The following is a 71487-nucleotide window of genomic DNA, read 5'->3' as shown; positions in this document are numbered from 1 at the left end:
CAGGCTGGCCTCAAACTCACAGAGATCTGCCTGCCTCTGCCTCCCTAGTGCTGGAATTAAAGACGTGTGCTACCACTGCTGGCTTCTTTTAATATTTTTGTCTGGAAGAATGGAGGTGGCCATAGGAAGAACATGGTCATTTTGTTGTTGTGGGGGTAAAAGGAGACAATACATCTATAGAATTTTCCATGAAAGTAGCTATTATTATTTCTAACTAGTCATGTGTATTAGTCAGTTTTCTAATGCTGTGCTAAAACACTCTGACCAAGGCTACTTACAGAAGAAAGGGTTTCCTTAAGGCTTATAGTTCCAGGGGAATTGGACTCCATCACCATCATATTGGGGAGCATGGCAGCAGGCAGGCAAACATGGTGCTGGAGCAGCAGCTGAGTGTTCACATCTTGATCCACAAAGCAGAGAGCACATTGAGATGGGAATGGAAGTTTCAAAGCCCATCCCCAGAGACACACCTCCTCCAACAAGGTCCCATTTGCTAGCCCTGCCCAAGCGGGTTAACCAAGCAGTATTTGAACGCCAAGTGTTCAAACACCTGGGGGCCAATGTGACTCAAATTCAAAAGCCAATGGGGACAATTATGTGACTCCAGGGATGTCCTGATTGTAGCATTTGGATGTCTATTGTTCTGTTAACCATTGTAATGATTCAGTGAGATGAACCTTGTCAACTATCGAGAGCATGCACCATGATTAGTGCTTGTGAAACGCCAGCCCCCTCCACTTATGCCCAGCTGTCTTCCCCACCCTTTCCTTTTACTGTTTCTCTTCCTGGAACACATCCTCCAGGCAGACTAAGTACTCACTGCAGATGATTCTGTGTTGGTTGTCTCACCTCTGCTCATTAAAAGGAATCATCCTCTTCCCCTGTTTTCTCTATCTCTGTGGCTACCTTGTTTCCCTTATATGTATGTCTGGTTCCTGAAGAGAGAGAAGAAAGTATTGATCTCCCAGGACTGTAGTTATAGATGGTTGTGAACTGGCATATGGACGCTGGGAAAAGAACCTGGGTCACCTTCCAGAGCAGCCAGTGCCTTTAACCACCAAGCCATCTCCCACCCTGCAGGTGTCTTTAAAAATTAGCAGAAATGAGACCTGGTATGTAATTTTTTAATTTAACCCTCCTCAGTATGTTGCTTTCTCTCTTTTAAAACCATCTTAGCTCTGGGTTCTATCTCTTTCCTGGCATCTCTTTTCTTTTTCCATTATAAGCATTCTTATTTATTTATTTATTTATTTATTTATTTATTTATTTATTATGTATACAACATTTCTTCCATGTATGCCTGCATGCCAGAAGAGGGTACCAGATCTCATTATAGATGACTGTGAACCACCATGTTGTTGCTGGGAATTGAACTCAGGACCTCTGGAAGAGCAGGCAGTTCTCTTAACCTCTGAGCCATCTCTCCAGCCCCCATTATAAGCATTCTTGTGCTCTGTCTTGCCACCATGCTCATCCTGGGTCTTGGTGGTATAACCCACCCTGTCCCCTTTCTCCTCTGCATGCCCAGCTCTATCTCTGTGCTGACTCGCTATGCAGGAAATCATAGCCTCTGAAAAGACTGAATATATTTCTGCTTACTGAGCCTGCATATTGAGTTAAATGCCTCTGGTGAGTTTTTGTACTAAACCCATGACATTTTCTGTAGCTACTCATTACAGAATATCAACACTGCCTGCTTTCATAACTGCATCCTACTGGATCTTAAGCTTCTCAAGAGAAGTCAGGAATCATGTTTGCTTCCTCTTTGTAGCCTATCTCTGATATTTCTTCTAGCACACAGTAGGTATTCATCTGTGTTTCTTGAGTTAAGCCAATGTGCAAATTGAATATTCATTAAAACCACAAAACTTCAATAAACTTACCCTTAACATTGCTGCAAGAGTGTCTTATTATTATTTTTTTTTTGAAACATGGTCTTATTATGCATCCATGGTTGTTCTAGAACTCACTGTGTAACCTGGCTGGCTTAAAATTCACAGATATCCACCTGCCTCTGCCTCCTGAGTGTGGGCATTAAAGGTGTGCGCCACCACACCAGGTTAGTCTCTTAACTTTAACTGAAGATATCCCTGCCCTTTAGATAATTGACGTATACAATTAAGATCTCCTCCCTCCCTTTCTCCGTCCCTTCCTCCCTCTCCCCTCCGTCCCTCCGTCCCTCCGTCCCTCCGTCCCTTCTTCCCTCCCTCCCTTCCTTTTGTTATTTTATGTGTGGTATTTCGCCTGCAAGTACTATAATCTGTGTATCACATGCATGCAGTACCTGAAGAGGCCAGGAGAGGGCTTCAGATTTCCCTGGGACTGGCGTTACCAATGATTGTGAACTGCCATATGGATGCTGGGAATTGAACCTGAGTCCTCTGGAAGAACAGTCAGACTCACCAGGCTGTTCCTGCCACCTCCTGCAGTTACTCTCCTTCTGTCAACAGTAAAACAGTGAGTTCGGTTTTTCACTTTGAGCCTACACAGGAAAAATTCTTACCACACTCTGCCTCACCATAGAAGGGGTGTGAGCACAATACAAAATACATTGTAAAGATCAGATGTGGGGGCTGAGAAATCCGTGTTAGACTGCCAGTTTAGCTAAGGACTGAGTAGGTCCCCGGTTGTTCCAAGAACATTTTTATTATTTCACCATTAGATTTATTTCTGGCAACAAAACATGAGGCATTTAGACATCACTGTGGTATAGAGACCAGCCAGCATCCGCACCAGAGTTTCTTCTCATTCCTAGGATCCTGGCTCCAAAGCACATATCCTCAGCAGTCTCCAACTCTGGTCCTGACCCTGTGAGAAAGTTCATACGGCTTTGGCAGCTGGGATGAGGAGTGTTGAAGTTTGTTCCAATAAATACACCACAGATTCTTGGGAAAGGAAGAACATGGCAGGGTTTTCTTCTTTTCAGTTACTTAGTAAATGTGTGTTTGTAAAAAAACAAAAACAAAAACAAAAAACAAAAAACAAAAACCACAAAACAAAACCCATGCATTCATAAAGAATGGAGGAACTTTGGGAGACCCATGCTTTCTTCTTTTAAATAACTCGCTGTAAGCTGCCTGTAGACAATGACTTTGTATTTTTCCTTTTATCTTAAAAATTGTGCCTTGGTCCCTAGGAAGTTGACCAAGCCCAGTGGATGGCCTCCACAGGAGCACAATGTGCAGCATAAATTGAACAAGATGGCTTCTAAAAAAAGAAGTCACAAAGTTGGGAGTGAGGCTGGGAAGAAGAGTGGTGAAGAAGATCAAACTATACTGTAGGAAAGTCTCAAAAATTTTTTAAAATGTTAATATAATTTAAAAAAATGTTCCTTATTGCATAAATGGCCATGACCATGACCATGTTGCAAAGGTGAGAAACTTGTTTGAGATAGATCATGGAAAGAGAGAAAAGGAAGAAAGAAAATCCTACGTAGTAAGTACGATTATTTGTATTAATATGGTGAATTTGAAGAGATCCACATTCTTCTCTCCAACATACTGGATTAGAGGTTTGCGCCATCATGCCCAGCTAAAAAATGTTAGTCCATTTGTTTATGTGTGTGAATGTGTTCGTGTGTGTGCACGTGTGCATGTGTGTGTGTACCTGTGTGCACACCATAGCATGCATGTGGAAGCTGGAGGACACCTTGTGTGAGTTGGTTATCTCTTTCCACCATGTCAGTCCTATGCATGGGGATGCAGCACTCTTCTAGACTTTTCTTTCTGGCTGAGAGTTTATAGGCACGTTTGCTCAATCTTGTAAAAACATAATGGCAATTATAACTGAAGACATATAAGAACACTTTTATGTAATGTGGCCGTAGGCCTCAGCGTGAAGTTCCGGCGTGCAGGGTTTTCTGTGGCTGTCCTTGTCTTAAGCTCTGCTCTCCAGGTCCAGGGATCCTTACACTTTTATTCTAATTTTCAAATCATTCATTCATTTCCTTATTTATTCTTTCCTTAGTCACAAGTTCATTTTTTTTTTAGCATAAGAGTCATTTTCTGGAAATAGTACAATAAAGTTTTTTTTTCCATTTTAATATAACATTTACTTTCACTCACTTTTCAAAGCATCTAAGTTTTTGACCTTCCTACTATGTACAGCAGGTTTATGCACAGGCAGCCAAAATTCTGTTCTTGGACGGATTCTAGTAGAAGAGATAAAGACTAAGCAAACAAGATAAGAGAAACTCCCAGAGAAGGAAAGGGAAAGGTGGAAAAACAACTTTGGAGAGCCTGCGCCCACATCACGTGAGTTCCCGTTCCTGTCTTCACACTTGGATGCCCTGCAGGGTCAGGTCACCTCCATCTACACTCAGCTGATATCATCAATGCACAGGGCTAAGCCAGTGAACGAGAGCGGGGCGTCGCTTCCCAGGGGGAAACATGGCTAGGGCATTGTAAGAATGCATGATTATGAACTTTGATAAAATCGATGAAGGAAAAATACAGTTAAAAACAAGTCCACGTCAGAGGATCCAAATATAGTTTGGGGGGGTGGGGTTGAAAGTAATTTTAAAAAGAGGAAGGGTCAGTCCACAGTTTCAGTTATAAGGATGAGTGGAATGGGTAAACGGGCAGAGGCTGGGGAAGAGCAGAGTCTGGAAGGACGAAGGAGCGGAGCCTAGCAGGTTGCAGGCAGATTGAGGCTCTGACAGTGATGGTCAGTTAGGCAGGACTGGGTGAAAATATCAAGGCCCTACTTTGAAAGGAAATGTTAAAAGAACTGCAAACCGCTGAATAGCTTCAGGAGGGAGAAGAGAGACAATCCTATTTCAGTTTCTGTAAGTGGCTAGGCAGCTTTGTTGGAAATATATTAGAGAGGGGCAGGAGTTAGTGAAGCCCATCGAGGGGTGGGAGGGGCCTGGGACAGGTGATGTTAGTCAGTTGGGCGTCATGATGCAGGGAGGAAGAGCATGAGTGGCATTTATTCAGGAGGCCATGCTGACTCAGTGGGCATAGGAGGGAACGCCTGGCGTCAAGGACGGTGCCTTCAGTTCTGTACCCTACAGTAAGTGAGAATCCAGAGCAGCTCGGTTTCCAAGGAGACATGAAGATGGATGTAGTGAGCTGAGATTGTTTTCTGATCGCTAGAGATATAAAAACAAGCATTAACCTAAGGCTCAAGGAGTGTGGAGGAAGAGGGGCAGAAAGGTTATGAGAGTCAGGGGACCCCGGATGCCTTCTGAGAGATGGTGTCTTCTATTAAGAACAGGGAAGCTACACTCCTGAACTCTCAACAATATGGTTTCCTAAACAAGACATCCACAATGGCAACACCAGTTGATATGCCAGCGTCAGGAAAACCTCACTAGGTCCTACTCCTAGATGAAGAGCTACAGACAGTTAATGGCTACCAAGAGAGGGAGAATCAGTCTTCAGGGATGAGACCCTTGATGGGTCATCCAACCCCAAGTGGCCAGGACTAAACATATATAAACACACACACACACAAACAACATTAAATGCCCAACACTAAGTGAACTCAGCAGGGGACTTATGATCACGTGTGCGTATGTGCACACACACACATCACACACATACTTGTAAGGCAACAGTAAAGAGATCACAGATTTGAGAGGTTGTGGTGGGCGAAGGTGGTGCTGGAGTCAGGGAGAGGGGAGGGTGGAAATGACATAAATACAGTACTCATGCATGAAGTTCTAAAAAATAAACTAAGTCATTGAGGTTCAGTGTTGGATCTGACCCAGAAATACAAACTTGGGGATTATTGGTTCATGCCAAAAAACCCCCACATGCCACATCAACTCCAGTGTCGTCTGTGTGACATGACATATGTCATTATGCCAGACGGGAGCTACGTGCCCCATGGGACTAGGCTTCCTGGAGGTCAATTGCAGACGGCCCTGTATTAGCCACCGCTGAGGCATAGATGGATTTCTCGAGTTGCTGGCTATATGGAATATGAGCTTTGCACAAATTCTTTCATAATAATGACAGTCTTTACATATACAAGACAAGGATCATTCTCTTCAGGAACAGCTCTGGGATAGGGAATCACAGTATGGGAATGTATAAGACTACAGCAGAACCTTCGTCATACACAGGGTGTATGATGAGCAAGGGAAAAGATGGGTTAACATTGGTGGACATGGACTGTTATATTATACTTTGAACTTTATAGATAGGCTTGCTAGATCACAACCCCCATGGTGTCTGCTGCATAAGAAGGTACTAAAAAGTATATTTCACCAGTGCAGAGAACTGATTAGGTATATTTGGTCACTAGATGAAATAAAGGGTTAGGAAGAGGAAGGGCCATGATAGTGATAATGTGATAGAAACCTTCTATTCATAAGATGAAACCACTTGCCTGAGGTTTACATCTCAAGGACAAGATTTCCTCTTCTAAGGATGCTTTATGTCTAACACCTGTTCCTGATAATATACTTTTCTTAAATATTGCTGATTTTATACTGTGCCAACCAATGACACATGACCTTCTGATTTGTTCTTTGTTTGAATAATATATAATGAAAACATGAATTCAGTGAAATCGCAGCAGATTCCAACCACTCTCTTGTGTGTTGTGTCTGTCTGTCATTCGCCGAACTTGTGCCTTCCTGTTACCAGGACCCCGCTTATCCCATGGTCTGAGTGGCTCCCCTGAGCCGGTCCGTGGCACCCACACATCTATTTTCAACATGAGTGGATGTTTCCCTCTTCCCGAGTGGGTCCCCACTTGTTTGCTCCTGTAGAATCATCAAGTGTTTTTCACCTACAATGGGGAAAATGATGACTCTTACGGATGACCGTCGCTTCTGTTTGCTCTTCTTGTTCCTTCATGAATAATAATAATAAAACCAGACAAAATATTGCAGAGTTTCAACAAAATTGAGCTAAATAGAGAGAAATTAAGACACATGAGTCCTTGCGGGGTGACACCCTTGTTTGGCAAAGGCACACTGAAAACCCTGCTAGATCGCTCTCTGAGGAACGACTTCTAATTGAGTCCGTGTTCCTATTTATAAAGATGAGAGAAAGTCCTTCCCAGCCCGGAGGCTGACCTCAACTACAAAGGTCAGTTTAGTGACTTGGCATGACTTCAGATCCAAAGTTTCAATCTATCACTTGTGTTTGTGTGCTCATTGGCTAATGTAATTTATGTAATTTGGCTAATATGGAGTGTTTTTTTTTTTTCCCAGAGGGGCAATGTGGAAAGAACTGTATAATTTTGGAAAAGATTTTTGTCCTTAAAAAAAAAAAAAAACCCACATATCTTCCCTAATATTCTGCTTCGGGCAGATTAATGGCAAATCATATTTTCCATGCTCTTTCTGGAAACCAAGAACTTGACATGAACCCTGGCCAAAATAGCCATGTGGAATCAGTGCGAACAATCTGTGTGGACCAGAACATTCAAACTGAAGGTGCTGTCCATGAAGGGGATAATAGGAGCAAGCCCAGTGACTGGTTCTCAGTGAGGCTGTAGATGGGAGTGTGGGCAGTCGGGGGTTGAGGCCAGCAGCTCACCACAAGGAGTCCAGGAAAGGAAACCCCTAAATGGGCTGCCAATACAGAGATGTCCTGAGTTTCATCCCCCAGAGCCAGGCAGGTGTTGGGTGGCGTCTAAAACCGCAGAGCCATTCGGAGCCTAGTCTCTGCTTCTCATCAGTGCAGTCTTGTGAACCGTGTTCTTCTGCTCACCCAGATCCTTCCTGTTTTCTGTGGACCCGCAGAGGTCCTATTTCTTAAGTGACTGCTGATAAGCTATTTAATTGTCCTTAATACAATTTGGGTATAAATCTGTTTCCTCATCAAAATGCCAAAGCATTATGCTGTGTTTATTTTTGACGGGACATTTGAATGACCTCATAATTCTGAAGCTTGGTGCTGTTTCCCCAGTAATATCAGATACACTTAGTTACCTAGTTTTTAAAAGTTCCCAGCTGTCTTTAGGAAATGAATAAATACCTAAACTAGTCACATTTTAAAATGTCATGCACCACATGGTTGTTTTCTGGGAGTCCACCTTAAGTTAAAAATCATACTTCCTTTATATTATTTTATATATTTTGTAGAACTAATAACAGTAGTCATTAGCATTTAATTCGGTAGTTCTCAAGCTGTAGGTCACAACCCCTTGAGGGGGTAGAATGACCCTTTCACTAGGGTTGCCTAAGACCAACAGAAAGCACAGATATTTACACTGTGATTCATGACAGTAGAAAAATTACAGTTATGAAGTAGCAATGAAAATAGCCTTATGGTTGGGGGGTCACCACAAAGTGAGGAACTATGTTAAAGGGCCACAGCATTAGGAAGGTTGAAAACCACTGATTGAGGTGCTTATTATATTCCAGACACTTAGTTTATTTCTAATTTTCATGGAAAAATTCCTGGGTAGAGATGTTGCTCATGCTTTAGACTCGGAAAGCTTAATCTGCTCCTAGGTAGACCCACAGAAGGCTAAAGCTGTGATCAGAACTCAGATCTGAATGCTCTTCACACTCCAGGGTACCTTAAGATTACTGCTGACTTCAATAATATATATTGTTGTTTATATAATCCACTGTTGTTTATATAATCCATAGTCTTCATCGTGAAGGGCTTTCTGATCATCTCTAGAATCAGGCTACAAGGAAGGAGAGCGGGACTGGGGGAGAAACACCCCGCTCCTTTTCACTTCCCAAGGGAAAGAAACAAAGCCTCAAGTCTTTGCCTTGTCTGTACTCGTGTTCTCTTCATCAGTCTTGGTTCTTCTCTTTGTTTGCAAACATTCATGTACAAATAATTTCTTAAATTTCAACTCTCTCTCTCCCCTGATATAATTCTCATCATGACTGTTTGGTGGAAGCTGTTTACACACTTCAAAAGCCTACTTGCGACACTAGTTAAATTTCAAATGTCGATTTGCTCCGAGGGCCTAGTTTGTATGATCATTCTGGGAAGCACATAGGCACAGACACACATGACTTAAAAATGTTTATTTTATTTTAAGTTGTATGTTTGTGTCTGTGCCTGTGTGAATTAGTGCACATGATTGTGAGTTCTCAAAGAAGCCGCAAGAAGTCCTCAGGTTCCCTGAAACTGGAGTTAGATGTTAGGAGCAGTGAGACCCCAGATCCTGAATTTCTTGTAATCCCGATCTGAGTGCCTACAGCTGCTCTGAGCACGAGACCTTCAGGAGTTCCTGATGGCAGGAGAGTGGTTTCTGGTGGGTTTGGCTGGGGTGTGGCTATCTCTATATAATCTGCCCCTGAACACAATAAAGGGGGCATTCCTGGGGAATTCAAGGATGACCCGTGTCGCTGTCTCTCTGTCTGTGTGTGTCTGTGTATTTTAACCTCCAGCCCCTTGCCCGAAGCTCGCAAACTGGGTGCCAGCACACAGAGCGCAGACATGAGGGTGCGGTGCACAGTTAGAGGCCATTGTGAGTTGAGAGACATGAGTTCTGGGTCCCTAATTAGCACACTTACCCACTGAACTATCTCTCCAGTTCCTACACACAGACTTTTGAAAAGTAACTTTTACAAATTTCCCTGAAATTACAATTACGTCATTTTCTCTTCCCTTTCCTCTCCTATTCCCATGTGTCCCCATTCTTTTTCTTTAATCATTGATACATCTGTCTATACAGATAAACGAAATAGAGATATACACATATGTATATATTTACTAATGCATAAACACAGCCTGCTTAGTCTGTATAATGTCCCTTGTATGTTTGTTTCAGGGCTGGTCATTTGGTATTGGGTAACCATTGGTGTGCTCCTCCTTAGGGGAGACTATTTCTGTCACCCTCAGCATTCCACAGTTGCCCACAATCCTTTGTCTAAAGCTAAGGCTTTTTGGGCTTTACCCTCCTCTACATTAGCATGTCTATTGGCATCGTTCTATGGGTTATGTTTACACAGCCATGCTGGTGAGAATCCATGGTTGTACCTGCTGAAGTTTCCAGGAGACACAATCTCACAGCAAGCTCCCTGTTTCTCTGACTCTTAGAAGTGGCCCTTTGCATAGTAATTTTTTTTAAGAGGAGACAATCAATGGGTTTTACCAAATTCACTTTTGATGGTAACCAAACAAATTTTCTATGCTTGTGCATGTGTGCATTGTGCATGTGTGCACATGTGCATGTGTGTGTGTATGTGTGACTATGTGTGCCTTTGCATGGAGAGCTATACCAACAGCCAGAAGGAGAGCCAAGACCGAAAATTATAGCGCAAGACTCAGACAAAAACGCATCTTGTACCCTGGAATCGAGGTGCCAACTTGTGGAAAAGGAAAACCAGAGGTCTTATGAAAGCTCAGGTAATTAGTTCTTAGTCAGCACTAAAGATCCGGAAGAACTAACTTTCTTTATTCTCAGCTTTGCCATTCCAGAGGGGTCCGGTTGAACATGATCGCCGGCAATGATCACATGTTGGAGCCCCAGATCCTAAGAGCTTTGGGGAGCAGATTGGCAAGAGAGACCGAAAAGGAAGCCGGAGGAGGATGTTTATTGTAATAAAGACCCTGCCCTAACTTCCTGAACTGAAACAAGTCTAGACTTTTTTTTTCCATTTTACACAATGTCCAAAACAGAATAAATTTATTAAAACCAAATAAACTGGGGGCTGGGTTTTGGCATGGAAAGTCAGACAGGAATAGAGTCAGCTGCTGTGGAGTTCAGTCTACAGACTGATCTCTAAACCAGTGCTAGATTAAAGCTTCTTTGACCTTAAGTGAACTGAGATTGTTTTCATGACCAGAGGACAATGGAGAGATCAAACATCTGGCCTAGTCATAGGTCCATCCATTCAACTCTTTTTTCCCCTTCAATTTTCAAAACTCAGAATGTTAGTATGAAACTTTATGGTCATTTTCTCATAACTTTTTTGTGTAGAGGAAAATTGGAGAAATTGTCCACCCCTAAATTAGCAGGGTCTTCAGATGGGAGATCCAGTTCTGTCTCCTCTGGGCTGGGAAAATCCCCCCGAAGCAATTTAATGTGCAAGCATGGGGGTCTAGGGTCATGGAGCCCATCCTCTATGAATTGGTGGATCTGCAGATTATCCAGTTTCTCTCTCCTCATCTTGAATTGGTTTGAGGTATCTTCAGGATCCCTTCAGGACCTACGCACCAGAGAAGGCATGTTTATGGAGTCATAGTTCCTTGGAATTTCTGAGCCCAGGCCAAAGACAGCATGGATTTTTATATCTTGGAATATTTTCCATTCCCCATTTCCTTTTGTCCCCTATACACACACGGGGAAGAAGGAAGGGTCATTTAGCTCTGTTTCACGTGGAGGAAGAATGGGGCACAACAGTTGAAGCTGAAGCTAGCGGGAAAGATGGAACTCGAGCCCGGATCCCCCTCGCTTTAGTTTTCTTTATGACAAGCCATGCATCCTCAGTTCCCTCCATTACAATGAGTTAGGAAAGCTGTTCAGTGAATAAACACAGAGAGCAATGCATATTTTGTGGTCATTTTTGCAAAAGGTGCTTTAAATTAATGTGTCTTGACACCCTGGGTTTGAGGGAGGTATAGCATGAGGCCGCAGTGGCAATTTTAGCTGGACTCTGTTTAGCATTTGCACTGACTAGGCAAAAAGGACAGAGCCATTCTTTCTCAGACCTTTCTGTTCTGAAAAACACTGTACCTCAGATGTCCACACAGAAGAATGGAACTAGGTCCTTATCTCGCATAGAAGCAAATGTCAACTCTTAACTGGATTAAAGGCGTAAATGTAAGACTACAAACTCTAATACTATGAGAAGAAAACATATGGGAAATACTTCAGGATGTTGACTTAAGCAAAGTTGTGTGTATATATACATAGAGAACATCAGCAAATCCTGACAAATGGGATGACGGTCAACAGTCAACTAAGACACTTTTGAGCATCAAAAGAGATGAAAGACTCAGGAGACAGCAGAGTGGGGGCAAAATTGTCATGAATCACACATCTAACAAGGAGTTAGTATTCTGAATTTATAGTGAATTCCAACAACTGAACAACAAAAAAGAAAAAAAAATTAAATACTTTAGAAGTGATTTTAAGGGCAGGCAAGGTGGCCAGCTGCAAAGGGGCTTCCCCAGAAGCATGGTGACTTGAGCTTGGTGCCTGAAATCGACTGTAGAGAGAGAGAACAGATGCACAGAGCTGACCCTGACCTCCACATGTGCAGTGGCACACACGTGTTCACACACACACACATACACACACACACAAATAAATAAAAATTTGGTTAATTTGGTTAGGCTTAAGAACAGGATAGATAATTCCCAAAAAAATTTAAGAAAGAAAGAAAAGAGAAAAGAATACATGGCCAATGGATCTATGAAGAAATTCCCAACACCAGTCCTCAGGGAAATGCAGCTGGAACCTCAGGGTGATAGCTCCTCTTTCTGGTTAGAATAGCCAGAACGACTGCTATCCCGAGGCAGGATGATGGTGGAAACGGAAGCTACTGTAGCTGGGTGGAAAACAAAGCGGAGTCTTTTGGGAAAGATGCAAACATCATAATTGTGTGTTCCGACAATCCCGTTCCTGTGTACAACCCCAAGGCAGCCCATGAATCAGCTCACCAAAGGGAAAACTGCGGTCTGGTGCTCACTGCAGGACAACGGGGAGGGCCCCGTCAGCCTTAGTCCTCTGGTCAGTGGATCAGGAGGAAACACAGCAGACGTGGTTGTGGAATTCTGTGCAGCTCCGAAATGCAACGTTGTCGCCTGACAACGTGAGTGCACCCGGAGGCCTTAAAGTTAAGTGAAACAAGTCAGACAAGACAAGTTCCTCATGATGTCATGATCTCTCTCATCTGTGGGATCCAAAAATCGATTGGTTTCGTGCATGTTTGAGAGCAAAGACCGAGGCCATGTAAAGGTCGTTGGCGGTGGTATAGTCTTCGATAGGAGCGAGGTGTTCTGGTTTCTGTGGCAAAAAAAGATATTATATATTTTAAAATAGCTAGAACACAAGAGTTTAGCTGCACGTACCAGAGCAAAACGATCTATGTTGAAGATGATGGGCGTGCTAATTATGCATTAATTCAGTTATTATTCTTTCTCTCCCTTCCTCTTTACATGTGTGTAAAGCAAACACATGTAAATTATACTCTATACATATGTATAATTATTGTTAATGAGAACACTCAGTCTTTGACTTCTAATGTGCATCTTTCTGCAACAGACACAGAAGTCTAGAGATTCAGAGAGTTAAGTGGAGGAAAGAACTGCTGGAGAAGTAACTTTATTCTTAGGCAATTTCTCCATTCTCTTGAAATACTTCATTTTCAGACAACTGTGAACTTGACTCTAACATCAGAGGTTCAGTCTCTCTATAGGAAAGAAAAACGGGATGTTTAATCATAAGGGTTTTGAATATCTTTTTTAAAGGGATGTGCTCCTTTCAGGAACCCACTCAGGAATTTGCAGAGGAATATGAGAACTTGAGATTAATTCCACAGACCCACCAGTCTTTGCTGTGGTTTGGATTCCATTCTGTTTGGTGAGTAAGATCTGATGTTACTAACACACGCCCTTTCCCAAATGTTCCTCCTGGGAGCCTGTCTGATGGCTATCTCCACTTCCCATATACATTCCCCGGCTATCAAAGCATAAGCGTCTTTCAGTCCTAAGACCTCTCTCTCTCTGCTCAGAAGTTGGAAATATTGTGCTCAAACCAGACGTTTGGGAAGCTGCGCACGGAGTAGCTTAACTTTTTGGAAACGACAGCACTAAGAAACCAAGCTGTGATGAAAACCACCCAGTTCAGGGAGGGACAGCTTTCTCCTTGAGGCATCCTAGGAGAACTTGAGGGTTCTCTATTTCGGCAAATCAGAAATGCAAGGTGGAAGTGGAGTGTTAGAACCTGATGACGTTCTCAAAAGATAGCTTTAGTAAATCAGCATTTTAGCACATGGTCTGGCTAGCTTAGTTCTGTCCAGATGGAGCCTTACTGATGGCCATCCTCTACCTCCCAGTTACCAGCTGGTAAGAGTGAGTAACAATTCCTGAACCCCTGACTCCCGCTTTTTAAATCAAGAACACCTCTGGTAGTTCTTGCGGTTCACAATCTTGTAAGTGCCTTACCGCAACCCCTCCGCCCTTTACGAGGTAAATAGGATGAGGTCAGATCCGAGCGACTAGATAGCAAGAATCAGTATCTCGATTTCACTGTGGTGTGCTTGCCAATGTGTGGTAGAATGGAGGTGATATGTCGCTCAGGTAACCTCTTGGGGGACCTATGTGATTCTAATGGCCGTAGAAACCACAGAAGCAGAGCCTTTTGCATACTGTTCAGTGTGTACCTATTCCCTCTCAGATACATCCATCCCTCTCCACTCTTCTCTGTGTTCAGCCATGTTCCCTCTTAACTTACCAGAAACTCTGCTCCACGTAACTACCTGGAGCTACTATGAAGGCTAAAGTTATGTCTTACATTTTAACTACTGTGCTTAAGAGATTTATAAAGCAAAAATGTCTCTAATCAAGTGGGTAAGCCCCACTTGCCCAAGGATGGATAACTTCCTAGCATGTTGGGGGCTATTGTTCATTTAAGATAATGAGTCGTGTGTTTTCACGTCTGTAAATAAGGTTGGTTGCCCCAACTATCCAGGATGTGCTTGAACACAGGTAAGTAGGAGGCGTGTAGGCAGGAAGTATGTCAGGATGTATGTTTTCTCCCATTGGATGAAGGTGGGATGTACACAGCCTTGTGGGTTTGGCCTCTATAAGTACCTGACTAATATACCTTTCAGCCATTCTCTGGGAGTACCGGGTATGGACCTGGCCAGTGTCCATTGTTCTGGCCAGTATTTAATAAAGCTTGTTTCAAATTTGGCTCATTGTGGCCATGGTCTTATTCTCACCCGGGGGGGATTATCGCTACATCCTAGGGAGAGGAGGTGGAGAGAAGCAGAAACAGAGGCTGTTGAGTTTTAGGAGGAAGGAGGAAAGAATGGGCCACTGGTTGGGAAGCCATTTGTAGGAAGGCTGACATTCGAGAAGGCCAGGAGCAAGAAGTGGATTCAGGAAGTTGTTCCTGGCAACTCTTGATACCCAGGGAAAGGCTATTTAACAAATTGTAAGAGACATGAAGATATTTAGCTGGCGTAAATTAGCATTATGGTCTGTCTACAGCCAAATATAGCACTGGTGCTTGGTAACTTATAATTTCTCTTTGTCTGTTTTCTTTTTGTTTTCTGTTATTGTTATCAAAATATATGACTGCTTGTTAAGTACGTTAGAAGTTCAGAGCACACCTTGACATTCAGATGAAGGGAGTGAAGCCAAGAAGATGCTGCCTGGGATTTCATCTGTTCCCTCTATCCTTGCCTTGCGGTAGCTAGTCCACTAAGGCTTGACGGAAGAGTGGGTGGACACTCCCGTTCTGCCATTAGAAGTTTGTTCTAGTCCTTTTCTGTTTGTTTGCTTTTGGGGACACAGTCTCATGGTGTCCTGGATCCTACACTGGTCTGTGGATGATCTTGAACTTCTGAATCTTCTGCCCCCACCTCCTGAGTGTAGAGGTTACAAGGGTGAGGCACTTTGCCTGGTTTATGTGGTGCTGGTGATCAGACCCAGGGTTAAAGGCATTTCATTCACGGCGGTTGTGGACTGTACTGATTAAGATACATCCATAGCCCTATTCCAGTTCTTTCTATGATGATAATAAAGACATGTTTTCCTCCTTCTACCATCAATGAGGTACTCTATGTTCTTTTCAAAAATATTAAATAAATTCATCCTGTGTTCCTGAGTTACAGAGCATCTACCTGTGATGATCAGTATTGGCGTAATACGGTGTGGGGCCCATTTTCCAACTCGAGGCAGTTCTTAAGACATCATAGCATCAAGGTCCCCATGGGACAGTCTAAGACGTTATTGTGTTTTCCTTCTTCCAGCTCTACTTCCATTTCAGTACAACTCCCAAGAGCGTCCCCAGCAAACTTCCTGCAAGGGAATTTAGTCTCTTAACCTTCTCCCTGGGCAATATGAGCTGTGGTACAACCTGTTTATTATTTTTAAAATTCTTACTTCACTACAGCTTGAATTATGTCAAATATGTTCTTGCTTCTCTCCCTTGAACCCAGGCTAGCACTAGGCTGCTATATCCGGACCACTGGGTCTAATGTAGCAATTGAATCCTGTTATGAAGACTTGAGTAATTATTTGGAGAGTTAAATATTAACATTCAGTGTCTATTTTTTTTAATCCTACAGAAGTAACCTGACCCTGCCTAGCTCTTCTCTCACCCACACCTTCCTGCCGTGACTCAGCCTTTTCATGGTCATGTTCATAATAATACTGAACTCCGGTTCCACAATAGGAAATGGTGAAAGGGGATAAATCTTTCATATTTGTAGAAATGCTTTTACAATTCACTTATTTCTTTGATTTTTTTCCCTATGGTTCTTTTTCTTCAGGGGTTCAGTTCCCCAAAGACTCTGGAGCTTAGTCCCAACCTTCTCATTTTCTCCACGCCTCCATCTCTCCAGGCAAAGCCTATTCAGTTAGGAACCATGGGTCAGGCCCATTCCGTTTCCTGTTTTATTTTTTTCTTAAAGGACCTGGTATTTTTAGAAAGGTGAAATAAACAGGGTTGGCTCCAAATTCAGTTGTGAAATATGATGTGTCCATAGAGGAGCCTTTTCCCTTTTCTGGTAGATTTTTCACTGCAGCTCCTCCTCTATCCCTGCAGACTCCTGGGCCGTAGCCCACTTCCTGTGACTTGCTCCCCATAGCAAAACTCTTCTCCTTTCCCAGTTTCTTTGCTCTGCCGATCTCTGCCCATGGCTCACACACAGCTGATGGATTCTATGTTCTACTACAACAGAAAGTTCTCCGCTCAGGGGCTCTTCATCCAAGGTCGAGCTTACTCCTCTCCTTCAGGAGGCAGTCTTGCTTGGTACCTTCATAGTTAATAAGTATCAAAGTGAATGATAGAGTGCATGAATGAATGATAGAGTGCATGAATGAATGATAGAGTGCATGAATGAATGATGCTTTCCCAGAAGGCATTACACCCATTCTACCCTTTATCTACCCCAAACATCTGTATTGATGCAGATTTCATGAGCACAGTCTTCCTTTGAGGCACGACCTAATGTGGTGAGCTGGGAAAAAGCTCCATGACAAATGCATGATGGGATAGTTTATAAATATGATGCTTTGATTTCTGAGACATCACTGGCCTAGAAAATCTGCCCTTAGGAACCTTAGTAGGCAGAGAGACCAAGAGCAATGAGATCTAAATTCAACCTGATTGTGATGGCCTCATCTGAGTGTAGGAGAATATATAATAATTCTACTAAGCCCTTTCTAATGTCCTCCTGCTGTACTGTGCTCTTATCTTTGGGAGATTGTGATGACTATCCTTGGTTGTCAACTTGACTACATCTGGAAATGGAAGACACCCTTGTGAGAGATTTCTTGCCTGATTTGAAGTGGGTGAATCCTCTTCTAGTCTGACCTTTGAGGTAGGAAGTCACACACCTATGATCCAGAGATCAAGTAGGGAAGGCACACGTCTGTCTTTAACTTGAACTTTTTTTTTTGTTTTTGTTTTTGCTTTTGTTTTTTCGAGACAGGGTTTCTCTGTAGCTTTGGTGCCTGTCTCGGAACTAACTCTTGTAGACCAGGCTGGCCTCGAACTCCCAGAGATCCGCCTGCCTCTGCCTCCAGAGTGCTGGGATTAAAGGCGTGAGCCACCACCGCCCGGCTTAACTTGAATCTTGAAGTGGGGATACTCACCTTTAATCTGGGCCACACCTGCTGGAAGTCTATAGGGACATGGAGGAAAGACTTTGTTCTTTGACTCCTGGCTCTTGCCCTGGCTTATGGTAACACTTTAGGTTGTAACAAACAAAGCTTGCCTGAAGACCAGAGAGTGGAGTCAGTTACATTAGTTAGGCATAGAGACGAGGCAGTGGTGATTCACACCTTTAATCCCTGCACTCACTTGGGATCACATGCCTTTAATCCCAGCACTGGGGAGGTGGAGACAGGAGGGGATATGGCTGGGATGAGAGAGGAATCTAAGGTAGAAGGAGACAGAAGATCAGGGCATCCAGTCTAACGATTTGCAGGAACAGGATTGCCCCTTTGGTCTGAGGATTCAGTAGAGGTAAGAGCTAGTGACTAGCTGTTCTGTTTCTCTGATCTTTCAGGATTATCCCCTATATCTGACTCTGGGTTTTTATTATTCACTGGCTAACAAGTCCATTTCTTAACTGGCATTAGGGCTTACTTCTTTAGGAATCCAGTGTCTACTGAAGAACAGCTTTGTAGACTGAGCAACTTCTAGACTTGTAGACTTATCATTCACAGCCTGCCACTATTGGATTAGTTGGTCCATAGCCTGTAAGTGATTCTAATACACTCCCTTTCTACAGAGAGATTCATTCTGGAGGCTCTGATCTGCTAGAGAGCCATGACTAACACAGAGTTACCTGTGGATTCCAGGGTTGCTGCGGTTGAACTCATGCACCTACCAAAACTGTTATTTTGGTTTTGAAAGTACCATGTTTGGTAAAACCATTTCTTTTCCTCTTGATCCTAGAAATATCTCCTCAGTTTTCAAGGAATTCCACAATAATGTGCTTGAGATTGGCCTAAGTTTTCTTTCAACTTGTGAGGTCTCTTTCCTCTAACACCAGAGAGTCAGAGGTACTTGGCTGCTGGGCAAGTGTCCTACCCTCCTTGAGAGAGCAGCTCTTGCCTTTGATTCAACAGATCAGCTCCTGCTTAAGTCTCTGTGTTTATCTGAGGAAATGGATGGCTCCCGGGATCATAGAATCCAAGGGAACCGTGGCTGGCTAATTCCTAGAGATAGCAAATCGCTTGCTATTCATGTTTCAAACACTACCTCATATAGAGTCCTTACCTTACCTTCCTTCCTGATGGGATCTTATGCTTTAACTACCATCCTGTGGTCCGACTCACCCCAGACCCAAGGTCTAGGCAACTAAGGACAGTGCCTATGCCTGAGAGCCCGGGCATACTCTTCATCTAGCTTCTTAACCTCCTTACCCTCACCCTTCCTTGCCAATTTTTCTCATGGAAACCACTGTGAAGGCTTTGCCCACACGTCCCTGTTGCTCAAATTACCACCTAAATGCTGGAAGTGCTTCCCTTGTATACCCAATTTAGAGATTTATACAATTTAAAGATGTATCCAAGTCATCTCTAAAATTTTCTACTGGGAAGTCTAATTAATTTAAGAAATTTAAAGAATTCAGTAAGGGAGGCCTCTCTGCTTCCATAAGTTGTGACAATTGGAGAAATGATGTGATGTAGAGAAGAAATATGGTGTCAAGGGTTTTAGACTTTTCCTTGATGTATTTCTGGTGTGGGAAGTCCTTTTGTCTATGTGTTGCTTTTATTGGTTAATGAATAAAGAATCTGCCTTGGCCTGTGATAGGGTAGAGTAGAGCTAGGTGGGCAAAACTAAACTGAGTGCTGGGAGAAAGAAGGAAGAGTTGAAGAGACGCCATGTAGCTGCCAGAGGGGAAAGCCACGAGCTGCCAGATGGAACCTTGACAGTAGGTCACAAACCTCATGGTAAAATATAAAATAATGGAAATGGGTTAATTCTAGATGTAAGAGCTATCGAGCAATACACTTAAGCTATTGGCCAAACAGTATGGCAAATAATATAGTTCCTGAGTAATTATTTCGGGTCTAAGCAGCCGGGAACAAACGAGCAGCTTCCCATAACATGTGTCATTACCCTGGAATCTCAAAACACCCTTTGTAAACTATTATCTTCAACAAACTTTAAATTAACCTTCAGAAACAACAACAACAACAACAACAAAAAATGGTTCTCCCAAAGTCCGGAAAGAAGTCAAATCCAAACTTTCCTATTATGCTTTGTTCTTCCAGTGTGTATGGCCCCATCATTGTCCCCTAAATCTGCCAATATCTTCCTAGTTCCAAGGGGTAACACACATTTCATGCCTCAAAGAAGGGGTGGGTTTTACCAGTGAGAGCTAATGAATGAATTCATGGCACAAAACATCTGAGATGCTTCTAGAAACTTTGGCAGGAGCGCCGTCTCAGGGAATGAATATAGAGTCTTGGGAAATGGTTAAACAAAGACAAGGAAGCATCTAGAAGTGGCAGAAGTTAAAGTAGGGCCCAGCTCTTCCTTTGCCGACTCTGGTTTCACACACCTCTAATCCCAGCACTGGGAGGCAGGAAAGTCTAGAGTTTAAGACCAACTGGTTACACAAGGAGGAAACACAAAGGCCTCAAATAGACACAGAAATAACCCAAATCTCTTCTCTTAAGGAATTTCATTCTCTGGTCTTGAGACCTCAAAGTTACAAAGAGCAGGATTAGCTCTGACGAATATATGGAAAATTCCTGGCAGTTTTGAAGAGCCATGAGCTGATAAGAATAATTTGCTTCAACACCACAAATACACAAGCATGAGCATATGAGATAACATCTGACAAAATTGCTACAAAAAATGCCATCAACCAGCAAAATGAGCTGCCATTTTGTTATTACTTATGGAATCTGTCTTGGCTATCAGCATGTGAGGAAGGGTATGTTAGGATAAAATGATAAAATCAGCCCATTATTAAATATAATTTTGGAGCTTTAGTAAGGTTTGAAGTACTACTATTTTAAGCAAGAAATAGAGAAAATTGAGGAAGGAAGATGATTAAGTGATAAATACATTGGAAATGAAAATGATAACAGGTTGGGTTGTATGGAGGACAGGAGACCATGTGAATGGGCTTAAAAGTAACCAGGAGATGGCTGGAGAGAGTAGAGCACTCATCCAGCATGCCCAAGGCCCCACGTTCAATTCCTAATAGCACCAAAAAGGAAAAACACGTGGAGTTGAAGTTGCCTTTAGGGTTCTCAACTCTATTGAGAGTGTAGAAAGACTCTTTCACAGGGGTGGCATATCAGATATTCTGAGATCAGATATTTACATTACGATTCATAACAATAGCAAGATTACATTTATGAAGTAGCTATGAAACTAATTTTATGATTGGGGGTAGCTACAACGTGAGGAATTGTACTAAAGGGTCAGAGCATTTGGAAGGTTGAGAATCACTGCCTTAGGGGATGGTGCCAAGGCAGCGTTAGAAATTTCAGAGTTGTAAGAAAAGACATCCCTAGAGGTGGGAAACGTCACTCAGTAGGGGATCATCCATTAGAAAGAATTCCTGAATGGAAATGTCAAAAATGTCGGAAGCATTCTAAGATGGGCCTCTTGTGCTTCTTTGATTGTGTGGTCCTTGGACGGACCCATTGACCCCTCAAGCTCCTGGTTCCTGTGTAACTGCAAGACTGGCTTTCACAGTCTTCTTTCCAGCTACTGACCACGCCCAGGGGCCATGGGGTTAGCCCACAGAAAGGAACAAGCAACCCTTTCACTCCTTGTCCCTCACTTGAAACCGTCCTCCTGTTCAGCTGTGAGTTTTTCAGCTCCTTAGTACTTAGGCACTTTTCCTTAGAGCCAAGGCAGAGAGGGGGCGGGAGGGCTGTGACAATGTAGCATCTGTGTGTTGACAGTAACAGCCTGTGGGCCAGCGACCCACTCTCAAACACCCCTGTATCCCCAACCAGTGTGCTGGACCGCACACCTTCCTGCCAGGAACCATGATTAACCCCAACATGCTTTGGCGCCAAATGCCCCCGCCCCCTTCGGTCTCTTCCTAACCTTTTACCTAATTGACTCCCTGGTTCTTTTGCCACATTTGTATAAATCCTCACGCAGGATGGTCGGGTCCCACCACTCATCCCACCCACACAGGGAACAACACATCAGTGGGTCGTGACCTAAAGGGAAACAGAGCCCTGGAGGGTGGGGCATACATCGCTGAGCTGGGCAGCTGGGTTCCCTCCAAAGGGTTTGGCTTTGGAGAGATGTTACTCTTCTTTTAACAGTGTTGGATTTTATTTATTTCATTGGTTGCTGATTAGCACAGGGAGCTGCAATCACAAAATGAATGCAGCTTATAACATGCTGTTTCAGAAACTTGGAGACATCATTTAACTTTTGGAGGGGGAAAAAACACCCAAACATGTTTTTGTTCTTGGCCCCAAGTCAGAGAAGGATATGTGCTTATGAGGAGGGTGAGGTTTCTATCCTTGGATGATCCCAAAGGGATAGGAACTGCTGTGCAAGCCATGTGCAGGGTACCAAGTCAATGTCAGTGATACACCAGAAGAGCCTCTCTCTAGGAATGCTTCTCCTTCAGGGAGATGCCAAGTTCCTGAAGCCCCTCTCTCCTCAGAACTCACTCACAGAGAGAAACTAGGCTGTGGGAAGGAGAGGATGGGCAGTTGAAAACAAAAGAGGCAAGAAAAGGAGACGTTCAGACACAAAGGAAGCATGGCAAACCTCCCACCCCTTGTTAGAACACCTGCGTTAGCTGTTGAGAGGTTCCGGACTGCCCCTTTTTATTCAACACAGGATAGACACGTGATCGCAGTGAGCAGAGGGACCAGGGAGCACTCAGAGCTCCTCCTTCCTGGCATCTTCTTCAGCTGTGTGATTTTTCTGAAAAACACAGTGATGCTGAACTTAGAGCGCAGACTTAATTACTCCTGACAAACCTTAACTCCAGCTTCACTTTGAACTGCTGAGCTCTTCTGTTGTTGATACGGCTTTTGTTTTGTTTCTGTTTTGAAGAGGTCTCACTACACAGCTCTGGCTGGACTTAAACTTATTACATACCCCAAGCTAGCTTCACACTGTGGCAGTCTACCTGTCTAAGACACCAAGGTATCACTCATGAATGGAGTGTGGATTTAAGTTATTTCCCATTGGTCCTTGAAAAGAAAATGGAGAAATCCCAAATTGAGTTTGCTTACACAAACCCTTTTCAAGTGATGGTCTCTAGCTAACACTGTCCCATTAACTATCTCCTCAAAGTCGCCCTGCTTGGAAATGAAATTCACACCGAGGAGGGCACCAAGTGCTTTATCCCACGGCCGCACTCACCAGCAGTGTTCCCTTTAGGAAGCCGTCACAGAAGTCCCGGACTTTCTCCTCTGTAACTTCTGTGATGGGCAGTGTGTCCCACTTGTCATTCTCGGTTTCATAAATGGCCAGAGCAGGCAGCTGAGACTCCTTTAGTTGGAAGTAGGATATCACCTTTCCATTCTCCCTTTTGCCGCTGTCTACCAGAACGAAGAGGACCTGTGTGCATAACATGATTTTAGTCTAAGTTAAAGCCTGGCGTGATGGAGCACACTTGAAATTCTAGCACTTGAGAGGTGCTGTGGGAAAATGGTCTTGTATTTTAATGTCACTTGTATTTTAATAAAATGCTGATTGGCCAGTAGCCAGGTAGAAAGTAGAGGTGGGGTAACCAGGCAGGAAGTAAAGGTAGGGCAACCGGAACAGGAGAATTCTGGGAAGAGGAAAGAGTCAGTCTGCAGTTGTCATCCAGATACAGAGGAAGCAAGATGTGACTGCCTCACCAAAGAGGTACCAAGCCACATGGTTAACACAAACAAGAATTATGGGCTAATATAAGTTATAAATAAGAATTAGTAAGAAGCCTGAGCTAATAGGCCAATCAGTTTATAATTAATGTAGACCTTTGTGTACTGATTTGGGACTGAACAGTTGCAGGATCAGGAAGGACAGAAACATCAGTCAACAGAGAGGCAGAGCTAGGAGGACCAGGAGTTCAAAGTCACATTTAATTATAGCAAGTCAGCAAGTTTGAGGCTAGCCTTGGCTATATAAGATCCACCCCACCCCCTTTCATATAAACACATTTTGATTAAAATGAAATGATTTTTAAATTTATTTTTGTTGTTTTGGTATTTTATTCAAATTTAACTTTAGTTAAACTTATCTTTTAGTTGAATTCAACTACAAGAATTTTGGCCAGCTGTGGTAGCTGGTAGGATTTGCTGAAGGAGGAGGAGAATGTAGGAGGATCGTGAGTTCAAGGCCAGCCTGGGCTACACATTTTTGGTTGGGCATGGTGGCTCGTGCCTTTAATCCCAGCACTTGAGAGGTAGAGACAGATGGTTCTCTGTGAGTTTGAGGCTAACCTGGTCTACAAAGCCAGTTTCAGGACAGCCAGGGCTGTACAGAGAAACCCTATCTAGAGAAATTAACCAAACCAAACTAAAACCAAACCAAAAAAAATAAACAAAAAACAAAAAAGTTAAAAATTAGAATTTGGGGTTGAAGAGATGCGTCAGAGGTTAAGAATATACCAGGTAGTTGACAACCCCTTGTAACTCTAGCTTCAGGAGATCTAACACTCTCTTACAGTCTTTCTGGGCATCTTTACTCCCACCCCTCCGATTAAAAATAAAAACAATCTTTAAAAAAGACTTCTGTCTTTGAAGATTGATGATTCCCTAAGCAAGAAAGTCTATCGTGGTGTCTGAAGGCAAAGGATGGGGTTAAGCTTGCTTTTGTCTTCCTAGCTTTTTTTTTGCAACTTAGTTTCTCTGAGACTCAGTTTTCTTATTTGTAAAAGGTGCTGGTGGGGGCAGAGATGAAACAGGATGGTGCCTGCAGTAATTGTGGCACATAGTACGCCTTTGGTAAATGTTATTTTCTAGACATATTCTAAGAACCCTCACTCCAGCGGCTCCCCAGAGTCACGGATAGTGCTCTTCCTTGCTGTATGTGCACACTTTGAATAAAATAGCTACCAACAAAACAAAACCATCGTAATAACACGTGACAGTGAAAGCCCTGTCAGCGCACGGGTTTCTTGCTTCTGGAATTCTCCATTCACTACTCTGAGCCCACGGTTGACTGGGTAACTGAAATGCAGAGAAGGAAACCCCAGATGAGCAGGGGAGCTGAGTGGAGGGGTGGTTACTAAGCCACGTCTAGGCACGGTGGAAATCCTTGTGCTCTTTTGAGCAGAGGATTGTCTGTATTCAAGAGAACCCAGTACTCCCCACACCAGGGACCAGTGCTCCCCAAGACAGCTTATATGGTGGCTTTGGTTCGAAAGGCCTCTAGTTGGGGTCTGCGATGCGGGGGTAGATGAGGGTTGTGGTTTTGGAGAATTGCACCCAGGAGGGGGGGAGGGAGAGAAAGGATCGTGGTCACTTGAGGTAGGCTCCAGGTGCTGTGTAGGTACTCATGTGAGAAGTGGTCTCGGCTCTCTGTCCCGGCCTTCAGAGGTTATCATGAGGAAACAGACGCCGACTAGGCGATGTGGTTTCTGTGTATTTATACTTACTGTCTCCCACAATGACAATATAAAGTCTCTTTCATTTCCAAAATCTTCACTTCTTGCCTCCCACTCCTTTCTTCATATCCCTAAAAATCACACGATTTTTCTTCTCCCCAGCCCCATCTTTTTGTGGTGGTGACCTGTCTCAACTCACCTTTCCCTGGAAGAGCTTAGCTGCCTTCCGGTATGTCTGCATACTGTCTTCATACTCTGCGGAAGCCTTGTTCATTATCAGGAGCAGATGGGTTCGAACCATGGCGTTAAATAAGCCAGCTGCATTCTGGGGAATTAAAATGTGTTTTAGAAGAAGGGTACAAAGAGGGACAAAGAAGAAGGGAGGATGGGAGGGAGGGAGAGGGAGGGAGAGACAGAGGCATAGAGGGACAGAGACACAGAGATACAGAGGGAAATACAGAGATACAGAGAGGCAGAGACACAGAGATACAGAGGGAAATACAGAGATACAGAGAGACAAACAGAGATACAGAGAGGCAGAGACACAGACAAACAGAGACACAGAGATACAGAGGGACAGAGATACAGAGAGGCAGAGACACAGAGATACAGAGGGAAATACAGAGATACAGAGAGACAAACAGAGATACAAAGAGGCAGAGAGAGACACAGACAGACAGAGACACAGAGATATATAGAGAGATACAGAAAGACAGAAGGACAGAGATACAGAGAGGCAGAGGGAGGGACAGATACATAGATATGCCGATGCAGTGAACAGAATAACATAAATGCAAATAACCTCTAAGATGGCTCTTAAAAGTTTGACCACCTTGAATGTGGTAAAAATGCATTTATACATGTATAGAATTATCAAAAAATAAATAAAAATATTTTTAACAAGTAAAATCACCAGGATATTGGAAAGATGGCTCAGGGGTTAAGAGCACATTAATCCTTGTTATAGAGGACATTGGCTTTGTTCTCAACATCCATATGGTGCCTGCTGACAACTGCCTGTAACTCCAGCTCCAGGGGATCTGATACCCTCTTCTGGCATCCTCTGGCTCATACACACATGTGGTACACACATATTTACTCAGGCACATATGCATATACATAAGATAAATATCTTTTTTAAAAAAGTACAATTATCTTGGAGCTGGAGAGACAGTTTAGGGGGTGAGGTCATGTACTATCCTTGCACAGGACCTGGCTCTCCTTCCAGCACCCATGCTGGGTGGCTTACAACTGGCTTTAATTTCAGCTCCAGGGGATGTGACACCCTCTTCTGGCTCCTGCAAGAGATCGCCATGCATACAGTGCACACGCAGACAAACAACATGCACATAGTTAAAAACAATAAAAATACATCTTAAAACTAAATACAATCATCTGGTCTTCAGACAACTGTGTCGATCCCCTACCCCTCACTAAACGTAATGAAGCTGAGTAACTGAAAGGAAGTTGTGGGCTTGACAGAAAGCCATAAAAATGCATAATTCTTTGTTACACCCTTCACTCGGGAGGCAGCCAGTCCAGTAAGGAGCTGTCAGGAAACCCTAAGGATGGATTTATATGACAGGAGCTGCCCTGAGGATAGATTTACATAGCAACAGCAGCCCTAAGGATGGATTTACATAGCAACAGCAGGAACAGGTTGCTGGCCACACTAGTGAACCTTCTTCCAACCAGCTGCTTCAGCCCTGGTAAAGCCTGCAGATGACATCACCCTACTAAAGGCCTGCAATCTCTCCAGAGACTTCCAGCCTCTCCTTGCCCACTGGCTGACCCCTAGGATCTGGGTGAGCTTTTCTAGTGCAGCTGGCCACAGAGGAACCACCGGCAAGGCAATGGAAGTATTTCTATAGACTTTGTCTTGGACCTTATCAACAGGTTCGGCTTATATTTGGGACACGGGGTGGTCAGTAATTGATTCTTGTTATAATAGTCTTTGTAGTTAGAGTAACAGATTCACGATACTTCAATTCGGAGTGGAATCCACTCTTGTAAAGCAGAGAAACTCCTGGGAAGAGTAGAGATGAGAGCTAAGGAGTCAGAAGGCAGAACTCTCTTTACCGAAGGGATGGGAGCACGGAAGTAGCTGGTTTCATCTCGACAGGCGCAGCCTGGTTTGTAGAGCAAAGGCACACAGAGTGTGTGCATTGGATGTCCTTGCAGGAGCAGAGCATGGCTGTGACTTTCTGCCCAGTCTTTCTAGGACAAAATTCATACCAGCCTGAACAAAAACTAGCAGTGGTCGAGGAGACAGCTCCAAAGAGAAGGGATTACTTCTGAGATGTGAAAGTACTAATAAGAATTAAGCATGTTTCTTTAAAGAGATTCTTTTCTGACTTTCTCTTGATGGGATTGGTTGTCCCTAATATTGCAAAATTTGAGAAAGACACAAAATTAATCTGTAAGGTGAGAGCTGAGCCAGACCTAAGAACTCAGGGATTTGTGTCCTTGCCCTGCATCTAGGACACTAGGACACCATGGTCATTTGCACAGGAAGCACTGGGCCATCTTTTCTGAGTCCACATGCATCTGTTTCTCTCTTTGTCAAATAGGGAGGGTCTCATCTATCGATCTTAAAGGGTTAGTTAAGGGTGTCAACACAAGCAGCATGCTAGGTGTTCGGTGACGGACATTAACAGTGGAGAGAACACATCTCCTGTGGGGACCAGGACCCTCTGTGACACAGGAACAGAAAGGATTGGTCATAGGGAATCAGCGTTTACCAGAGGACTGTACTCTGTCACCCAGCGGAGGCCATGCACATGAATGAATTGCTTCAACTTAGCGGCGTCTAAGCTGTCAATGTCTTTAGCATCCAAATGCAGTTTCTCATTATCAACCTGGGGAGAGGAAACAAGGCACAATAAAGGACCGAGTGGCACCTGCAGCATCTTTAGAGATCATTGGTAAATGGAATTTAACTATACGATGGGCATGGAGCACAGCTCTAAAGACAGGACAGAAATTTTCTACCCTTGGTGACACTTTTCTCTACTTGTCTTTTAAGGGCTTTTTAAAAAATGTAATATAATCACTGATATATTGAATTATGCATTTTCCATCAGTGCAGTTGTTCTGAATTCCATTTTCTTAACCTCTGGCTTATTTTTCATTTAGTTACTTCTCACTATTCCTTTGTTTCTTCCTTTGGTTAGGAAGTTGCTCACGTTTTATTCATCCCTTTGAATACTGTCATTATGTGACACATAGCTTTTATTACCAGAACCTAGTATTAGTTGACAGTTAGAACTCCCTGTTGAACCTTGCAACATACACACAAAGATAAAAATGCTGAAAAAAACTTAGATTATCTTAAGCAAATTAAACTTATGTAACAATAAATGCCAACATATAGAAAATGTACTTCTAAATTAGAATCTTGGGGGCAGGAAAAACCCACCCAAACCACTGGATGTTTTAAAATGTGAAGTACTGGCGTCAATATAGCCCAGTGGTAGAGTGCTTGCTTGCTTACTATGTGTGAGTTCCTAGGTTCAATTCCCAGGAACAAACACACAGAAATGGGACTGGAGATGTGTAGACCAGAAGACTTGCCCAGCTTACAGGAAGCCCTAGGTCTCATTTCCGGCACTACATGAAATAGACATGTTGATTCCTGTAATCCCAGCATTCTGGAAGGAAAGGCTGAAGGATCAGAAACTCGAGGTGCCTCTGCTGCACAGAGTCTGAAGTGGGTGAGAAGGGGTGAAGACGCCTGCTAAACGCAATTCTGTTAAAGTCCAAACACTCAGTAGGAACACTGAGGAGAAGATGTATGGATGTAGAGTTTCGGTGGACTTTGTTCAGCTTTTTATTCCCAATATTCTTATCAAACCACTAAAGAATAAGTAGCAGGCGGTTGTGGTGGACCAGGCAGAGGATTACCAGGAGCCCAAGGCAGTCCGCGCTACGTGGGAAGTTCCAGGCCCTGCTGGGCAATAGAACAAGACTATGTCTCAAGTAAACAAAAGTAAACCAGGGTGTTATAGTGTGGCTAAGTGAACTTGATGCTCTTTCAGAGGGTCTGAATTCAGTTCTCAGTACCCCAGGTTAGGTGACCCCCGGTAGTTTATAACTCCAGGGGTTTAGGGTCCTCTGGTCTCTGCCAGCACCCATTCTCATGGGTACGTATCCACACACAGACACAGACGAAGACACTGATACAGGGACATATTCACAGAGACAGACAGACAGACAGACAGACAGGCAGGCAGGCAGGCACGCGCACACACACACACACACACACACGCACACACACACACGAGGGGGAGGATGGAACACAAAGAGAGAGAACAAGAGAGAGAGCGCTCTGTTCTCTTCAATCTTCTCTGCTGCCTGAGGTGGGGCTGGCCAGCTGGCAGGATATCTCACACTTAGGACTTTGCTATTGCAACCACTCAAATCCTCATCGTCATAATCAAAGCCCTCTTAATACCGAGTCCATCCAAATGCTTGAGGATTATTTTTCTAGGACACAGAGGCCTGGCTCCTGTGTGCAGCTGGCCCAGCCGCACGTGGGCCAGGGCTACCCTCCAGCCCGGGTTCCAGGCAGTTCCTCAGGTTTCCCAGAATTGGAGAACTGGAGGCGCCAAGAACTCCAGGTGGATTTCTGGGCTCAGGAATGCTGAGGAAAGACAGAGGGTGGGCAGCAGGGATACAGTTCCTATCCTGGGCAGTGAGGGCGCTGCCCTAAACTGCCACGTCCCTTGCAGGCTCCCCAGATCGTCCACAGAAACATCTCGACTATTTCATTATTTCCTAAACTACTAAACTCAGGAGTGTTCGTTAGTTCGTGTGTAGGAATCCTGGAGGGGACACTTGAACAGGAAGTCTGCTGTCAGCCAAGAGGACCATTTGCATAATGCACTGGAGGGAAAGCTCTATCCTAGAGCAAGACTTTGGGAACGTTTTTAAACCTCTATTTTGCTAGTGTTTGGAAGACATCCTCCCCAGGGAGAGAGATGCCAAAAGCAAGAAAAGAGCGTCTGGAAGGGCTCTGAGCTCTGGTGACTAATTTTTTGTTTTGTTTTGCTTTGTTTTGGAAACTGTGTGCCTGCAGCGACCCCAGCACGGACTAGCCTTTGCTCTGAGGGTGCTCGCATTCCTGCGAGTGCTCTAACAATCGTTTCGGAAACTGCATTAAAACTCGCCTTAGTTTATTTATGCTCTTCCTAGTTTTATTTTTATTTATTTATTTTAGACAGGAAGTGAAGCTCATTACTGGTTTTCTTTGTAGCCAAAGATGAGTCTGAACTCCTGATCCTCCCTGCTTCCCTTCTTGTAGTATTGGAATTACAGGCGTGTGCCACCATGCCCTGTTCATCTTAGCTTATACTACAGGTATAGTATTTTATCACAGTCCAGTCATAAAGCAACTTAAGTAGCACTGAGAAATTATTTTTTAAACAATTCCTTCATGTCTCTAATTTTATATATGCATATATATATATATATATATATATAGTATGTGCACTATTCAGTTGCCATGTATTTTTACACACACACAGAGTTTTGTTTCTTACTGTCTCCTATAGCCCAGAATGGTTTTAACTTTGCTGTGTAACCAAGGATGGTTCCTCCTGTCAGTCTCCTAAGGGGCGGGATTATAGGTGTGCACCTCCACGCCCTGCTACACACATACATTACAAAACTGTTTTGATGATTTGACATATACCTACTTCTCTCATTTACTGGTTTGTTTTTATTCCGACTTCCCATGTCTGGTAAGGTACATCTCACACTAAACATTCGAAAATGACTGTACAAGGGTCAAGAAAGACTTACTGTGTTTCTCTTATATTCCATTGGGCCAAACTTGGGCTAACTTTATTTCTTTTTTTTTTTAGGGAAACATTTTATAATTTATATATAAAATTTCAGTAAGAAACAATGTAAAATGACAAGAATATCCACCTTACATTAAAATAGAAGTGAATAAGAAAATCCAAAGTAGTGCGAACATTCAAATATTAGGGCACGCTCATGGCTTATCAACTCCAGAGACAGGATCCCTGGGAGGATTACCTCCATCTAGGTCATACAGAGACAGAGGGTCTCCTTGTTGTCACTCTTGGACAACCTGAGTCCTTGAGAGCCGCACTGTCATATGTGACTTCTTATTGTTCCCTGATTTTTGCCGGAATGCTTCCTGGGAACCTTCCTACAAGTCAGCCTGCTCTAGTTTTGGAGAGCAAGTGCCCAATCTCACTTTGCTTTCTATTGCTGTGGTGAAGACCAAGGCCAAAAGCAATGTGGAAAGGAAAGGGTCTATTTGGCTTCCAGGTTGACAGTCTATCATCAAGGGAAGCCAAGACAGGAACCTGGAGGCAGGAACTGAATCAGAGACTATGGAGGATTGCTGCTTGCTGGCTTGCTGTAGCTGGTCTCTGTTTCTGGTTCCCACCTTAATTTCCTGCCTTGAACTGTGACTTAAACCAAACAGATACTTTCCTCCCCCAGACTGTACTTAGTAACTGTCTTTATCACGGCCACAGTACCTCTAAGTGGTGCCCGAGTGGAATATTGCTGTGACAGATATAACATCGTTCTGATGGGGAGGACTGTCAAGGAATTTTGGAACTTTGGGATGGAAAAGGCAAGTGTTCAGAGCTTAAGTTATTTTGTGGGGGTGGGGTAGGGGTAGGAAGAGAATATTGAGAGCAATGCAGATGTTAGAGCCTGGCTTGTGAAGCTCTATAGCGGCTGTTAACATGATATTTTAAATAGAGAATATGCACATCTTGTCAGCTGCGGTTGGAGAATCAGCTGTGACCAAGAAGAGCCCAGCATCACTGAGGTGAAATCTTCCAGAAGCACTTCCTCAAGGGTGTGTTTCACATCACACAGAAGCTATGGTTGGGAGGGGCCAAGACGGAATCTCATGTTGGCTGCTGAACCTGGTATCGTGTAAAACTCTTCTACATGTTACTGGCTTTGGCAGTGTGAAGGGTTCATGGAGAACACCAGGACTTGGCAATGTGGGACAAGGCTAAAGTCCTTGAAGAGAGACCAGTAGAGGCTGACTAGGTAGGGTTTCTATTGCTGGGAAGAGATCCCAGGACCATACAACTCTTGTAAAGGAAAACATTTAATTGGGGCTGGCTTACAGTTTCAGAGGTTTAGTTCATTATCATCGGCTGCCGGAGGACCGTCCGCTCCTTCAGCCAATAGCTGCTGAAATACCAGCCCACTGGGGCGTGGTCTATTTATCTTTAAAAAAAGAGCGGCCAGCCTCGGCCCACTCTCTTGGTTCCAGCGCTTGGTTCCAGCTCCTGCTCCGGTGACTAGGCTCCTTTCCTGATGGTTGGTGCTTTGTGAGTTTTACCCCTCAAAATAAATACCCCTTTAAATCCTAACTGCTGTGGGATTGTTTCGCGCATTAATCATCACGACAGGAAGCATAGTGGTGTGCAGGCAGACATGTGCTGGAGAAGGACCTGAGATTTCTACATTCAGATAAGCAGGCGGCAGGAAGAGAAAGCCACCCTGGGTGCAGGTTGAGCATCTGAGATTTCAAAGCCTGCCGAGACCTCTCTGAGAAGGACTTCCTAATCGTGCCACTCCCTATGGACCTGCGGGGGCCATTTTTGTTCAAACCACTACAGAGGTCATTTGTGAAGATGCCCCCCAGCTGCACTGGAGACCCCAGCATATATATGCCAGGACTGTGTGACGACCACCAAATACAGAGGCAGGTGTGGCGTGGAGCCAGGTTGAGCCTCCCAGACAAGCCATGTGTGCTGTGACTGACAGAGCCTGGGCCAACTGCAGCTTCCCAAGACCTCTGGAGGCCAGAAGACAGGGAGTCCCTGACACTGGGCAGCAAGCTACTAATATTGCCGAAGTTTGATTTTGCTTTGATTCGATTGTGGCTGTGCCCTGGTTCTTACCTCTTGGAGTAAGAAAATATTTAACTTTTAAAATTATTATTATTATTACAGGAGGCCATAGACTTTGGAGTATTCATGGGACTTTGGTTATTTTAGAGGTAATTTTAACTCTTTAAGAGACTTTGGATATTTTAAAGAGACTAAACTTTGGAAGTTTTTGAAATTTTAAAGACTGGGACTTTTAAGGTTATTTATGCTTTCTGTTGTGATATTCATATGAGATTTTGAGGGTGGACAAGAAACCAAGGCAATAGCTGAAGAGTGACGCACTGTGTGTCAAGTTGACAAGGAAGCAATTGTGTGGTTTCTGTCAACTTGACTCAGGCTAGAGCCAGTTGGAAAGATGGCTCCTTCAGACTGGTCCATAGGCAAGACTGATGGGCATTTTCTTGATTAATGGTTGAAGACGGAAGGCCTAACCGACTGTTAGGTGCCTTCCTCAGGCTGGCGGACTGAGTTACATAAGAAAACAGACTGAGCAGGCCATGGGAAGCAAGCCAATAAGCAGCACTCCTTCATGGCCTCTGCTTCAGCTCCTGCCTCTGGGTTCCTGCCTTCCTTCAGCCTACCCTGACTTCCCTCAGTGATAGAAGGTAACCTCGGAATTGTAAGAACAAACCAACCCTCTCCTCCCCAAGTTATTTTTGGTCGTAGTGTCTCATAACAGCAACAGAAACCCTAGTGGCCCACATAGTTTTGTTGCTTTAATAATAATTAAATAGCCCTAAATTCTGAGACTTCACTACCAAACTCTGTAGTATCTAGATTCTGAGCTATAATCCTGGGATTTGATTAATTAATACCAGGGGCTTAGGGGAATGGTTTGAGGTAAAGTTTTTGAAATGTAGACTTCAGAATAAGAAACATTAAATAAATACAATAGTATAAAGATAGAGATTTGGTTTGGGGGCTGGAGAAATGGCCCAGTCATTGAGAACACGCGGGACTCCTGCAGAGAACCCGAATTTAGATCTCAGCACCCAGTTCAGGTGGTTCATAACTGGCTCTACCTCCAGCTCCACGGATCCGACACCCTCTTCCTGCCTCTGCCGCACCCAAACAGCATACAAATACATACAGGTACACAGACACACAGAGATGTGTGTGTAAATGTAAAAGAATCATTAAATTAGTTTTAAAAAGAATTTCCTTGTATGCCTTAGAGACCCACTATAGTGCAGTATAAAGGGGGGCTGAGCACAGAACCGTGCAGCATTTTACACTTGTGAACCTTAGGAGAGCTGCTTCAATCTGCTAGAACTTTAATTTTCTTACTGAAAATTCAGGAATGACATTTTTTTTCTTCTTTTCTCTTTTTTTCTTTATTGGATTTTTTGAGACATGGTTTCTCTGTGTGACAGTTCTGGCTGCCCCAGAACTTGCTCTGTAGACCAGGCTGGCCTCTAAGTCCTAGAAAATCACCTGTCTCTGCCTTCTGAGTGCTGGGATTGAACGCATATGCCCACCACTGCCTGGCAGGAATAATATTGTTTTCTTCATAGTCTGTGAGATTATAATAGTGCCTATCATAGACACAGTTCTACACACAGAGACACATATAGGCAGATGGACAGACAGACACACAGGCACACACGCATGAAAATAAACCAAGTTTGGAAAAGCTGCAAATAATAAAATGTGGCTCTGAGTTGGAAGAAGGTCCCAGAAAGTTTGGCATAGGCTCATGTTTCCCAGTGTAAAATAAAAAGATCTCAGTTTTTCTTTATTAAAGTTATTCTGAACTCCTGAACAATAATCCTATTAAGATATGTACCAAAGTTTGAAAATGTAAACCGAGAAAAAGTGTTTACACAACAGCTGGCCTGAGAAGTCTCCCGCCTTTCCCAGCACTGCTAGAGAAGCGGCAAAAAACCAGCCTGTTTGCTTTCTGGCACGGCCCAGAAATTTTGTCCACCCAAGTCCCAAGCCTTGCTCGGAGGAGAGCTGTCACTAGCGGTCAACATAAAACTGAGGCTAAGGAAGGGTCCTAGGAGAGCCACCAACAGGGCTTCATAAGGAAGCCATTGTAAGCAGAGCTCACGCTACTGTCAGGTCTGCTTTGTGCCTCCTTTGGGGCTGGCTTTGAACTCCTGGTCCTCCTGCCTGAGACTCGTGAGTGCCGCGATCACGGGGCTGCATTGCCAAGCTTGGCAGATCACCTTTTCTTTATTCTCTACCACGGCTTCTCCACAGCAGACCCTTTCCATCTCTTTAAAAAATATGTGTTTTGTTATTTTGCCTACATGTAGGTGCGCCACTGCAGCACATGTGTGCCTGGGGTCTGAGGAGGGGAGAAAAGGGCGTCAGAGCCCCTGGAACTGGAGCTGAGAGCTGTCACCTGGAAGCTGGCAATCAAACCCCGGCCCTCTGCAAGAGCATTCAGTGCTCTTAAGCTCTGGCACCTCTCCGTCCCCCACAGACTCTTAAGTCTCACATAGTCTATTTTGCGCTACCAAGAGCTCTTGCTTCTCACATCTCTGCCTAACAATCCATCTTAGTCTTTGTTTCCAAAATAATCCTGCTAAATCTCATTTCTGTCCACATTACTCTCCCGATCCAAAGGCTTTGGGGAGCTTTCTGGTGCCAATCAAATTAAGTACAAACGCAGAACTCTGGCACTGTGGCGTTAGCACAAACATGCTCTAATAAAACTTCCCTGTCCTATTTTCTTTTTTCTGTAACTCGTATCTTGGGATCCAGTCAAGCTGGCATCATGGATTCCTAACTCCCTTCAGTTTTCCTCTTCTGTCCACGTTTCTCTGCTCGAGTGCCCAGCTTTAACATATACTTCCCTGTTGATTGTCTCTTTTCTATTATTTTTCTGAATTTTCACACTGTTTTCATTCTCCTAACACTACTTAGAGTGTATTCTTCTAATTTTTTTTTTCTTTTTTGAGACAGAGTTTCATTATGTAGCTCTGGCTGTCCTGGAACTCACTATGTAGACCAGGCTAGCCTCTAACTCACAGACACCTGCCTGCCTCTGCCTCTGCCTCCCAAGGACTGGAATAAAGGGTGAGCTCCACATGACCTAGCTTTAGAGTGATTTTTCTATTAGTCTATTGGTTATAGTTTTTCCTACATTTTAAGTTCTGAGAACAGAGTGTATATTCGATATGTTGCTATTATCTGTACCTTACACACAAATTGTCTAATAAAACGTTTCCTAAACATAGGTCAACTTCTCAACATGTAAGATTATAAGATTGTGGGGCTTGGTGTGTGGCTCAGTTGGTAGCGTGCTTGTCCAGTACACATGAAGCTTTGGGTTTGTTTCCCCTGTGTAGCATAAATAGGAAATGAGAGCACACACCTTTAACCTCAGCATCTGGAAAGTGGAGGGTCAGAAGTTCAAGGTAATTATCATCTATGTATCAGTGGCTGTCCTGAGCTATGGGAAAACTTGCCACATACACTCACACTCTCTCACAAACACACACTCACACACGTGTGTATTTATAGAGCATAAAACTCATGTTTTTTCTTTCTTTCTCTCTTTCTGCCTCGCCCCAGATGTGTCTGTGTGTGTGCACATGCGTGCATGCATGTGTGTAACTTCAGTGCTTAGTATGACCTTAGAGATAATATGGTCAGACCTTTTATTTTATAGCTGTAAAAACTGAAATTAACAAACACTAAGTGACTCACCCACCCTCTCTACCTGGTAAGGGACCTCGCAGTTCCGTTAGTCCCACACCTTGGCTGTGCTTTCCCGTCCCTGTGCACCTCAGCCCAGCACCTGTATTCTGGAGTGATCTGAGTCACTATCCTTGTCAGCTACGATCCTGAATTTGACACCAGCAACATTGTTAAAGACACATAATTCTGTCCTGCCTCACAAGGGGAAACCAGGAGAGGGCTGGAGCTGCCACCCAGCTTACCATTCGGAAGAGACAGATGCTGTTTCCAGTGACGTTGTAGTGGCTCAGAACCTCAGAGCTGTTGCTCATTCCAAACGATACGTCTTGGAACTGTTGTACCATGCTGCTGAATATGGACACTATTGGCGCTTCTAAATCCTATAGCAAAACAAACATACAACGAGAGAGAGAGAGAGAGAGAGAGAGAGAGAGAGAGAGAGAGAGAGAGAGAGAGAGAGGTCTTTTTTGAGAGAAGACACGGAAGAAAAATATGCACATGCCAGAAATTGCTGGCTTGATTTGGTCTAGTAAAACCAAAGTTACTCTTACACACGTGGGTTATACTTGCAGTAGTACGTTTTAGTTTCCCAGGCTGTGTGAGTTTATAGGTCATTATGAACACTGTGTCTAATCCTGGGTTTTTGTGTGGCCTTATCAGGCAGCCTAAATTCTACTTGTATTTGATGGGAGCCTTGGCGTCCAGAGGTCTGTGAAGTTGGGCTACACAGCCACTCATATACCTAGGGAGGCAAATGTTTTGAGAACAGTTTGTGGAGGAACAGGAAGATGCAAAATTAAGAAACAGGTGCTTAGCACGGTCACTGGGAACGTACGGGGGACTGAGGATGAGGTCCTCTTCTCCCAAGGGTCCTTCAGTTTGTCCACGCATCTCTGGCATCCCAGGCCTGCACTAAGGGAGCCGGGAAGCCACTCATCAGTGATGGCGGCTGTCCTCCCCAAACACTGGCACTATCTTCCGTGCAGTGTTAGGATGCTCGTCCGCAGCCGCTCTAGGCAGTACATGAGAGTATGCCGCATTTTTCCTGCACCTCACTGAGCTTAGGGGTGTGTGCAAAGAGAAGGGAAGATTGCTAGTCTTGCATCTGGGATCAACGAGATGGAGTTGGCAACTTGCTCTTTTGAAAGGAAAAGGGTTGTTCATTTAGAAGCTGTGGATCTTTGTTGACTGGCTCTCTGGTTTCTAATCTTTTGAATAGAATTTCTCAAGAAACCAATGGCGCCATCTGGTGGCTATTTGTGTTACTTCATTCTTCCTGTTCTCTTTTCTATTTTTTCGGTCATTTCCAGTTTTGTACACCGAATGGGCAAGGTGACTGTGAATTGGAATCAAGGAATGAACTTATACAAGGTCTCAGGTAAGAGAATAGGGCTGGGTTAGCTCTGAGGATTGCCAGGTGCTCTCAGCAAAGTGAGACCCTCTTGTTTATGACTGTCTGCATTACCCAACAGCCAGTGCATGAGTGACTTTCCTTTGTATTCAAAGAGGGCAAGAAAGATCACTGAGGATCTGTCTATTTGGTTTAGCACAGATTTGGCCTATCTTTCCTGCTAGTCCCGTTAGAGCATATATATTCCCATTACGTCACTACTCAGAAGGCCAAGGCAGGAGGATTGTGGGTTTGAGGGAAGCAGAGGCCACATAGAGAGTTCCAGACCAGCTTGAGTTATGAGACCTTATCTCAAATACATCACAGAAATAAATTTAAAAGTGCACTCCTGCCTGTTGATGAGGCACCACAGGTACGGTTGAGGCTGTTTCAGACAGCGGTGAGGGATGATTGAGGCTGGCTTCCTGCAAACACCCACTTCATTTCAAAGTGCCCATAGATAAGAAGACCCAGTCAGGAGACTTAGAGATCCGAGGAAGACCTGATGCAAAGCGGACTGCTTTGAAATAAGGGGGTCTCAGATTAGAGGCTGCAAGCAGGGTCTGAGAGTTCTTGCTTCCGAATCAGTGTCTCTAATCCAGCAGATCACTCTCGTGGCTACCCTAAGGCAGAACATGACTGACCATAGGATATATCAGGTAGAATGTTTGTTTCCACAAACCTGGAAGAAGCCTATGACGGCGACTTCAGCAGCGTTGATGAGTTCCTCGGTAGCTGGGATGTCTGTGAGCCATATGGGTTCCCGGGTCGTGCTGAGACCATCTGCAGTAGGGTGGGTGGAGATGCCAGGCAACACACACCTTTACTCAGAAACTTCTGGGAAAGTTTCTAGGCTCGAATTAAAATACCCAGAGGATTTTCGTAATCCTCTCTCTTCTCATGACACGCTTCCTTATGGCAACCAAACTGTCAACACCTCCCCACCCCCGTGCTTTTTTTGGTTTGTATTTTTATTTTTACCTGAGGCTTCTTCAGCGTCTGCTGTGACTTCTGGGACCAGCCCGCACATGAGGATAAATGAAAGGATTAGGCATCTGGACCTGGAGATTCTCATTGTTCTCCTGTTCCAACCCTAGATGTTGAGTTTGGGGGTGCCGATCCAGGACAACCCAGTGTAGTGAAATGGCTGTGGATTATTAGCGCCGTGGGAATTTTACAGCTGGCTCCCAGGGAAACGTCACCTTCTGTGATAAATGGCTCAGAGTAGCAGGGCTTTGGAACGTATCCAACCAGGAGAAAGGCAGCTTAGTTCATTTATTTAATAAAAATATATATATAAGTACTCTATGCCTCTTTTTTTGTTTGTTTGTTTTTTTTTCCTCTATGCCTCTTAATAATTTAAGTAGGAAGCTACAAATATGGCTGTAAGCTGATCCAGTGTCTCCCAGCTCACACCGCGGATGGGAGAGGTGGGCACAAATTATCGATGATTTAAGTATGAAACACAGAGTGGTGAGACATGCGAAAATTCCCAGGCCGGTGTGAGAGAGATGATGAACAATCGGGGCAACATAGGGCTTGATGAAGGATGTCTGCCTGCTAGTACAAGCAGAGCCCTGTGTGCATGCGGTCGCCTAGACATCAAAATGTGTGATGGACATGTATGGCTTTTATAGGCCAAGACAAAATAGTATAGCTGGCAAAAGCAACTTCAGAGGAGGCGGGTTTGCTTTGGTTTATCCCAATTTGAGGGTACAGTGAGGAGGGCGTGCTGGTGGGAGCGCAAGACAGCCGGTCATGCTGCATCCACAGTAGGAAGCGGAGATGGTGCTGAGCTTGCTTTCTCCATCTCATTCAGCCCAGGATCCCAGCATGGAGAGATAGTACTCCTGGGCAGGGTGAGTTGTCCCACTTCAGTGAACAGTCTAGAAGCTCCTGCGGACGTGCCTAGGGGCCTTTCTCCTGGCTGGTTCTAGATTCTGTCAAGCTGACAATATGAACAAGAGATCTCACGGGAAGAGCTAAAGTCTAGATGTGAAAGCAGAATGTGAGCAAGCATTAGTCACTGAGAATTACAGGAAGAGAGCTATCGATGTCAAGGCCGTCTTGCCACGGCCTTTATGTAATAGACTCAACCAGCATAGACGTTTCTTCATTCAGTAGATGCTGTGAGCCCATGGAAGAATCCCAAGCAGGAGCCAGAGTCTGACCCGGCCCACAGATCAAGTCTGAGAGTTCTAAAGATAGTGGGGTGTCTCAATCTTGGATGAAGGACCCTAAGCAAATATTATATAATAAATGAAATTTAGAATGGTCACTCTGGTTACCTACACTCACTGGCCATTATATTGTAACAACCTGTTGACAAGGATATACACATGCCCTATACTGCAGATCTTACCAATGCCCCATCTGTAAGATGACTTTGGATGCGAGCCTTCTGGTACCATATTTGTTTGAGGGAAAAAGGAAGGGAAATGAGGTTCTCAGTCGCACAAATAGTCACTTTATTCTTTTCCTTTTGTGTTGTTTACAGTGTCTCCCACAAAAGAAGACCCCCACGGAATCATTGAACCAGAAGAACCCAGTGGCAAGAATGAGCTTCTGAACAGAAGGCAAAGCATCATGACAGCTTGCTGTTCCCTGGCATTCAGTACTCACATCAGAAGAAAAGGGAGGATGCTAAATGAGACAGAGAACTCCAGAACTCTGGCCCTGCTGAGGGGAAGGAAGTTTGAGGGAACACGCTGGGGTAAAGCCTAGGTTTTAAGTCTCATCTGTGGGGACACGCTTGAAGAATGGAGTAAGAGAAAACACATCAATGAGGAGGTGGTGTGTGTGTGTGTGTGTGTGTGATAGACTGGATCCAGCTGTGAACAGGGAGGGAAGAGGGAGACCATGATTGACCTGGCTGGGAGAATCCTTCCAGTCGGGAAGGTCCCAGAGGAATGGGCAGATGCGCTCATTCTACCCAATCCTTCTTAATGGCCAGGTTCCATTCCCAGGTGAGGTGGTCCTGCTTGTCGTCATCAGTGAAGAAGGACTTGTTGTGGTAAGTTCCTCGGGCCAACATGCCCTTGGGAGCCTCCTCCACTGGAGTGAGGAACTCGTACTCCTCCGGTCGGGGCCCGTAGCTGCCAACCATGAATGTAGCTTTATCCACTAGGAGGAAAGAACGGTCCATTAGTGTGAGACTCGGGCAACAGAAAAGCAAGCTGAAAATGGGGGATCTGAGCATAAGTCCAAAGCAACGGTGCCCAAGCCTGGCCAAACAGCAATTTCCCTGGGGCAATTTTTTTTTGTTTTGTTTTGAACTAAGCCAGGTGTGTATGATTGCATTTCTGGAACCAGGGAGGTTGAGTCAGGAACTCAAGACCAAGTTTGGCTGTGTGCCCAGGATCTTGTCTTTATGACCAAATAATCCCTCTGGACAGATATATTCAAGCATTTTAAAACCCAAAATTCCTTTAAAAAATGTGATTTACTTTGTCATTCCCCGTAATGGAGACCAAGGTTTAGTAACCTGTGGGTACCAAAAACCAGTCTTTAAAAAGTATCAGAGTCGATTCTGATGATGAAGCCAGAGTATTAATAACTTAAATCAGTGTGGGGAGGGGGGTGACGCCTCCACACAGGGCTGTAGCAGACTGAACCACTGAAAATGGGCAGACAGACAGTCAGGCCTCAGTCTCCCTTGGAGCTCCCCAGCTCTGCAGCACGTGGGGCCTTCTGTCTTTCTCTATATAATGGACTTTAAGGACTCCTTGTCTGAAATCATTATAAAGATATCTTAGTTGGAGGGGGTTACTATATCATTTGGTGGTCAGAATAGGTAGAATTTAGGAACTCAAATATGAGATGGGAGGGGCCACTTGAAGAACCAGCTTGAGGGGACTGCTGGGTCTGGGTTCAGAACACCTGGACTTCGGAAGTTTAACCCAGCTGCGGGGCAGGGTACAGCTGGCCTTGTAATTGCTGCGCAGTTGGAGGCCCAGCTGCACACTTGCCACAGGCTGCTGGCGCAGTGACTCAGCACAGCCTCTGGGCTCAAAGGAAATAGCAAATTGAGCTGGGTTTTCATGAGACCAGGTATTAGCAAGCCAGTCAGTGTTTCTCAGGTCCTTGATCTTCTCTGGAATTTAATAGACTGATTTTTCTGTCCTGAAGTCATATCAAATAATAATTGCTCCTGGCTCCTTTGTTGATTTGGGGGACTAGGCTATGTTATCTTGTGTACACGCCTGGTGCAGAAAGGAAGACCGGTCAGGAAGGCGTGTGGATGTGTCTGGGTTATGTTCCTGCCCAAGGGGTGTCCAGAATAATAGCATAGGGAATATTATATTATACTACTTTTTCTCCGCCCTAGAAAAAAATGTTTACCCATTTCTTTAAGAGAGCAAACACCACCTCTCTGTCCCTCCTCTCAATGGAATCCCTGAGGCTCACCCAATACACTGTCGCTCTGCCTCTCTTCCCCATGGTGCCCATAATGTTCACTCCAATACACCGCCTTTCTATCCCTCCTCCCCATGAAACCCCTGAGGCTCACCCCAACACATAGTCCTTGGGCAGGTCTTTGTTGTCTTTCTGTCAAGGTTTTTACACTGTAGACTGTTTGTGCTTTTGAATATTTGGTGTGTGTGTGTGTGTGTGTGTGCGCGCGCGCGCGCGCACACACACACACATACAGGGCAGAAATTGACCTCAGGTGTTCTTCCCAGGTAATATCTGCGCTGTTTTGTTTGAGACAGGGCTTTCTCACTGATCTCGAACTCACCAACTAATCACTGCTGACCAGATAGTGATGCCCAGGGGCCCCCCAGTATCTGCCTTTCCAGGCTGGGATTACAAACGCATGCCACCATACTGGCTTGCTTACAGGGGTTCTCAGGCCTTAAACTTGGGTCTTCATGCAAACACTTTACTAAGTGGGTTATTCCTTCCACTTCTCCACTTTTAACGAGCACTTTATGACCTTTGCCTCAATTTATCTTAGTGACCCTCCCCATGTATGAATGAGTAACAAACTTGAATTCCGGATTCTGAATGCCGAGGGCCAGTGGTTAGCCTTACCCAAACCTGGCATCCTAAATACTGGTCTCAACATCTAGGCCTGACGTACCTGTGTAACTTTGCCTAGAGTGGCTGTGCCATCTGCCTATATCTTTCATCCAGCTCTCGTAAGCTTATAACCAAAGGTTGTTCAAAGCTTGGGGCAGAAATACCAGTGAGAAGTTTGGGACACTCTTACCTTTCATCCCAGTCCGGTATGTGTGCTGAACATATTTCAGGCCCGACACAATGTCCTTGTTCACCTGTGGGTCAGAAGCCCCCAGACAATTCAGATTAAAGATGCTTTCTGTTTTTTTTTCTAATTTTCTAATTTTCCCATCCCATTTAGTTAAATAGATTGAGTGCTCCTGTATCAAGTCAGTGTGTTTCTCTCAGAAAGTGGAGAGACCCAATCAAAAGACTTCATGTTGCCAATGCATGTTTAATCACTGGCTATGTAATATTTCTTGATTTAATTGCTTTTGGGGAGGATGCTCATTCAAACATTGTCTCAGTATTCTTCACCATATCTCTCCCTTCTTAGTGGCTTGGGCAATAATTTCTAGCCCTCTCTCCTTAATGCTACTAGCAAAAACACTGTCCTGGTCTCAGGGAAGGTTATAAAAATACCAATGGAAAATTCGATGTAAGTCTGTGGACACCATAGCCCCAGAAATGATCCACCTCGCCTATGAAAAACAAACAACAGGCAGAAAAGCGGTAATGGAAAGTCAGGCCTGGGGGAGGCTGTGTAACTGACTGAGATCGGAATCTAGAGGGAAGGCTGTGGTCACACCAGAACACCCGCCCCATAAATAATGGAGGAAGCCCACGGGTACCCGGCAGGCACGTCCAGGTTCTCTCACCACGTACGCTATGACACTGCTGCTTTCCCTGGATGCTCAGTGAAAATCCCCCAGAGGGAATGGAGCTGTAGGCAGCCTGGCATTTTGTTTTCCATGACTCACTGTACCTGGGCCTGACCTGGGCTGCCCGTGAGTTTTTCACAGTGGTCATGTCTATGCAAACAAGTCAAAGACGACGCTGAGTCATGAGCCGAAGGGCTTGGGGAACTTTCACCAGCAGAAAAATTAAAGGACCTTCAATGATTTTCCCTGTCAACAATTTTGTCTCTCTGTACATGTGGAGGGCGCAATAGTTGAAACCAAACTTCTAGGGCTGTCATTCATTCTCCTGATGGTGAGATAGACACACGTGAATTTCGTCACCTCGGTGCTCCCCAGAGAAACCGCTTCACAGAAACATATTTAAGGAAAAAAAATACATGGATTTTTAATATAGTACCCTCTTCTGCCTATGTCCGCTCTCCGCTGGATCTCCCAACTCCCAAAGCAAGAAGTTTTGGTTACAGGACACTAAAGACTGGAAGTCAGAGGTACTTCATGTCCTTAAGAGGCAGAGTACGGGGGTGGGGACCCAAAGAATCACCCTAGGTCAGGGTTCTAGGGCATTGTCAACTTCAGGATAAGAAAAAGAACACGGAGAGAAACAGAATGCTGGAGGCTTGTTGGTAACTGGTATTATAAATGCATTTTCCTGGAATGTTTGCCATGAAATGTCAGGAAAGATTTAAATTGCTTTTGAATTGCTCTTTACTGTGATCTGGGCTCCTTCCGACTGCAGCTCCAAGCAGGGACAAGCTATAGGCTGATTTACCTTTGCTTGAGTAAGAGAGAGAGAGAGAGAGAGAGAGAGAGAGAGAGAGAGAGAGAGAGAGAGAGAGAGAGAGATTGATCTTGACGGAAATCGGGGCTAACCAGAAGTGGGCTGGACTCGAAGGTTCCTCTGTGTCTTGATACACAACCCTGACAGCTCTAGACTCACCTATACTCATTGACCTCCCCTCCCCTTTTTATTCAGTCAAAATCTACTGGTTGGATTCATTTGTAAACCCAGGTTTTCTAAACTAACAGCACAATAGTGCAAATGCTTAACCACTGGACGGATGGGAAGCCATTCTGGGTGCTTTAGATATGAGGCTTTCCCAACATCCCAGGGGCTCTGGTAATAAACAGTATGGCAGGAAGCAATGCCATCCAAAGGTCAAACGATGGTTGTGTAGGTGTTAACAAATATTTACAGGACAAAAAGACCTTAAGCATTTTAGCATGTGGTGGAGAGTGGCTGTCTGGCCACCTTGAATCATATCCTGCACCCAGGAGAAAGGTGGGCGCATTGTGCAAACAGAGAGAGCAGATGGAGAGTCCCCTGGAGGACATGACTGAGTGGGAATGGGCGGCAGCCAAGGCAAGCAAACCCTGAAATGCAAAACAGTATGTCTCTCGCTTATTTACTTCCAAGGTCCAGATTATTTTTCTGGGAACTGTAGTTACTCACTGGGATGTATGTCTATTCATGAGTTGGGAGCTTCCTTCTGGCTTAGTTTTGCTAGATGATCTGCTCGCCTGCTCTACAAATGCCACTGAAATTCCTAGCCACTCTGTAAGGGCCAAGGTTCCTGCATCTGAAGGATAATTGAGCAGTTGGAGCATCCTGTTTTCTTCTCCTTTTCAATAAACCATTTATTTGTAACATATATCCACAAAGACCTACCACTTACAAACCTGTGTGATGTAGTGGAAGGAAGAGGCACACACTTTCGGCTTGCCCCTGCTTGCTTAGGTTGTGTAAGGGGGAAATGGCACAATGCACAGTAGTGTGCACCTCGTGGAAGTGTCGGGCACTGAGAGGGGGTGGTGGAGGATGGAGAGGCTGAGGTGTCCGGCAGGAAAGGTTCGGGAAGTGAGGGCGGATCCCCACAGGAAGAGCTCAGAGGTGGGGGCAGGTTATTTCAGACCCAAGCTGGGAAAAGGAGGACAGCAGCAACCACCACCAAAATCAGTAGTGACAACAGGAGAGTACCAACACAGTCGCGCAAGAGATGGACAGTTAGAGCGAGCGCATGTGGCAGATACTTACTTTGAAGTTAATTTTGACTCTGTATTCAATACCTTCCTTTAGCACAAATGTTTCCTTTTTGAGGGCTTCGAGGTCACCTATAGAGAGGGTTTAGAAAGTTAATATCCTCAGGAGCTGCTATATAAAGAATGAAAGCCAAGGGTTCAGAGCCTTCTGTTGGGACCTTCTGGGTTGCATGATTCAAAAAGTTCTTAATTCAGATAGCATGTGAGATTAGTGTACACACACACACACACACACACACACACACACCTATACTGCCTGGAATCTTATAGTCCAGTTATTAAAAAAACATAGTAACATGGTAAAGAATTTTCCTAAACGTTTGAGGCCAATACCAAAAATATACAAACTTTATAATTAGTTGTGAACATAAACCGTTTTTTCCCATAACTTCCAATTAGTCCTGATGAAAACAAATACTTTTTATTATTTGTCAGTAACAAAAAAGTGTCAATCAACCGACCACCCTAAAGGAAAGTGAGTTAATATTCTTTCTATTGAAAACTTCATGTATATCCATAGCCAGATGAAGATGTGAATGTTTTTCTTCAAGAAATATGAGAAAAAATATATAAGAGCATCAGCTATTGCTTTCATAAAATTCATAAGTCTTCATTAGACTTTCCCTCCATCAATTCATATAATTGATATTATTATTATTATTATTATTATTATTGCCAGTTGGTAATATATGGTATATTCCAGCTTTAAAAACTACTTTTAATTTTTATAATTATTTAGCTAGGTTCTCATTTTAAGCTTATTGGACTCGCATTTACAATGTCACATCATCTTATTTTCCTTAGAGAAGATCATTTAAATTGTAACAGCTGTAGGGTTCATGATCCTGAGAGCTGCCTTTAAACCCTGGGCCCTGCTTAGGGAGGCTGTGATGCTTTGTTCTTTCCTCCATACATTTTTTTTATAGTTCAATTGTATGGGCATGTACGTGTGTGTGTGTGCATGTATGTACATGTATGTATGTATATGTTTATGTACAAGTCTCTGTGTGTATGTGTGCATATGTATGCGTGTGTGTCTATACGTGTGCATATGTGTGTCTGTACATGTGTGTATTTCACACAGCTTTGGATAAGGATTTCACTTCACAAACATGATTACATGGCTTCAGCTCAGCAGCTTTCTTCCCTAGGACAGAAAACCAGATTCAGGGTTTCAAAGATGGAGTTTCCAGGCGTTGTTCTCATCCTCTGGGCACAACCTCAGCACTGTCTGACCTACACTTCCCAACTGACAGCTGTTCCTGGCCACACAGCACAGGGCTGAGTCTGGGTGAGAGACAGCCTGTTTTTGTCCTGGAGAGATGCAGCAATGTGGGGCCATGAGTGAGAGAGAGAGAGAGAGAGAGAGAGAAAGAGAGAGAGAGAGAGAGAGAGAGAGAGAGAGAGAGAGAGAGAGAGAGAGAGAGAGAGAGAGAGGACGTGCTTGTGGTGTCTGCTCTACTGATTTCAGTTGAACAGGAAGCCTGTCTTCTCAGGCCCTGATTTCCTCCCTCTGACAGAAGAATCCATATAAGGTAAAGCGCACATGGCCTGTGAAAGGGAAGTTCCTGCCATTGAACTGACAGCCCCAGAGTTGTGCTTTCCTTTGCTTCGGTGAAGCTTTGAACCTGGCAGCAGCCTTCCCCCTGCAGATCTACCTTTGATGCCCCTGATTTGGCTTCTGACCCTCTTTTCACCCCCTAGCAGGCGCCTATTTTTCCATGAAGCCCACCTTCCCTGTTTATGCCCATCTCCTTGAGACCTGCCTATGGAAAGAACACGAAGGGGAAATGAACACTTTTGTTAGTTTGTTCTTTGTAGGAGAACTTGTTTATGGCATGAAACTTTAAGCTTTGGGTGTGTTGAGCAGGGGAGTATCTATTGTTACTCAGATGGTCTTGAGGTGTTCCTTCCCTCAGACCATAGCTGGGAGAGAATTAGAGCCTTTGCTGGCCTTCAGACCATCTGAAAACTGCGAGCCCTGGCGGGCGCAGTGTATGTCCACATTTCCATCCACAGTCTATCCTGGGGGAACAGCTGCTGCTTCTCCCATGTGGAAGCGCAGAGAGGTGGTACATGCCACACAAGTAGACATATCAAAGGTGAGTAACTGGAGGCTGGGGAAATGCCACACAAATAGACATATCAAAGGTGAATAACTGGAGGCTGGGGAAAAGGCTCAGTCAGGGACATGCTTGCCATGCAAGCATGAGGACCCGAGTTTGACCTGAACCGTGGTAAAAAAGTTTCAGAACTAAATAATCCCCCAAATAAATAAAGCTGGGCATGGTAGCCCTGGAGAGATGGAGACAGGCAGGTCCCTTCCCTGGGGCTCTCTGGCCAGACATACAAGCCAAAGTAAGAGACCACGAGCACAATGACACCTGAGGTTAACTTCCGGCCTCCACATGCATGTACACACATGTACTCTGCACTCTTCACATGTACATGAATTTGGAATCCTAATAGTATGCAAATACACAGATGTATATACACACATAAAAGTCTATAACTCTCAACTGTTCCATTGCACTGAGTCTGGAGCTGGATTTTTCATTAAACACGGCAAGCAGCGGACACTCAGAATGCAATGGGCATTTGCAGACTGATCCCAGCATGTATGATTCCAAGGGCCACCTTGATGATTTTCTCCAGAGAGGATTGGGGACAAGTTTTCCCTGTGACATATTAGACCTCTCTGAACAGTAGGGATGTGTTCACTTACCAGTAAGGTCCATGGTGATTGGTCCTGGCGCACTGTCACAAACAAGGCTAAGCCGGGTGACAGTGACGTTGGGGACTGTTGGGTCTGTAGGGTTAAAGAGAAATCATAAGTATAAGGAAAGGGCATGTGTGTGGTGTGTATGTGTGTGTTTCAAGTTTTGGATGAGGGAAGAGACTATAAAGAGAAAATGACTTCTCTATGCGGAGTAACAATAGAAATATTTGCTATGCTTAGCTTTGATCCCTATAGAAATGGCAGAATTGTGATCTTTCTAATTCAGGAATTTGCATACTTTATATCAAGTTGACACAAGCCAGAGTCACTTTGGAAGAGTGACCCTCTCTTGAGAAAGTGCCCTCACCACACTGGCACACAGACAAGCCAGTGGTGTATTGTCTTCATTGATGATTGCGATAGGAGAGCCTAGCTCGTTATGGATGGTACTTCCCCTGGGCTGTTGCTCCTGGGTGCTATAAGAAAGCAGGCAAAGACCAAAGGTGGTGGAGGCACACACCTTTAATCCCAGCACTTGGAAGGCAGAGGCAGGTGGATCTCTGTGAGTTCGAGGTCAGCCTGGTCTACAGAGTGAGTTCCAGGACAGTTTGAAAAAAATAAAACAAAAAGAAAAGGAAAAGAAAGGGAAAAGAAAGCAAACTGAACAAGCCAGGAGGAGCACGCTAGTAAGCAACCTTTGTCCATGACTTCTGCATCAGTTCCTGTTTCCAGGTGCTCGCCTTGAGTTCCTGGCCCGACTTCCTTTAGTGACTATGAAAGCATGAGCTAAATAAATCAACCCCTTTATCCCAAGATGCTAACTAAGACACAGACTCATCTTAATTATAAGTCTTAAATATCGAGACACCGTCTATTCAGGCCTTGTCACCATATTTTGTTCTGACAGTGCGTGTGTGTGTGTATGTGTGTGTAACAGAGACAGACACACACACAAACACACAGACAGAGAAAGAGAACTAATTACGAAACACCCCCCAAAGAGATAAGAACCTAGGGGCTGATGGAGACCAGAATACAATAATATAGTTGTGGTCTGAAATTCTAAGTGCTTTTCGTGGGTGAGTAATTTTTGTCTGCCTCAGCTGTGACTCTTACACAGTCTCCAGAGAAGACTTAATTATACAGCCCACGACCGTAGACAGCTCGAATAAAGAGTGCCTCACCCTCCTCACCATATAGCCCTTGGCTTCCGACTGTGGGTGACAGCTGAGCAGTCTCACTGGAGGCCCTGCCCTGCCCCTCCGCCTGCGCACACACCTGCTACCACAGGGACGTCTCCCAACAGTGTTTTCTTGTACTTGGTTAAGCTCTCGTCATCTTTGTCCATCTCCTGCAGCTCCTTCAGGGACTTCTGAGGGGGTGGCTTGTAATTGAGCTTGCTGTCCAGGTCATCGTCTCCCTCCTCCAGCTGGGGCTGTGCGTCCTTCTCGGTCATCTTGATTTCTCTTTATTTCAGAGATAGGATGATGGTCCGTTAGCTAGTTGGGTTGCTATTGGTGCCACCCTTGCCTTATTGGAGATCTACACGCATCAGGGAGTCAAATTGTCCCTCAGCACATTTCATGAAATATATAATCTTTCCAGCTGTTTCTCTGACTTAATTTTTCTTTGTAGAAACAAAACTATATAAATAAATAACTCACTTGTGAACAATATGCTCTAGGGAAGAAGCATAATTAACAGTCCCAATGACCAATCATTCTAGCTCTCTTTGCTCCTTTGCTGTTCCCAGTATACAGTCTGAGCTATGGAGCCTTACGACACAGGAAGGGCATCTGTGCTCAAATGCTTATTCTTTCATTGAATAGCAGTCAGGTCTCGAAGATGACACTCGGGAAACACAGACCTCTGACACCTGCCTGGGATATACGAATGGGCTCCATCCCACACTGCTAATTATGGTTTGAGAGCAGACACCGGGTCCTCGGTTTTTCTTGAGTTTACACCCCCACCCCATAACACATATGTAGCTCTGCATTTTATAATTTTCATTGATTGATTTATTTTACTGTGTATCCTGTGTTCTTTGGACATGCCACCAAGCAGCAAAGGACTCAAATTCCTCTTGGCAAAATCTGAAGTGCAAATATGTTCTAAGGGGCCTTCTCCAATCTCCCTGTTTCTTTGAGTCCTTACTATATTTTTCTATATTTCTAGTAATCCTGTGCTGTCTATACACTGCAGGTTAGCTGTGTGATCTAATAGAAAAATCATAAACTTACTTAAAAGATAATGAGATTTGTTTTTTTAAAAAAATTTCAACTTGATGGTATGACTCGATCATGGAGTTTACACGTGATGACATTGTATAAAAGTGTCAACAGGTTGGATGCATCTACAAGGTCCCCTGTGCATGGACCATGAATCTTTCCTTCTCTGATCATCGTCTACATTAACTTGAGTTGTGTAAAGAGAAACGAGGCAGAGCTCTAGTAAAATTATCCTCATGTGAGTGATGATGAGTGTCTGTAGATACAGATTTTCACAGTTCCAAAGTTAAGAGGTAAAATAGTCCAATTCTCACTGAATCATTGGGAAACTGAGAACTGATGTAACCATCCTGGTCACGTAGCGGTGAACTCGACAGTGTGTGGCTCACATAGCAGTGAACTCAACAGTGTGTGGTTCACATAGCAGTGAACTTGACAGTGTGTGGCTCACACAGCAGTGAACTCAACAGTGTGCGCCTGAAGGTAAAGGGAGGTGCTGCCTGGGAGATGCCTGGGCAAGAATGTCAAATTTCTCATCTTCTCTTGCCCATAGGCACAGCCTTCATTTCTCATAGTCTCAAACCTAGAAGACATTATGTATCACATCTCATCCAGAGTGAAAACACAGTGGACGTCTGGGAATTCTCTGGGAATGAGGAAATTTATGGCTCAATTTGATAGCAGTTAATATGTTACTCATATGACGAGAAGAAAAATAATTTGGAAATAGAGATGAACTAAAGCAAATTTGATGGAACAAAAGAAAGAAATGGTCGGGGAGTATGGAGGGGGTGTGAAGGAGAGGTTGAAACAGAGGAAGGGAGAGAAAGACACGAGGAACCTTTTCATTCATCTTCCAGCAAAACATCAGGCCAAACACCAAAGGCCTGAGTAGCTCTGAAAGCCACATTGCAATGCCCAGGTCCGTTTCCTACACAGAAAGGAAGCAAGTAGCATGGCTCTTCTGATAACCTAGTCTCACTTGGACCACAGCATCACAACCCTCAAAGCCAAGACTCCAGAGATTGGCCGCCAAGACTCCAGAGATCAGCGGAGAAAGCATAATGACTAATCCAGCTCATATCCCGGACAGCATTCAGAGAAAAAATAGAATGAACTGGTAGGAAAAATAAAGAAGGATGCAGTGGGTGGATCTTGTAATCTGGGGGCAATTTAAGGACAAGCTTCAAGGAGCAGATGAAGAGCAAGCTGGATAAGACGAATCGGAAGAGGCAGAGTCTCATCTGGTGGCCATAGCAGCTTAGCAGATGAGCATGGTGGAGAGTCTACAACCTACCAGATAGAGAAGCAGGCTATTTACAAGGACAAGGTTGGCCCAGCGCACAGGAGAGAACCTTTGGGAATGTATCATTCTGTCCCAACAGCTCCCCATTGAAAGCCTGGCCGTTAGATAGTGACATCGCGTTAATTCATCAGTTCAGGATGACCTCGTTAGCCTGCAAGAGCTGTGATTCTTCAGCTTTAGATTCCAGTTCTTGAAAAGAGTAAGAGAAAGAGGGAAAGAGAGGGAGAAGGAGAGAGGGGAGAAAGTGAGGGGTGGTAGGGGAAAGAGAGAAGGAGAGGGAGGGGGAGAAGGAGAGGTGAGGGATGGTTTGCCATAAGACTTGTAAACTTCTAACTATGTGACCTTTGCCAAATCAATTCTTCCATCATTCCATCATCTTCCATCTTATTATTAAATCTGACAAAATTTAAATTTTCGTAATTCATTGCAAACATAAACATTTCATAAAACCAAGACAACTTTCTGAAGAAGTTGAAGAGGGGAGGACAATGTGCGGTGTCTGGAATTGGTGCAATAAAAGTGGGCATTTCAGAGCCAATTACAATAATTTGACATAATCATAGCATAAGAAAAAGATACGAGACCCGCTGATCCAAAGTTCCTCACTGTGCAAAGATGATTATTATGGTAATACACACAAAATAACTGCAAAAGTAACACTCAGCCAAAGCCTTTTCAGCAAAAAAGAGGTTAAGACTTGTTGGTGGGCAGCCACGGCTTTCAAAGGCCTTCACTTCGGAGCATACTGACATGTACGGTACTGGTCAGAGGCAGGGAAGGAAGGGAAGCTGGTAGCTTCCGTCACACTCAAGAGACCTAGATGGTTGATTGGTGGCCCTTCTCTTTTGGGAGATGACGGGACTCTTAAAACATGTGAAAAGCAGGGGCTGAGAGATGATTCAGTCGCTATGAACACTGGCTGCCCTTGCAGAGGACCTGGTTTGGATTCCCAGCACCTAGGCTGTAACTCTAACTCTAGTTCTGGAAGGTCTGTCACCTCTTCTTGCTTCTGGGGTCTACATACAAACATGTATGCAAAACAGTCATAAACGTAAAATAAAAATATGCAACTCTTGAAAAATATGACAAACATGGTCTTTAGTCCAAAGAAGAAAAGAATAAAGATATGATTTTTTTATTTTTTTTAGGCCATAGACTCATGGATTCTGAAGTCCTTCATAATCTTTTTTTGTTTTTTTTTTGTTTGTTTGTTTGGTTTTTCAAGATAGGTCTCACTGTTTTAGCTCTGGCTGTCCCCTGGAACTCGCTTTGTAGACAAAGCTGTCCTCAAACTCACAGAGATCTGCCTGCCTCTGCCCTCTAAGTGCTGGGATTAAAGGCATGCGCCACCACTGCGTGGCCTGGCCTGGTCTTCATAATCTTTATTGCGGTCTAAGAACTCCAGGTTGGAAATGTGACCTTGGCCCTATAACTTCTGGTGAATGCAGTACAGTTAATTGCTACAGAGGAAGTTCTTCCCCCTGAGGCCCTGCCAGATCCTTGAGATTGGACCTCAAAGTCAAGACTGAACTTCTTGACCCCAAATGTTGGCTATACAGAAGCAGAGGACATCAGGTACTATCCATGGCTCGTGAGTGTGGGCTTGTGGTGAGACTGTGCGATTTGGGGCTGTTTATCTCCACATTAAGCAACCCCATCACATATGGAGGTTGGTTTTGCCTCACTCGTAGTGAACTCTGTGGGCACATAGTTCAGCCCTGAGGACCCTACATTCCTTGACTTGAGAGATAGGGACCAGGGTACATGGTCTCTAGATGGCCCACTAGTCCCAGCCTCTCCCTGGAGGTATCTCCCTTCAGTGTGACAGCTGAGCTCCTCTTTATTAACTTTACCTCATCTGTGAACATGAGAGAACAACACCATCACTGAACTCTTTAAATTTCATATGACTTTCCGCAAGGTGCTACATTCTGAATTTTATAAAACTTGCTTTCCTCCTCCTCAGACGTAAATCATTTTTCTTTACCTGAACCTCTTTGTGTCACAAAGACTATCTTAGAAACAGCCACAAGCAGTTACTGGGCTGTTCTGAGTCCAAACTTAGCAATTCCACGCTCAGTGAAGCCCATGGACTATTGAAAGGAACCACCAGGCACGGTGAGGGAATTTCATGTTACAGAAACAGAAAAAAGCAGGAGAAAATAGTAAACACGGCTTAACCTCAGGCCGATACACACACATCTGACTGTTAATACAGCTTCATATGAGTTGTTGGCCATAGAAGAAATTAGATTCTATGTTTGTAGGAAATGAATTTTGCCCCTGGTTAACTTAGCGAAGTGACCTTCATGTTTGATAAAATGTGGGCTCGAGGAAGGTGGGCCTACTCGAAGCCTGACTCTGCAACAAACTTCTTACAGGCCCTAAGCAAGCTTCTAACATTCGCCAGTGGAGACGGAAAGCTGGTCCTCCCCCATAGCACTGAAAGGGGGAAGAACTGGCCAGGAGATTATTAATGCATACTAATAAGCATTAATCCCTTTCCTCCTCTCCTCCCTTGCTGGCCTTGCTGACACCCTGTGTTTTGCAGTGTGTAACTGCCTAAGTGCCGAAAGCTTCCCCTGCGAACAAACTGATCATGTTCAGCCCTTTCTCCTCAATTTGTAGTCTGTTTTTCTGAGGAGTAAGGAAGAGAGCCAAGGTTCAGGGACTTCTGAAGGTTGTTTATAAGTGGAGTCTAATGTAAAACTACAAAGATAACTACTGTATTTCCTTAGAAATACCTCGCAGTAACAATTTCATCTTAGACTGATCGAAGCCCCAGTTCACTCTGAACAATGAGTCAGTGGATACAGAGCAGTGGACGGAGAAACTCCCTCTGGCTCTGGAGCAAAATTCAGGGGCGATTCAACTGGGTTGAAAGGCTGCATCTCCTGGGGTGTTACCCTGCACATCTGAGTCACTACAAGAAAAAGGTAGCAACTAGAGAAAGGGAGAGAGGTGTGGGGGGTGGGGAGGGATGGGAGCAGGGGATTTCCTTGTAGTAGGGCTTAGAGCAGAGAGCTGGGTTCTCTCTGAAAACTACATAGCTAATCAAGGCTCTTCAGGCTTTGATGCTGCTGCCTGGTCTCAAGAGACCCCAGCTTATCTCGCGGGACATCCACAAGGCCTCTCGGCTGCTTCTGGAATCACCCCCAGTCCTTCAGTATTCCTAGCTGCATGGAAGATTTGGCCTTTCCTTGGCATTGAAAGGCCATTCTCTACCAAGTCAGCTGCTTGGACATTCCAAACTCAAAACTAGATGCGAAGATCCAAGCTAGCGACTGAGAGGGACACTTCTTGTACGCTGCACTGAAGGTTCTTACGTCCAGAAGGGGACATAGTTCTTAAATCGAATTCTCTATTTCTCTATTTTCAAAAATCCACCCCCCACCAGACTTCCCTTTTTTCCAGACCGGGTCGCACTATGTAGCCCAGGCAGTCCTGGAAGTCACAGAGGCAGGCTGCCTCTGCCTCCCAAAAGCTATGATTAAAGGTGTGCGCCAAGGCTCCTCCAGAAACAGAGTTTCACCTTTCCCTTCCTGAGGGAAACGGCTTATTTCCTGCCTCTGCATTCCTAGCGTGCTTCTCCAGCCTTTTTTTTTTTTTGTGCAGAAGGAGATAAGACTAAGATTTACGGTGCTTCTCCAACTGCCCACACTGCAACACTCTTCTTTCCCAAATAATACTTTAAAACAGTCTTCAAAGGCAGCTGTGCCATGGAAGTCATGACTAGGCAAAAAACAAAAAACAAACAAACAAACAAAAAAACTAGCCTTGAGTAACACAACATATCCCCAAGGTTTTGAATGGATGAAACATTAGAAGTCAAAGACAGTTTCATGGCCGGTCGAACTTAGGTTATCGGACTCCCGAAGCTTTAAAGACCTGGTGGAGTTTTAGTCAGCCTTGGTTGAGGAAATCAAAGCATTATCAACAGAGAACAAATTGGTAAGAGCTTGCTGTATGGGTGAAAGTACTGATGATGGTTCAGGAACAAGTGAGACCTGGGACCTGCCACTGTAGGCTCTGCATGAGACTCCAGCCCACCATCCATCAGCACAGTTCCTAACAGAGCGTGCTGCCCCACAAACGAAGGCACTCTATACATGGGTGTAGAGAAACCCTCTTCCATGGACGTTTCCCAAGGCTACCGTTTCCTTCACCCTACCCGCTACATGACTTCAGTCGAACTACCGAACACTTCCGCGACTTAGTAATCGTCTCCATTTGCTCAGTATGAAAATGTTGAGTTTCCCAATAGCAAGCTTGGCACACAGAGGGCTCTGAGCCAATGCTGGCTGTCTTCTCTCTGCATAATTTTCTCCCCACAGGACTCCTCCTTCCTGCTAGCTGGTTAGTCACACTATATTCCCATAAATTCCCCTCAGAATAACTCTGTTGTTCCGAGCTTCCAGTGCAAACAACGCTGCGAGACTGCTCAGAGTCGATCTCCTTAGGGACAGACCCATGGTCTCCCAAATGGCGAGGGACCAAATTCCAAGGGCTGGGAGATGCCCATGAGGCTGAGGCCGCATAGCCATGGTTGTTGCTCACTGGCTGAGTCTGGGCCATGGAGATGGAGAGGGGCCCATCGGTCTATCAGGGACTCGGGCTTCCCACAAGAATAAGCTGATTTTGTCACTACACTGTGCTGTATTTGAAACTGGCAGGGAAATACTCTTAGAAATGACAAGATGAACGGCACCTGCTGGTGAGCAGTCCCCAGCCAACAGGTCACCATCGATCTTTTCTTGAGTCCTCATGTGAGAATTCCATGTGCCAACCCTGACTTCGGGAGGATCTTGTCTTTGTGAATGGATGCTTTGGGAGCCTTCCTGTAGTCTACCTCTCTCACTGGCAGTGAGGAACTGCTCAGGGTTTCTCTCAGCCACATCACAACTTACTCCAGATGGGAGGATATTAGGACAGGCTGCCTGGGAGGTGATAAGGAGAGGAAGGCCCGTCAAGTCATCCAGAAAGCACTTCTAATGAGGCCAAAGTTCAGACCATGGCAGCCCGAAGGCCCACTGACCCTGTTCATGGTTGAACCCTCTTAGCTTCTTCTAGCCTCTCTCTCTCCAGCACCCTTCTTTGTATCTTTGGGTTCCCTTTAGCTCTCCCTGGTGTGAAAGGCTGTCTTGTTTTGGGCAGTAACCGTGACTATGTTTCTGCCCATCCCATGGCAGGAATTTAATTCCCTGCTTTTGCTAATGCCTCAGTACTTGACAGCTTGGAACCATTTTTTTTTTCTCTTCTCAAACATTCTCTTTAAAGTGTGCTCAAAAACAGGAAACCGCATAACCCCACCCCAGCACAACCCATTATCCACCAGCACAGTACATATCAACGCGGAGGGGCAGCTTTTCTTTTCCTGAGTTTGGTCAAATTCCAGCTTCTGCCAAGCTAGGAAACAGCTCAGTGTACCGCCCCCGCCCAATCCCAGGTATTCCCAGAGCCCTTCTCTGGAACATTCTCACAACAGGGTACTTGCCTACCTCCTCCAGTTTGTCTACCAGTCCCAGCCCCGACTTCCCCTTTTCTGCTCCAGCGGTCGGTCTCCTTAGCACTTTCTTATCATGAAGTTTGTTTTAAAGACCCAGCCTTCTTAAGAACAGCCGGAGCTCATCTGCTACAGGGCAGAAGCGTGCTTCCGAGATTTCCTGCGTGGGCTCTGCGCCCTCCTGCAGCCTCCCCCACCTCAGGCATTCAACTTACATTCAGGGCTTCGCGTTCTCTGTCGGGTACCTCTGCCTGTCAACTCTAACTTCTGAGTACTGGCAGTTAGAACAGGAAGGAAGTTAGTGAGAGAGAGAGAGAAAAAAAAATGTTTTAAACCTACTTGAAGAGGAAACCCTGGGCTGTCTCAAATCCTGTTCCTTTGCACTGCCTATCTTCTGATCAGCCAGCTCCGAGCAGCAGCATTCTTGACAATTAATGACACATGTGGAGCGAGCCAGCCCATGTGACATGGGCTGCATGAGTGTGCATGCGGGGGGATGGTCCCCATAGCCATGCGTGCTATGAATAACTGTGCGTGCGTGGCTAAGAGCCATAATCTTAGGGAGATACGTGGAGCCCCCCAAACAATACTGATAAATTTGTAGAGGCTTTGGTGTATACGCCTAACTTCTGCTTCTACAGGGCCCCCCGGCAGCTTTTTTTCTTTTCTTTTCTTTTTTTTTCTGGTAAGACAATTTGTTGGTAGGAAGTGCAGAGTAGGAATTCTGAATGTTAAATGTATATACTTGGTGCTAAATATTTCTTTACAGACATTTTTGGAGCTTTGTTTCCTGGTTCTAGTTTTACAATGTTGCTGTGTATTGAGCCATAAACCTTCAAATGAAGTAAACAAAAGCAAAAACAAAACAACAAAAATCCCGCTGCCCTTGGCTATGTCCAGGAATGCAGATCTGCAAAAGAAAACTCAACTTCATTAATTCATCATCTAAGGCAGAAATCTGTGATAATCACATATATGCTAAAATTGACTTTGCTGCTATTTGAGGAACTGGTTTGTGAAGTCATGTAAATGAGAACAAGCTGCCACGGCCATATGCAAACCTTTTGAGGAAACAGTGGCTGTGATCTCTACCTCACTGACTCTCCACGCTCCTATGACAGCAGTCAAAACTGCAGGCTCATTTATATGAAGATTTCAATAGTCAGTATTTGTATCTATACACTTAGTGCTTGCTACCTCAACACAGTCACTTGAAAAAACAGCATTAATTCGGTCTTCATCCAAGTTTATTGGATGCTGCGTGTTCTTAGGTTTATTTTGAAATTCACTGCCAGGGATTGCATTTTGCCCTAAGGGTAATTAGAGCTGGAGCGACCAAGGAGATGGCAGTCAGCCTGGGTGAGAAAACGGACTAACCTGAAAAAAGTATAAGAGGGAAAGCAGTGGGGGTTGGGGGTGGGTGCTGGATAGTTTAGGGCAACTTGAACAAGCTATATGCATCCAAGAGGAAGCAACCTCAATTGGAGGGAAAAAAAAGCTTCCATAAGTTTGGGCTGCAGGTAAGCCATATAGGGCATTTTATTAATTAGTGATTGGGAGGGGAGGGCACAGTCGATTGTGGGGGGTTCCACCCCTGGGGTGGTGGTCCCGGATTCTATAAAAAAGTGGGCTGAGCACACCATGGAGGGCAAGCGAGTAAGCCACACTCCTTCCTGACATTTGCTTCTGCCTCCAGTTTCTTTTTTTTGTTTGTTTGTTTTTTGTTTGTTTTTTTGCCCTGTTTGAGTTCCTGCCATGGCTTCCCTCAGTGACCTACTATGTGTAAGCTAAATAAATGCTTTCCTCCTCCGGTTGCTTTGGTCACGGTGTTTCATCGTAGCAACAGACACCCTAACTAAGACAGTGTGCGCGTCTGAAAGCCAGCGCTCGGAAGGCCAAGTTAAGAGGGTCTCAGATTTGGGGTCAAACCTGGGCTACGTGGCTTCATAGTAAGGCCATCTCACCAGTAATAAAAAATAAACAAACAAATAAGCACCAAACAGGAGAATAGTACATAATTAAATTCAACCAAGTTAAGAAAACCCCCAGACAGAGCCGTTTTATAAATTTCAAGATAATATGTAGGAAGAAGATCACCCATTAAACACAGTGGACGGCTGTACGTTGATAAAAATGCTCTCTAATTGGAGCTAAGAGCCCACTCAACAAGACGAAGAGCATGCCAGGTACTGAAAACCTAGCTACCTACTCAGTGGTGGTGAAGTCATGGTTACTGGAGCAGAATCTACGGCGACTCATTTACTAAACCATCATCATCCCTTAACAAAAATCCTTAAAGGTTGTTCTTTTACCCACAGAGAAATCTAGTCTCTACCCTTCATCAAGAAAACTTCTTTTAGGAACCAATGGAGACCACTATGGATAGACCACCACCAATCAAAATACAGACTTGTGGAGCCCAGTATCAACGAATACAAAATACTCCCACATCCGAGGCTCAGAAAACATTGCAGAAGAGGGTATGGAAAGATTATAAGAGCCAGATGATCTGGGAGTTTGCTGTGAGACTGTATCTCCTAATAATGTCAGAACCCACACCCATAAAGTCTCACAAACATGACTGCCTGAACGTGAGCTGGACAAGGACAACACCGATGGACACGCCAAAGTGGACTGGAAAAACCGTAAGACCTCCCTGCCCTACACAGAGAACTCCAGGCATCCGAGGAAAACTGACAGTGGGAGAGGTGCTCTTCCCCAAGGAAGAGCACACTAATTAGTTGCCTAGTGCCAATACAGCCCTGAAAACAACATGTAAGTAACATTATACAGAGCAAGCTGGTTATATTTAGGTAAATATATATATATATATATATGCATGTTTATATGTGCATATATATGCATGTGGTAATAATGGGAAAAAGGTCAAGTATTTGAGTGTGTGTTTTTATGGGGAGTGGTAGTGTTTGGAGGCAGGAAAGGGAAAAGAGAAATGTTGAAATTGTGTTCTAATCTCAGAAATAAAAAAATGTATATGATTTACCCAGAAGAAAAAGAGGGACATATTTATTCATTTGATACTATTTGTTGGGTATTTCTCTTCCAAATAGTGTTGGGGTATTGAGGTACAAGGAAGTCAAACCTCTGCAGTCTGGGGTAACTTCATTCTCAAGGGGAGACAAAGAATAACCCATACATTAACAGAATAAAGCATACTTAGAACTTGGTGGGGGGGGGGGGTCAGGGTCTACTTGAGCACACCCATTTCCTGTGCTAAGAGGGCCAATACCACTAGTTAGGCCTGACTGTCCCTGTTGAGCTGAGCCCAATATGTTCTTGTAGTCTGTGTTACTGGGGCACTTTAGGGAAAGATATCAGAAGGCAAAAGCTGTAGACTCCATATGATCTATGTAGTCTCTACACTACCCTTGGAACACAGAGAAATTTATAATTTTATCAAGTTTTCAGATGGGTCTACAACCTTGAAATAATAGCGACTACCAGGTCAATCGTCATTTTGGCAATACATTCTTGGAAATTGTCCTCCCGTGCACAAATGCTGGGGGGTTCAGGGAAACTGGTAGGACCTGTGGAGAAGTTGTTATGGGAGTCATCGACCCCAGTTGACCTCTTCCTGTGTTTTTCTGCGGCAGGCCATTCTTTTATTTACCAGCGGAGAAAATGGAATGGATTCCTTCAAAAGGACTGAAACAGCAGACACTGCCCTTCCAGCCCTTGCTGGGAAGAATTAGTTACTGACCGAGGCTCCCCTCCAGCACACAGGCAGGCTAATGCCGTGTGACGCCACTAAACTTTACAAACCTACTTAAGAATTTTCAGAACGTTGAAACCTTGGAAATGTTCCAGCTGTTTCAAGGGAATACAACAGAAAGGTGAATCCAGAGAAATCTTGCATAGGGTCACACTTTTGACAGGGGCCTCCGAAAGTGTTGACTCCGCCCCACCCCCACCCCTCTGGCTGCTGACACAGCAATGATTTTGCACAGATATGTTTCTTAAAGGACATATAAAGAAGCAGGCAGAGAAGGCTTTCTGCCCTAACCTCTGCCTGCTCTGAAGTGTGTCCATACATACTGGTCTTGGAATGGGGGGTGAAAGGCATCTCTGGTGGCATTCCCCTCCACTCCACCCCCACCCCATCTCTCATCTGCTACTGACCCCACTGACAGCACCCTTGGTCTGACCAGGCCCCTCCCCTCCACTCCACCCCCACCCCATCTCTCATCTGCTACTGACCCCACTGTCTTGGTCAGCACCCTTGGTCTGACCAGACCCCTCCCCTCCACTCCACCCCCACCCCATCTCTCATCTGCTACTGACCCCACTGTCTTGGTCAGCACCCTTGGTCTGACCATGTCCCTCCCCTCCACTCCACCCCCACCCCATCTCTCATCTGCTACTGACCCCACTGTCTTGGTCAGCACCCTTGGTCTGACCATGTCCCTCCCCTCCACTCCACCCCCAACCCATCTCTCATCTGCTACTGACCCCACTGTCTTGGTCAGCACCCTTGGTCTGACCACACCCCTCTCCTCCATGCCACCCCCACCCCATCTCTCGTCTGCTTCTGACAGTCAGCACCCTTGGTCTGACCACGCCCCTCCCCTCCACTCCACTTCACCCCTCACCCCCACCCCATCTCTCATCTGCTTCTGACTGTCAGCACCCTTGGTCTGACCACACCCCTCCCCTCCCTTCCACTCCACCCCCACCCCATCTCTCATCTGCTTCTGACTGTCAGCACCCTTGGTCTGACCACACCCCTCCCCTCCACTCCACCCCCACCCCTATCCCATCTCTCGTCTGCTTCTGACCGTCAGCACTCTTGGTCTGACTTTCCCATCTAAGCCTCAGTTTTATCAATTGCAGAAAAAAGTTGTATTTTCTTTTGTTTTTTGAATATACATATTGTAATATATTTATTACAAGCAACAGCATAAACATTCACATCAGACCAATTCGGACAGGATGACAGCCACCCACCTCATCTTGTCCTACGTTCTTCAGGGGACTGGCTGTCTTGGAGCTCTGATTTCCTTGATAACACCTTCTGGGATCCTGAGGATCTGAATGAGGCTCTTTTATTGTTTATTTTTTTATTTTCATTTTTGAATGGAATGACTGTGCTATAAAATAGTAGAGAAAACACCAAATCCCAGTCAATGCACAAATTAGTAACATAATCATTTATGATCATGTGTGAGTATGATGTAGGACACTCGTGTATTTCCTCCAACATCACTCACACACATACACACACACACACACACAGAGAGAGAGAGAGAGAGAGAGAGAGAGAGAGAGAGAGAGAGAGAGAAGAGAGAGAAGAGAGAGAGAGAGACAGAGACAGAGGGGCAGGGGTGCTGCAGGTTGTAAAAAGTCCTGAACATGATTAGGTAAAGGAAATATGACATACTCCTAGACCCTGAACTTGATAATAATATAAAGAGGAGATAGAAAGTATTTCTAACTTTTGATAGGATAGGACAAATGAGTTTCCATGGGTATTTTGAGGACAAAAATGAGGATCTAGAGAAGGCTTTTTGGAGAAGGTGACCACAGTGCTCCGTCTGAAGAACAGCTGGCACTGGGTGGCCAGTGTGAGAAGATTGGGGGCTACAGGAGGAGGTGTTTGGTGTGGAGGAGACAGGTTAGCAGTGGCCTGGTGGCCTACAGTGAAGCAGCTTGCATAAGAAGTTTGTAAGGACCTTGCTGGCTTTTTGGTGTAGCAAGCTTTTTCGTTGACCGCCAGCTCACAAATAATGGCATGGAGACGTATTATTAATTATGAGAGCATGGCCTTAGCTTAGGTTTGTCTCTTACAACTTAAATTAACCTGCTTAAAAAAAAATCTTTGTTTTACTATGTGACTTTTTACTTTTATTTCGTATTGTATGTTCTATTCCCTTCACGTCTCATCGGTGTCTTCTCTACACCTCTATAGTCTCCTCCTACTTCCTCTCTCTGTCCGGAAGTCACATCTACACCTCTTCCTTGACCTTCAGCTCTTTATTAAACCAATCACAGCGATATATCTTCACACAGTGTACAAATATCCCACAACACTGTGGCTAACTCAAGACGGCTGGAATGGATGGTTTTGGACATTGGTGATCCCAGAGGCAGGAGGATTCTGCATTTCAGGCTAGGCAAAACTTGGGCTAGACTTTCTCATAAAGGTCAGAGCAGGGCTGCCAGAGAGGAGGTGAAGTGAAAGTCGATGGAATGTAAAGTGTTTGAAACATAAGGCTGAGAAACGTATTTGAGAGGGGCCGGCTCAGTCACAGTCTAGAGCACATTGAAACATAAGCCATGTTAGTGAGTAACTTGGGCTTGATGCCTGCAGTGGTGGACAGCTACTGAAAACAATGGAGGAATGAGATACACGTCGGATTTCACATAGTTGGTGCACAAGATCCATTCAGTTCTGTAGGCATGGACGAGAATATTCGACACAGAGGAAGTCAGGTCTCAGGAATACATAGGAGAAACTGGTAAGACTCGGTGCTTGAAGGACACATGGACATCAGACAACTCCCAGACTTCCTGCTAGGGTCCTTGGTGTCCCACCTACTGATCCGGAGCGGAGCACTGGAAAGAGTGGCAGCTGTGTCGGTGGAAATAATGGCTTGCGTTTGGCTCTACTGAGTGTTGAGTTTGAACTAAGATGTTGTTGGTGAGGTTATTTCTGTCCAACAAGACAATATATCAAGCTTGGGTTTTGATACCTGGCTCTGGACAGGGATTTAGGGCAGGCTTTCTGCAACAGCCTGACAAATCATCATCACTGGTCGCGGGCAGAGCTTCAGAATGGGTCAGACAGCTCCAGCCAGGAATCTACTGCAGAAAGCATTGTGGCTTTCACTGTGATGTTGATGAAATGCTTGCTTAAACCAGAGAAACAGACAAGATCACTCAGAAGGAATGAAGAAAAAAATGTTCCAAGTCTGCAGAAATTCCTTTAGCTCTGTTTCAGATTCATAACCTGCTGACGCCTGCCACTGTTGCTGGCACCCTGGTCCTCTGCTGTGCCTCAGCTGAACCTCCGGAGTGCCTCGTATATAGTCCCCATCTATGGTGGTATCTTGTCTGTGATCTAACAAATAAAGCTTGCCTGAAGATCAGAGTGCAGTGCTAAGCCATTAGTTAGCCATAGAGGCCAGGGAGTGGTGGCACACACTTTAAATCCCAGCACTTGGTAGACAGAGGTGAATTTCTGAGAGTTTAAGGACACCCTAGGCTACGCGAGGAGATTGAATCTGTCTAAAAGAGAAATAGAGATTACACAAAGGTAATCCCAGCACTTGGGATTCCACGCCTTTAATCCAATCACTAGGGAGGCAGAGATATGGCTGGGTGGAGACAGGAACATAGGCGGGAGGAGACAAGAACTTGGATTTAGTCTGAGGTTTCGTAGAGAGAGCATTCAGTCTGAGATTTTGCAGGCGCAGGATTTCCCCTTTGGTCTGAGGATTTAGTAGCGCTTGCTGCTCTGCTTCTCTGATCTTCAGCATTAACCCCTATATCTGACTCTGGATTTTTATTATTAAGACCAATTAGAAGCTGTGCTGTACCTGTTTCCACAATAGCCTGTAGTACTAGCCCTACAACACTGAGCACAGACTCAAGACCACAAATCTTTCAAGCTGCTAGGGACCATTTATCCATTTGGAATGAATGGGGGTTGTGGGTGGGTCTCAGGTGGTAGATTATTTGCCCACCAGCATGGAGCTCCGAGTTTGATCCCCAGGACTGCACAAACCAGGTGTGGTCACACATGACTCTAACCTCAGAACTCAGGAGGTGGAGGCAGGAAGATCAGAAGGACATGGTGCCTTGTCTCTAAACAAAAAGGATGGGTAAATGGGGACTTTCCTATGGCCTACAGGTTGTTTTGTTGTGGCAGCCAACCCCCATGACATGCCCCAGTGATCCAGAGAGTCATACTAGATGTGATGTTGGTCTGTGTGACCTACAGAATATGGCAGAAGTGATGGTGTGTTACTTCCAAGGCTTTATTATAAAGGGCATCGTGCCCATTTTTCTGACCCATCTTAGATCACCCATAGAGGGGGAAACTGGGTACTAGGACATGACGATACTAAGTGCCCTATGGAATAGTCTACAGGGAGAGAGACTCCAGCCTTCTGACCAAACCATGTGAGCAAGCCATTCTTTGGCAAATCCTACCGGCCTGTGCCACCAGAACTGGCAAGTGAGCCATTCTGGAAGTGAATCTCATGACTATAGATGACTACAGTTCTGGCTGATAGCTTGCTACAATCTAAGGCCCCGGGCAGGAGCCACTTAGTTGTGTCCCTGAACTGACCCTTAGACATCCTCAGGAAAGATAACGTAATTATTGTTGCCCATCCAAGTTTGGGCTTGCTTTTCATGTAGCACCTGTAGCTGGCTTTTGTTTTACTCTTTGAGGACCCACCACCCAGCTCCCAAATAAATACACGGAAATTTAATTCTTACTTATGAATGCTCTACCTTAGCTTGGCTTGTTTCTAGCCAGCTTTTCTAACTTAAATTATCCTGTTTCTCTTTACCTGTATTTTACCTCTGGTTTTTACCTTTCTTTATCCTATATATCTTTCTTTCCTTTTCACTCAGAGGCTGGCTGTGTGACTGGGTGACTGACCCCTGGTGTCCTCCTCTCCTTCCCCTTTTCTTGCTCCTTCTTTCTCTTCTTTGCTAGAGCCTTGATGTCTCCTCCTATTTATTCTCTGCCTGGCAGCCCCGCCTATCCTTTCTCCTGTGTAGCTATTGGCCATTCAGTTCTTTATTAGACCAATCAGGTGTTTTAGGCTGGCAAAGTAACACAGCTTCACAGTTAAACAAATGCAAAGTAATAGAATGCAACACATCTTTGCATCCTTAAATATTCCACAGCATCAACGAATGCAACACATCTTAAACTAATATTCAGCAACAGGCACCAACTGATTAATGCACTCAAATCTGCTTCCTTGAATAATCTAAACACATCCTCCTACACTTGGCTTCCATTTGCTCCCTTGCAGACTCTTCATAAGAAATTGTCTCTTAGTGTGGAGAGGGATTCTCTCTGCAGGAGTGTGTCTTTTTCTTGATCATCATGCATAAGTTGCTTTCTGACTTTATTGAGGTTTCTACTCAAATATTAAAGCACCAAATAGGTCCTTTCTAACCCCACATCTAAAGTAGTGAGAGGCTGGCTGGCTGGCTGGCTTATCAGGTAAAGGCACTCGCTGGCAAGTCTGACTGTCAGTTCTGTCCTCGGGATTCCCACGATTGAGGACAGAACGACTCACACAGGTTGTTCACACACACACATGCCATAGGATGCACACACTCCCAAAATTTAAAAAAAAATGTGAAAAAAGTTGTGCTTTCTAACCATTTATGCTTGTTTTTATTTATGAAAGAAAACATCTAAAATTTTTATAAGTATTCCCCTTAGTATTTGTCCATTTCTCCCCAAGAATGAGAGTTCTCCTGGCACAAAGATGTTGCTCTATCTATCTAGTCTCTTTCAGGGACTAGAACCTTGCTCACACTCACTGTAGACTATCAACAAACGTGGAGAATGAGTATGAGAAGATCACACACAGGGGAGCAGAATCTATGAATGTGGAAGTTATAGGTACCTGGCATGGGGAAGAGGAAGAGGAGCTAGAGAGGGCAGGATGGCTTCAAGGCAGAGGAGGGAGAAGTGAGGACAGCGCAGCCATGCCAGCGGATCCAGGCCTACATTTAAGCTTGGCACAACCATTGATTTAATGGCTTCTGTGTTTATGTTTCTTTGTTAAATATTTAAGAGCCAGAATTTTTAAGCAAACTTTGTAGTTTTGAAGTAATGACAGGTTTATAGCAGGCCGTTAAGAAACACACAGTCCCTTCTGTGGCTGCGTCTGCCTCCAAGTGTTACATCGTTATTAGCTATGTCCAGATTCAGTGCAGGATCTTGGCACGGTACAATGTGGAGAACTTACTCGTATTTTCCCCTCTGTGTGTATGTATGCATGCATGTGTATGCGTGTATGTTTATGACTGTTCATGATCGAATCCATCATCATCACCCAAACTTTACCTTTTTGCTGTGTTTACCTGTTTCATTTCTCGATGGTCATCCCCACCTCTTCCTACTTCCCTGATCCACGGCAACCACTAATCCAGTCTGCATTGACAACTTTTTCAAGATGACTTCATGAACGGAATTGTATGCACTTTTGAAGTTTGACTTTTTCTATTTGGCGTAATTTCCCCAAGGTTCATCCAAGTAAGAGTGTGTGTGAGTGTGTGTGTGTGTGTGTTCTGTGCTTCTTCCAGGGCTGCGCAGCATTGCATGGTACAAACATACCACAGTTTATTTACTTGTCAGAACACTGGATAAGTTTTAGTCTGGGACAAATATGAATCAAGCCACTAGAACATGTGCGCACAAGTTTCTGAGTGAAACTAAATTTTCACTTCCCCAGGTAAATTTGTAGGAATGCAATTGTTAGGTTGTATAGTAAACCCCTGTTTAACTTTAGGATTCTCAGAAAACGCCTGCCAGATGTTTGGCAGTACCAAGGACCATGGCTGGAACGTTCTCCATTCTGCTTGCAGCACATGGGTAGTTCAGTCTCTCCACGTCCTTGCCGTCATTGACTGTCTCCACTTTTTTAGGGGTCCCCATTGGTCATCTCTCACAGTGCTTTAATGCATATTTCCTTAATATGCGTTACAGTAAGCATCTTACGTGTTTATTTATGAATTCTCTCCTAGGACGTGTCTGCATTTTTTGTTCATTTTCTTAGTGAATTGTTTGCCTTTGGAATATTTTTAATGGACATGTATTCATTGTACATGTTACTGTGTTTCTTAAGGACATTTTCATGAAATATATAAGTGTGCCTTGAGAATTTTCTGCCACTACTACCGACCTTCCCCTTTCTTCTCCTTCCCCTTCTGGTTCTTCTCTGTTCTAGTTCCACCTCTCCTTCCGTGTCATTTTTAACCTTTGATTTTATATATGTTTATAAAACTGAGGATCGAGCGTGAGAAACAGCATGCAATGCTTGTCTTTACCAGACAGGCTTAATTTCTTTAGTGTAGCAATTCCCATTTGAATCCATTTTGCTGCACACAAGAAAGCTTAGGTTGAAACCATTGCTGTGTGTGTGTGTATGTGTGTTTCTGTGTCTGTGTGTGTGTGTCTCTGTATGTGTGTGTGTGCCACATTTTCTCCATCCTCTCCTCAGTAGATGGACACCTGGGTTGTTTCCATGGTAACTAATGTGAACTGAGCTACACTGAACACTGATGTGCAAATGTCACCGTGTTGGAGGCCTTCAGCTAATACCCAGGAGTGGTGTGACCCGGTCATATTCTCTAGTGTATTGAGAAGCCTCCATGTCGACTCCCAGAAAGTCATTTTATTGTCCATTCTTGCCAGCAGTGTCTAGACAAGACTTCTTCCCTGTTCCGTATGTTCTCACCAGCATTTGGGATTGTTTTCTTGGGTGAGGCAAGATCCCAGTGTCACTTTAATTTAATTTTCATTTCTATGATATTGACTGAGATTGAACATTTAACATTATTGTAGTTGTCTTTAAAAAAGGCAAGGTCGTGATTGACCTTGAACTTCCATCCTGTCTCAGCCTCCTATGTACTGTGATTAAGAGCATGTACCACTAAGGAAGACCTGTATGAAAAGAATTTTAAATCTTTGAAGAAAGAAACTGAAGAAGACACCAGAAAGTGGAAAGATCTCTCATACTCTTGGGTAGGTAGAATTAACATAGTAAAAATGGCAATCTTACCAAAAGCAAGATACAGATTCAATGCAATGCCCAGAAAATTTATTTATATATTTATTTATTAAAAATTTCCACCTCTTGCCCTCCTCCCATTTCCCTCCCCCTCCCCTCTCCCTCTCCAGTCCTAAGAGAAGTCAGGGTGCCCTGCCCTGTGGGAAGTCCAAGGCCCTCCCTCCTCCATCCAGGTCTAGGAAGGTGTGCATCAAAACAGACTAGACGGGGCAGACGCACGCACGGGGCGGAGACTGTCGGGCAGATGCACGCGCCAGGCAGAGCCTGGCGCGCAGACGCGGCGGAGACCGGTGGATGTGGGATAGTCCAAGCATGAAAGAGTAAAGCCCACACTGAGAGCAGATCGCCCCACTACAATTAAATCAAGTAGGTTTCTTGGGGCCTAACCTGCAGATTGGGAAGCCTTTTATTGGTGAGATCCACTGACCTGTCCCTGAAGACACTCCTGGGTGGGGAGAGTGTTCTTGGCCCACAGCGGGCCACAGGAAACGGAGCAGGGGCATTCCCAGACCCCCTTGACCCCTCAGTTAGTCTGTGAGGGCTGGTCCCCTCTGCTGGGGCTGCTCCTCCTCTGCTGCAACCTCTCTCTCCCTGGCCCATCCCAGCTTGCACCCAGGGGCCCCCTTCACTCTCCCTCCCTTATGCGGGGCTGCAGGATCACCCAGTTTAGCCTGTTTGGGCTCTGGGTCAGGAGCTCGGGACAGAGGGCAGCGGGAGTTTCTCTGTTTTGGTGGCTGAGTGGTAGGCCTTTTGTTGGCAAGATCCCTGGCGAACGGGGAGCCTGGCCCTGTTCCTGAAGACCCTTCTGAGTGGTGAGAAGGATCTTGGCCCGTGATGGGAGACAGGAAACGGAGCGAGGGCATCTTGTAAGCTAGGCCCCTGGCCCAGCAGGGAAACCTGATCCTGCTTTAAAAGACCCATTAGATAGCATTGATAGGAGGAGATGGGCAGGCGCCAAGGCAAGAATTCACCCAACAATCTGAAAAACAACATGAAAACACCAGAACCCAATGATCTTACATCAGAAGGACTTGAACACCCTAACATAGAAGAAGTGGAAAAAATTGACTTTATGAAAGCAATAGAGTCCCTTAAACAACATGTAAAAAACACCCTTATTGAAATGGATGAGAAGTATAACAAAAAGTTTGAAGAAATGAGTAAATACGTGAATGATACCCTGGGAAACTAAGAAAAAACGATAAAACAAGTAATGGAAACAGTTCAAGAATTGAAAACTGAAATGGAAGCAAGGAAGAAAACACAAACTGAGGACCAGCTGAATATGGAAAATCTAGGTCAACGAGCAGAGACTACAGAATCAAGCATAATCAATAGAATACAAGAGATAGAAGAAAGAATCTCAGATTCTGAGGACACTATAGAGAAAATAAATGCACTGATCAAAGAAAACAGCAAAGTCAACAAATTCTCATCACAAAACATTCAGGAATTATGGGACGCAATAAAAAGACCAAACCTAAGAATAATAGGGATACAAGAATGAGAAGAGTCACAACTCAAAGGCACATAAAATATTTTTAACAAAATTATGGAAGAAAACTTTCCCAAACTAAAGAAAGATATTCCTTTGAATATTCAAGAAGCATACAGAACATCAAACAGACTGGATCAAAGAAAAACATCCCCTTGCCATATAATAATCAAAACACGAAAGAATATTAAGAGCTGCAAAGGAAAAAGGGCAAGTAACTTATAAAGGTAAACCGATCAGACTTACATCTGACTTCTCTATGGAAACCATGAAAGCCAGAAGGTCCTGGATAGAGGTACTACAGAAACTAGGGACCACGGATGCAAACCCAAACTACTATACCCAGCCAAGCTATCGTTCACTATCAATGGAGAAAACAAGACATTCCAGGATAAGAACAAATTTAAACAATATGTAGCCACAAATCCAGACCTGCAGAAAGTAATAGAAGGAA

At 44.5% G+C, this 71487-nt stretch overlaps 2 protein-coding genes across 4 annotated transcripts; both read right to left on the bottom strand.

Annotated features, from left to right (window-relative positions):
* Window positions 1-22437: 22437 nt before the first annotated feature.
* On the bottom strand, window positions 22438-39110 carry Erp27 (endoplasmic reticulum protein 27). The gene is made up of 7 exons (XM_057790523.1): window positions 39017-39110; window positions 38718-38818; window positions 36888-37025; window positions 27841-27957; window positions 25299-25424; window positions 22927-23124; window positions 22438-22482 (listed from the first exon to the last, which is right to left on the bottom strand). The coding sequence occupies exons 1-7, from the start codon at window positions 39108-39110 to the stop codon at window positions 22438-22440; spliced, it is 819 nt and encodes a 272-aa protein (XP_057646506.1).
* A 1376-nt stretch (window positions 39111-40486) lies between these two features.
* On the bottom strand, window positions 40487-58196 carry Arhgdib (Rho GDP dissociation inhibitor beta). Of its 3 annotated transcripts, none has more exons than XM_057778336.1 (6): window positions 58092-58196; window positions 49991-50178; window positions 48719-48802; window positions 45989-46065; window positions 43248-43311; window positions 40487-41158 (listed from the first exon to the last, which is right to left on the bottom strand). In XM_057778336.1, exons 2-6 carry the CDS (start codon window positions 50166-50168, stop codon window positions 40959-40961), a joined length of 603 nt encoding a protein of 200 aa, XP_057634319.1. In that variant the 5' UTR covers window positions 50169-50178; window positions 58092-58196; the 3' UTR covers window positions 40487-40958. The 3 variants fall into 3 exon arrangements, with proteins under 3 accessions (XP_057634319.1, XP_057634309.1, XP_057634329.1); XM_057778326.1 differs by lacking the exon at window positions 58092-58196 and adding an exon at window positions 57968-58085; XM_057778346.1 differs by lacking the exon at window positions 58092-58196 and adding an exon at window positions 57748-57828.
* Window positions 58197-71487: the final 13291 nt, after the last annotated feature.

Source organism: Chionomys nivalis, chromosome 1 (assembly GCF_950005125.1).
Source record: "Chionomys nivalis chromosome 1, mChiNiv1.1, whole genome shotgun sequence".
NCBI lineage: Eukaryota > Metazoa > Chordata > Mammalia > Rodentia > Cricetidae > Chionomys > Chionomys nivalis.
The sequence above is the reverse complement of the archived record's forward strand: the minus strand, read 5'-3'. Positions and strand labels throughout refer to the sequence as shown.

Coding starts and splice junctions, on each gene's coding strand:
- Arhgdib (XM_057778336.1), bottom strand. CDS start 50,168: ATGACCGAGAAGGACGCACAGCCCCAGCTGGAGGAGGGAGACGATGAC. Junction 48,803..49,990: donor AGACGTCCCTGTGGTAGCAG/GTGTGTGCGCAG, acceptor TTAACCCTACAG/ACCCAACAGTCCCCAACGTC. Junction 41,159..43,247: donor ATACCGGACTGGGATGAAAG/GTAAGAGTGTCC, acceptor CTTTCCTCCTAG/TGGATAAAGCTACATTCATG.
- Erp27 (XM_057790523.1), bottom strand. CDS start 39,110: ATGAGAATCTCCAGGTCCAGATGCCTAATCCTTTCATTTATCCTCATG. Junction 27,958..36,887: donor GCATCTGTCTCTTCCGAATG/GTAAGCTGGGTG, acceptor TCCTCTCCCCAG/GTTGATAATGAGAAACTGCA. Junction 22,483..22,926: donor TCCTAAAGGGAACACTGCTG/GTGAGTGCGGCC, acceptor TGTGTTTTTCAG/AAAAATCACACAGCTGAAGA.